We start from the raw sequence: 72,089 nt of genomic DNA, 5'->3' as shown, positions 1-72,089 counted from the left end.
CCGGATATATGCTGTGCTTGCAATACAAACTACTGCTAATATTCATGGTAGTATTCGGACAAAATTAAAACTTCTTTTCCTTGCCTTTCCTACACTGGAACGGACGTGCGGGTGCCGTGTTACATGCTCTTCAAAGTAACACTTAGTTCATCCAGTGACCGTCTACTCTCTCTAGATACACATATGCTATCTAAGAGTCAGATAGTACCATGATCCAGGCATCCATCCATTCAAACTATATGTCAATCATTCTTCTTCATGTCTCTCATCTGGACAAACCTTACGTTTTCTCACTGGAAAACAACCTTTTCATTTTATTTGGGAAACCGGAAGCCATACATCCGTGCTTGACTTGCATTTGAATTTCAACCAAAGGATATATTGTGCACACATACAGTTTCTGTTTCACCCACCCAGGCTGTTCTCCTTCCACCCATCCTTGCTTCATCCTTCACCCAGCCATGCATCATATTCCTTCCCAGCCACCTCAGGCACCAATCAAACACGTATCATTCTTTTTTGTCAGTCATCATTACTTTTAACTTGCTCGTCCTTCCACACTTACTTACACCCTTCTTTCGCTTTTCGTTCATCCCATCCATCAAGTTCATCTCAGATCTGATTTGGATTCTCGAAAAAAAAATCATCGCTGAGTTGAAGTAAATTTAGAGGAGGCTACTACCTGGTTGATAAAAACTTTGTTCTAAATTTGAAAGTCTTCTTAACAGTATAGTAACTTAACCGTAGAACATATATACTACACCTGTGCAGAGAGCACACTCTGCAGTCTCCAATCTTAATAAGTAAGGAATATAAGAGCTTACCACTGCCCGCCACTACTGTGGCAACACTCACAGCAGTTTCCTCTGGCACTTGCACCGCCTCCTCCCCAGAAGTGTCCTCCTCCACCTCCGCGCTGGCCCCGGCACCAGATGTTCCACCTACAAAGTACAATTAAGAATGTTAGATGTCATAGACATACACCACTCACTAGTATTTTGTCTAGGAATGAAGAAATGTGAATACAGAAACCAATCTAATAATTTGTGACTGTCTACTCTAAAGTACAAATGTCCCTTTTTCCAGGGAAAGGTGTTGTCTTGCTGCACTTTTTGGCACGACTGATGAATGCTTGCTTTTTAACACGCACCATTTTTCTCATAACAGACAGAAGCTTCACTTCTAAGAACAAGAGCAAGATCAGATCATCATCACTAGGACGGAGTGACCAATGATTCAGCACCAAAAAGAAAAATTAAAGTTCAAACCAGGTGAGGGCTCGGCTCGCCCACAATAAATGTGTGAAATAAATCACTAAGCACTTTTCCATTTTTAATCAACCCTTTATGTTTTATGACAAGCTTGATTTTAATAAATGTTTTTACTTTTAATAAAGCTTTAAAACTTAAATAGACTCTGGGGTTTTTGGTCAAGAGTGACTGAACAAAAGATTCTGCAATTGCAAGCATGAGTCCGTGCCTCTGACACTTCTGGACTCTGACTCCGTACTCTTGTCCTGCGTTGGATAATCATCATTGGGGATCAATCATCGATGAATTCGGGAGCTAAATGACTCTGACACACTATCTAGTCAGTAAGGAGATTGGGGGTTCTTCAAAGTCTGATATCACTGAGGTATGTGGAAAGTCTACCTGCGCCTATTATAATTGATAAACAATGCACTATTTAGTGTCCATAGTTCTGTTTGTGCAGATTTGTCCCTGCAACAGTAGTAGTATGGATTTTCCTCCTATCCAAACCAAAAGTAAAGTAGTATCTTATTCTTTCTTGGTGGTCATTCACATTTTATTGTTGGGAATTGTCAAAGCATAAACATGTAGAAGACTTGAAAAGACATTATGGACAATCCCAGAGGACTGCACTCAGTGCATAGAGCTATTGCTGACTAGAATGGGAGTTTCGTTTAACACCTTTTGCCAAATGTGCAATCTTAGTTAGTAACGCAGACAGACTAATAAGAATAATCTAGTAATACCACAGGGAGTCATAGTAGAGGCAGGATAAGAATTTAGATACAGTCTACAAGAAGATCAAAGACGATTTAGAAAAAAACGAATGAGGAACGCTAGGAAAAAATAGGTACTCTATATTAAAATTAAAACTTACCGGGGCCAGCAAAGGAGCCCTCGCCTGACCGATCCTGGCCTTCTACAGCAGCAGCAGCCGATACCACCTCCTCCTCTGTCCTCTTGCCCCTGGGGGGAGCTGATGTGCAACGTGAAAGAAAGAAAGACCCGAAAACATGGATGATTGTTGTCAACCAAATCAAACATTTCAAAATAACAAAATATTTTGGCGAAATAGCAAATAGACAACTATTCCACGGATATATTGACCTATCTCATGTGGTCTACTATGATATTAGTATTGCTTGATTTGCGGAACGTCCAATAGGAAAGGTATGTAACTCACTAAACAAACTACTAAAAAGGTTCGCCTAGGACTGGCAGGCAGCAGTCCGCAGCACGCGAAGTGACAGACAAACTCCATCGTGATTGCAGATCAGTGACAACACTAAAAAGTTTCCTACTACATGAACCAGTCATTAAAATACTCAAACTATCAATCCACCACCACTATTTCTTCTTATTGCCAGGTGTACAAAGGAAGGACTGGACTTGAGTCTGTAGGGGCAGATTTACAAGCCCCTTGCAGCTCTTTTGCTCCGTTGTTGCATGACTTTTGTGACGCAGCGGCAGAACAAAAGAGGCGCCATGGTGCGGCGTATATTAACAACGTGACGCATATGGGAGATGCATCACGTTGTAAAGCCCTGCGCCATCAGGAGTGTTCCGGCGCAAGGGAGGGCGTTCCTGCGCAGGAACGCATCCTAAAAGTGGCTGAGGGAAATCTACAAGATTTCAATCAGTCACTTTTAGGACAATGATGCGTCACTCAAACCCTGCGCCTGCTTGAAGCAGACGTACGGCTTGACGCAGCATTGGGGAGATAGGGCACCCCAGAGCATTGCTGGAGCTGCGCCATCGTTGCGACGCAACTCCAGCAATGCGCCACCTTTACGGCACAGATGCGTATGGCTTCGGTGACGTTTTGGGCCCATGGTGCGCCGCATTGTAAATACTGGCAAAAAGAAGGAGTCAGGTCCTAATCGGGACTGAGGGGGGCTGGACCATGCTATAATGAAGGAAAAATAGAGAGTGCCCACACCTCAAGAGATGAACAACTTATTCAAAAAAGCACGTGTAACTGAATGACACATGTGAAGGTACATTTATTTATACCAGCAACTCATGTTGTTTTGTAAATTTTTCAACAAAATATTTTGAAAAGCAGAAAAAGAGGGGTAAACCCACACAATCAACACAGTGATTAAACAAATACATACAGTTATGGACAGTGGTGAACAACAACAATCAATGAAAAACACTGCGCAAGAGCATAGTAATGCATTAAATGTATCCATGCCAATGAACATTGTACAAGCTCTTGCCCCCCCCCTTTGTTTCACTTCGCTTTGGTGGTTACAAAATAGGCATTTATATGGAATTATGAATTATCAAATGTGCTAATACATTTTTGCTCTGTGTTCTTATGTTTTTCATTGATTGTTGTTGTTCACCACTGTCCATAACTGTATGTATTTGTTTAATCACTGTGTTGATTGTGTGGGTTTACCCCTCTTTTTCTGCTTTTCAAAATATTTTGTTGAAAAATTTACAAAACAACATGAGTTGCTGGTATAAATAAATGTACCTTCACATGTGTCATTCAGTTACACGTGCTTTTTTGAATAAGTTGTTCATCTCTTGAGGTGTGGGCACTCTCTATTTTTCCTGCATTGTAAATACGGCGCACCATGGGTGGTGGTGGTGCGGCGTACAATTACTGGCGCATCCCTGCTACTTTTCAGGGATGTGCCGGTAATTGCAAATCTGCCCTTTAGTGTCTAGCATTACGCAGTTCTGTAAACTACACTCATACATAATTTCTCAGGCCAATGAAATTAACACAAAATCGAAAACAAATAAGCATAGTAGCAAGGCTAGTGAGAAGGAGAGCAGTGCACCTGAGATGCACAGAAGATTTTGAAATATAATTTACCTTCAATGTAATCGGCAGCATTATTGCTCTTGGTAAAAAACAAAAAATTGCAATATATTAACACACAGAGCATGAGAAAACAGAGTAGTGGTGAAATAGCTACTACTACTCACCAAGCCTTGGGATATCGACGCCGAGCAGGTCGAGCAGGTCGCGTTCCCGGTCCAGGAGATCCGTCCAACGGTGGGTGGCCTGGTTGTAGGTGTGCCGGACCTGAGAGTGAGAATACATGGCCCGGCACACCTTCTCCCACCGCTTCCGGCGCTCCCGGAGCCCGTAGCCGCTTGCGATCTTGCCGCCTGCCATGATGGTCCTGGGGAGGCGGCGCTGTACATAGAACACTAGTGCGGCCACCTCCTCCGTGCTAAAGATCTCCCGTGGCATCACTAGCTCCCCCCTCAAACGCCCGCACAGGAGCCGGGCACGGGGTGCGGGACCCTTCCCCTTCTCGGGCTGCTTCCTGGCTCCCTTTACCATGGTCTGGGCAGAAAGGAAGGTAAATAAGAAATAGAATAGGGAAGAAGAAAAGAAAAGAGTTTAAAAAAGTAGTTTAAAATTAACCAAAAGTAGCAGAAAAACACAAACATATAGAGCTAGAATAATAGAGGGATAGATAATAAGTAAAATAGATCAAAAAAAACTTCAAACAAGCAGAGGATGGCAGAGATTCAGAGAGGATGCAGAAAGCATGCCCAGAACCATAGCAATGAATGAAAAACAAGATGGCCGCGCTCATTCACGACCGCGTGGGTAAGTTCGCGCGAGATTTCCCCCGCGATCACACGCAAACTTGTACTAGCGAGCCGCACACTTTGCGAGATTACACATAGCGCTCAGAAACGGAAATACATCACGCAAACAAGATGGCCGCGCCCATGTACGGCGGCTAGGGTAACTTTGTGTCGTTGCACTACCAGCGGCTTGCGAAAACGCAAAAAACCACGCAAACTAACACGCCACAAACAAACAAATCGCATATTCGCACGAATTTGAGGCTTCCGAATTCGATCTCACGCAAATTCGCACCCCGCGAATCCCACAAAATTGAAGAAAAACGATTTTTGCAAAACTGAAAGCACTCAGCAGGTGCAAAAGTTCAAGCTCATCATTAGTAACCATTCCCTGTAGTGCTTCCTGAGGGGCCCTTCAGTGTTCAGTTGCCTACTTGCAACTATTCTATGACCCTGCTCTGGCAGGCTCAGAGAATAGCTACAAGTATGCCACAAAGGTCCTGTTAAAAAAAATTACACTGCAACAGAAAGCAATTACAGATAAGGAAGCAGGTGCCAGACTGGAAGTTCAAATTCAGTGACACATTAATCAACCCCTAATTCATTCATGTCAGTTGAGGCAGGGCAGGTGTGCTAACGAATGTTGCAAAACTGAAAGCACTCAGCAGGTGCAAATGTTCAAGCTCATCATTAATCAGGAAGCACTTACAGCTAAGGAAGCAGGTGCCAGCTGAAATTCAGTGACACATTAATCAGCCCCAAATTAATTCATGTCAGTTGAGGCAGGGCAGGTGTGCTTTTCCCCCCATAATCTACAGTGATGAACCAGAGGGTGGCAGTGATGTACCAGAGGGTGGCATGGGTGAACCAGAGGGTGGCAGTGGTGAAACAGAGGGTGCTGTGATGAACCAGACGTAGAAACAACATGGTCGCGACCGTTGCGACCGGACAAGTAAGTTCGCGTTTGCGAACTGGTAAAAAACCCTTGTGAGCAGGCAGAAACCCTTGCGAACACAAAAAAAAGAAAAAATCCGCAAATTCGCGAAAGTTTGCAGATTTTGCGGATTGCAAATTCGTGAATACGCAAATTCGCGAATCGCGAATTCGCAAAATTCGCCCATGCTTACAAATTTTTAAGGTGGGCTTGGACCATCCGTGCACGTACTTTATTGCTAGTTGCTGCTAGCTAGTTATAAGGTCTTATTCCTATTTTAGATCAGTTTTTTCCCTTTGTAGTAATCAGATCGGAGGTTTCTCTTGGGTACATGGAAGGAGCTTCTTTAATTGAGATATTAGGGTCCAGTGTTGTGGAGGCATTTGTAGGTGTGGGTGAGTATCTTGAGGATTACTTTCTTCATGATGGGGACCTAGTGGAGGTTTTGCAGGTGTTGGGTGATGTGTTCATGTCGGGGGATGCCAAGGACAAATCTGTCTGCGGTGTTCTGTATGGTCTGGAGCTTGCAGAGCAAAGATTTATTGATCCCAACATAGAGGGTGTTTCCGTAGTCCAGTCTGCTGGTTATGAGTGTGTGGGTGATGGTCTTTCTTGATTCGGGTAGATCCATTCGAAGGTCTTGCAAAAGATGCAGAGGGTGTTGAAGCATGTGCAGATGACTGTGTTGATCTGTCAGGTCATGGTGAGGGAGAAGTCAAGTATGATACCAAAGTTCCGGGCTTGGTCCGTGGTGGTTGGGGGCCTCCCTAGGGCAGTGGACCACCAGGTGTTGTCCCATGCAGAGGGGAAGGGTCCGAAGATAAGGACTTTTGTCTTCTCCGAGTTAAGTTCCAGCCAGCTGCTGCTCATCCAGAATACGATGTCCTTCATTCCTTCCTGGAAGCTTTGTCTGGTGGTGAGGTTGTCCTTGGTGAGGGAGAGGTTGAGCTGGGTGTCGTCAGCGTAGGATACTATGCTGAGTCTGTGCTGTCTGACGATGGTGGCGAGGGGAGCCATGTAGATGTTGAAGAGCGTGGGGCTGAGCGATGATCCTTGGGGTACTCCGTAGTTGATCTCTGGGGGTTTGGAGAGGAAGGGCAGGAGTCTGATTCTTTGGGTTCCGCTGGTGAGGAAGGAGCAGAGCCCGTCGAGGGTGGTTCCCTGTATGCCGGCATTGTGGAGTCTGGCGGTGAGAGTGCGGTAGGGTGACAGTGTTGAAGGCTGCAGAGAGGTCGAGTAGGATTAGGGCCGCAGTGTGGCCAAGGTTGAGGAGGGTGCAGATGCCACCTGTGGCGGCTAGCAGGTCCGTCGCTGTGCTGTTGTTGCTGCACAATCCAGATTGGGAGTGGTAGAGAATGGAGTTCTCTTCGATGAAATTCGTTAGTTGGAATTTGTCAGTGAATTTGGCCTCGAAACGGAGGAGCGAGATGGGTCGGTAGTTCTTGAGGTCCGTCAGATCTGCGGAGCACTTCTTGAGTAGGGGCTTGATTTCTTTGTATTTGCCGTCATCAGGGAATGTGCCAGCTTCAAAGGTGGCATTGATGGTGCATCGTAGCTCAGGTGCAATGGTGGCGGCGGCTCTGTGAAAGACGTGCAGGGGGCAGGAAGTCATTAACGGCCACATGCATCAATGTTCCCGTTTGCGAATTCTTAATTACGAAAATTAAGGAATCGCAATTAAGAATTCGCAAACGGCTATGCATGAACAATTCGCATTTATTTTTGCGATTCAGTATTTTTCCTTAATTGCGATTCACAATTTGCGAATCGCAATTAAGGAAAACCCATCCCATTGATTCCAATGGGCCAAAAGGCCCATAGGAATCAATGGGAAGGCATTCACATTTTGCGAATTTCAAATTGCGATTCGCTAAATTTGAATGCAATTTCAAGGGTACAGGGGGGGTCCAAAGAACTCCTCCATGCACCCCTGAAATGTACCTTTAAATGCAATTTACACACACACATGCCCCAAGGGCATGTGTGTGTGTAAATTAAAACTTTCAAAAATGCAATTTGTGCATATTTGAAAATTTTCAGTAAATTAGCATGAAGTTCAACTTCATGCTAATTTACCACTTCCAAATTGCGAATTCGCAATTGAAAAATGATCATGCATTGCATTTAGGAAATCTGAAATTGCAATTTCTTAAATGCAATCGCAATTTTAGAAATTGCAACATGGTTGCGATTCCTAAAATTGCGAAATGCATGATGTATTCCAAATTAGTCAATTGCATTCGCAAACGGCCGAAAATTGCGATTCGCACGTTTGAGAAAGCAATTGACTTTGATGCATGTGGGCATAAGTGTATGGACAGGGGACAAGTGAAACAGGTGTTGTATGTGCTGTATTCAAGGTAAGGATTGAGGATATGCTAACCTAAATGGTGTGAAGCGGTCAACTGTGACCAAACAGGCTCACAATCCAAGCTCTCACACTGTCTAACTAGCATCCTGCCTTCCCTTCCTGATGGAGTGCAGCTGCCAGAGCATGAAGCACACACCTTTAGAGAATGTGACTGGTGAGAATCCCACATCCATATGTGCTCCAAGACTGACTGATGATGAACCAACCACATCCCCAATACATGTTGCAAAAGCAAGAATTCGCTGATATAACCACCAGTTATGTCATTTTTTCCTGAACAATGCATTTTTCTAGCAGCCTGTCTTAAGCAAAGACACCAAGCTGCTTTTGCACAACTAATAGTGGTCCAGTTAAATGCGCTAAAGTTAGTGAATTAGTGAAAAAAAAATGTCCCCGGTTGAATCAGGGTAAAAAGGTTGCTTCTTTAGAGCCAGTGTTCACAGCACGATGGGTGTACAACTCTACTTTCTTGATGCCTTGGAAAGGTTAATGGAAACAGATAGAGAAAAAATCTCCGTTCCCCTCATGTCAAAGGTGGACTGTGAAAAAAATATGCAATACAAGACGTTTGCAAGTGTCCGCAAGTGTTGACAAAGTGCATGTCAGCTCTGGAAATCGAGCAGCGTAGATTGTGATATGAAAATACGACAAAGCACAACTAAAATTTAGAAATTACAACACACTAGGCTAAACAAGTGAAATAAAACAAGGGGGAGGGAGTTGTAAAACACATGCAGAGACTCTCTGCAGTGCTTTAGTATTTGTGCTGAATCTATGTGACAGAGTTGATAATGGCAATCATCTGGAACCCTGAGACCCAGGATCAGAGCTGAAGATGCAGAGATACATGTAATAATAAGAAAAATGCACACAGATGGAGGAAATGCCAAACACAAACACGGGTGGGGTAGAGGTTCAGAGTAGAGAAGAAACAGATGGGGGCAGAGGGGTGAAAGGAAAAATAAGCAACACGAATAGGTGAGATGGCCTGAAAACACAAATCCTCCAATGGAATGTTTGATGGCAATTAAAAAAATACCTGGAAAAAACAGGAGCAGTGGAAGAAGACAAGTGCATGGTCCCTCCTCTAGGGGAGGGCCAAACACAAGAAGAGGACAAAACGCTAGCATGCCAGGACAAATGGAAACAAAGGAAATGAGAGTGATGCTGAGGCCTACCAATGGCTGTAGGCCCACTGATTAAAAACAACATTTCACTCAGAGCTATATGAGATCTAAAAACCTGTGTCCAAAAGTTTCTCCTAAGTACTTATGGCGTGATCGCAAGCTGTGTACCTTTGTTTCTTTTCATCACACTGGTGTTTCGGTGTTAGGCTCCAGATGACACCCAGCCAGGATGATACTTTATCAAAAAAAGGGCTGATGTCCCTTTAAATCATGGCTCTGTTTAGAGACAATCTTGATGTTAAACTAAGAAAGCACCCTTGCTGCCTGCAGGTTACTGTTCCAAACTGAATTCAGACAACATACTCGTGCTGGTAAATTATGTCCTGGTGTCGGAAAATGACACCAAGACAAATTCTTTAAACTATAGGGGTTACGTCCGTTTCGGGGGCCCAGTAGGACGTGCAATATTTTTTCAAAAAGAATTACCTGGCCACCAGTAAATTAAATCAATCCTGAACAAGCACACCGTTTGAAGATTCCAAAAACTGGGTATTGTTTCATCACAACTTCATCAAACTACGTGTCCCAGAAATCCTGCTACAAGGAACAGGAAGAAGAACATATAAGCAGAGTCAGCACAAGTGCCATGTGATTAATGTTTGTGGAGAAATGCCATTTGCCAAGTGAATCTTGAAGAATATCGCCTAAATGTAAGTGTGGAGAACTGCTCCAAATGTTTGGCTTTAAGGTTTATTGGCAAACATGTGCGCAGCATTTAAGCATGTTTTAATCTATTGCAAAAAAGCAGCCACATGATGAACTGTTTGAGGTTAATGACCCGCAAAGAAGATGTAACTACAAACTAAAAGCGCAAGTCCAAAACATTTGATCAGGAGGGGTATTGCTAAATATATGCGCACCATTGAAGCACTTCTCAATTTAATGTAAATGCCCAACAATAAAAGTCCTAATCTGAAAATATTTGCACATGCGAAGGAAGGAATAGAAACACCAAAAGCTTGAAAATGTGACATACCGCGAAGTAATTCAGACTTTCTTACCATTCTTCCAGTTCCATCAGGAAGTCATAACCTGTTAAGAAGAGCCAGAAATCCCCTGAAAAAGGATTACAATATTCACAAGTAAGGGAGAGGCCACATTAAGCTTGTCCTGTGCTTTTAACATTGGTTTATAATGGTTGTCCAAATAACCACGATTTAATTGTATTTTAGGGTGGAATGTAAAGCCCTCAATGAAGTATTTTGGCTCAATTTAAATCGCAAATAAGGGTACAAGGTGGGAGTCATCGCAAGTAAACACGAAGACTCAAGTAAGTCTCATATATTTAGACAAAAAGGAATCATACCTGCTGAAAAATGATCAGACTCAAAACCTCATACTTACACAATTTATTTACCCATGTTTAGGTGTCTAAGAGGATACTATTAGGAGATTGAATTTCAGCAAAGAAGATAAGGTACCAGATAAACTTAGTGCCCATTTTACCTATTAATTGCAGAGAAAGAAAGGGTGATGCAGTGTGTTATTTATACATCTCATTATTTGTTCGTTTAGATTACACCGTGGTCTAAGCCCTGATGATAATCCCCTGAGGCAGAGGGGGATTGGAAACGTGTCGGCACGCTAATATTTTGCCTGCGAGGGATCTACATTAATTGAAGCTCTAGAGAGGGTGCCACTACATGAAATATACCCCGAGAGCAAATAACTTCCAGAGAAAGTTGTACCTGCAGTATACCTGTTTGAAGCACTTAACTAACTGAACAAAACTCAATGTCATAGCGCCTACAGGCATTGTTTGAATCACCGACTGGTGTAATTGTTTGAATTAATCGTTAGATTTGAATTAATTGTAGTCATGTTTAAGTTTTTGAATTGTCCAGTTTTTTATGTGTTTAGTAACATTTACTCAGTAACAACGAAAGAGTGACTAATTGAAGCGTTAAAAAAGGAACACACAGATGTTAGTAGAAGGACCCTCACTCACCAACCTGGTTGGTGACATGCTTCATCATAGGGTCCCCACCGAATCGGGCGAGTGCCGTTCCGGTGTGCTACGACTCCTGCAATTGCAGCAGAGCAGGATTTTGCTTTGTGCTGGTGAAGGTGATGCAGTGTAGTTTAAAAAGTTACCAGATACTACCTTAGGAATAGTTTATTCTGGGTGATTTGGTTACTGGCTAAAAACAAGTGGCGGATCTATGCCAGCTGAGTAATGAGGCTGGAAGATCCAATAGGCACAAAAAGTGAAAAAAATGGTCGACATGTTTCTGCTTGTATATTAATGCATGTTCTGCTTCATCAGGACCTTGTAACTGGTGAGACCATGGCGGTATACGCTCGCTAAGGCGTACCCTAACCTCTGGTCTTGTGCAATTAATAAAACTCACGGTTTTACCACGTGAAACGGTCTTCAAGAAGTTCTCAGACCGGTAGTAACCTGCAAGAAAAGAAAACACAGGGAGTGATGGTGCATCCTAGTCTTGCCTTGTTAGAGTCTCGTTCATAGAGTGACTACAGAAAACATCTGCGCTGTGTGTTTAAAAACAGAATGTCCCATAGGGACTGCCGCGTTACTCAGAATAAGTGGCGGTCTGGTCGGCTCTCTCGTGCTAGTTGTACAAAACGCAGATGCCTACAACCTGTTAGACATTTACATTACATCACCTCTCTTATAAGGCGAACTGCACCCCCAATCACTAGTTCTCCGACATGGTGGGAAGTGGCTAAAGAATTTCGTTAATCTTGACAGACTTCAAAGGTGCCCCAGGTATCCAGCATGCATAAACCAGTGGCCCCCGGTGCCCACGAGGCAAGGCTTATTTCAGGCAGAGCTATGAGTTAAAAAATTCGGAGGCATGAGGAAGATTGCTTACTTGTAACAAAATGTCAGGTTACTTCATGAAACAGAGACGGGGGACCCCCAGGAGTTCTGTGGGGCAAAACATGAAGGAATTAAAAAACGTTAGTTCCCAGCGGGTCTGGAAAGGGGCCCCTTTCCCACCCGAGTCGAACTACACCTACTTCCAAATTTGCAGGCTCCCACCGAGTGCCTAACCATGCACGTCTGGATCCGTATATTGCCGGTGTGAAGGAAAAACCGGAAGAAAAAGGAAATCTCCTACGTGTCACATGGTAGAACGTCACTAGAACGTCCGTACGTAACGTCACCATGTCGTGATATTCTCTGACTAAAAGTAGAATGCTGCCATCAGGAGCGTGCTTTGGACCGCAGATTCACTCAGTACAAAACTTTATTCAGACACATCCAGTTTCAGACAAAGCAACCATGCGGTGTTTTCGAAATACAGTGGAACTTTGGACAAAAAAGAGACTTAACCAGATGACAGCTTAATTGAAAAGCGCCCAGATGCAATACAGTAGCACGTGATGTTATGTGTTTCGATGGTGGTCCTGCCTGGATGCAGTGTCAAATTTATTACCATTTATTCATGAGGAATGTATAAATGAATGAAATGTGTATTATTTTCATGCTTCAAAAAAATTAAAGGATGTTTGAAATTAAGTTGAATTAATACAACTGTGAATGTAAAATGCAATGACGTGATGCGTTGTATTTCCAAATCTGCATGAGTAACTAGCATTTTCAAAACTGGTGGCCAGGTAATTCTTTTTGGAAAAAAACCAAGACAAATTCAGCATGTGTACTTGGGTTGGCCGGATTCTTGATCTGGACCAGAAATAGCTGCTGGAATTCGGATCCAACAGGATCCAGCTAAATTACAGAACCTGGGTTTATATACATATAAATATGTTGTAATAGTTTAGGCCACAGGATTACTGTGATTTTGACAAATTAACTTCACTGTTTGCCTTGTTAGTGTTTAAGTGCAGAATTGTACTCACTCCAAGGTGGGAGAGCATAGCTGCAGTGCTTGCTAGTCTCTAAGAGTGGTATATTTTTATAGCTGAATTCAATAATATTTTTAGACATAGTCTGATTTGGCTGTAGTAAATTTATGTTTTGTGAGGTGCCTTGTGTGACACGAAGTTGGGTGGCGTATGGGAGTTCCCTACATTGTTTTCTACTTGTATGTATATTTGCTGGCATTGATGTTGTTGGAAAATGGGTTATTAGTATTAGTGAATATATGTCTACCACTGGAAAGTAGGCCACCAACACAATATAGGGGTCAGTACAAGGCTTAGAAAAGTATTCCCATGCTCAATCCTTGTTAGCTTGGCTGTGAGCAGGCAGGCCTACCTTCAAAGACAGGTATGTAAAGCATTTAGAAACAGCAATTCAGTAAATAATTAAGACACAGCATACAATAAAAATCCAACACCAATTTATAAAAATAGAAGATATTTTTATCTTTAAAATTACATCAAATTGAAAAATATCCAATGTAGGTAAACGGAGACATGAATATTGAAATATTTAGCACTATATAGCATATAGAAACCTATAGCGCCTATTGGGGCATCTAGTCACCCTACACTGGGTCAAAGTTTCAGGCCCACCGCAATGAAGCCCTGCACGGCTAGCCCTCATGTTAGGTCTTGGTCAAAGTTTTTACTTCGGACTTCAAAACTTTTCTGGAGCTTTTCTTCCCGGAGTCACTCGAAGCTCTCAGCCCGTCTAGATTTGGGGAGGGTTCTCTGGCTTGCCTTGCGATGAGCTACCAGTCAAACATGTGGAAGTCGGACCTCCGGAGCTTTCGAGAGGGTTTCAAAGTGTCCAAAACGTTCTCCAAGGATCTGGAAGCTCTAAGGGGGTCTTTGAAAGTTTGGGACTTCAGTTCCCACAATCCACTTGGACAAAACCCTTACACATTCACTGGTAGAATTCCAGGCGGAGGATTCTTGGTGGTGATGTTCCAGATGTTCTCTGTTAACCTGTAGCTTGCAAGGAGTCCCGTATTTAGCCCTTTTGAAGCAAGGTATTCCACACTGCTGTAGTTCTGGATTGTGCAGCAGGCGAAGTATTCAGAGCACAGGGCCTGGTTGGTGCAAATCAAACATCTGAGCATGGACCCTTCTTCTCTCTTAAGTTTCAAGCAGCAGATCTGAGAAGCTCGGCCCCTCTTAGACACTTATTCTAAATGCTCTGGATCAAGGAGGAGGGCACTACTGTCCAATGGGGTGCAGGGCAACACCCCAGGGTATGAACACATCCTCCAAAGTGTGGCACTATTTTCTCCCGGAGAGTACCATTTCTCCAAAATTCATCATTGCTGATTTTCCAGCAGGGAGAGAAGAGCTGGCTAACACACGCCAGGATGGTTAATCTCCAGAGCCTTTCAACCTTGCATCTGCTTATTCCTTCGTTAATTCGACCATTTGTATGGGTTCCAAGAGTAGAGGTGTAAATGAAACTGACTTCTGCCTGTCCCCTCCTTCCATTGAAGAATATTGTTTATGATCCCTCCCCCTGTTCTGGCATTCATATGTAGCAGAGCCCCACCCTCCCATAAAAGCTGGCTAACCCTGGGGCCTGGTACAGCTAGTGGGGTTTTTAGGATACTCAGAGAGGAAAGGCGCTCTACCTAGTGTGAACGTTTGGTGTGTCTTTATGGCTAAGTATTGGCGTGGTGCGGAAGAGCAAGCGGAAAAGACCCCTTAACCGTTCAACAGAAGATCTGAAGACAGACCTCCAAGACAATGAAGACAGCAAAGCTCTCGCACACAACAAGCAAGGTATTACAATGGTAGTTATGCAAAAGTAAACATTTGTAAACATGTAGCCAAATGAATGACAGATGCAGTTTCTCGTATATATTCCTGAAAGATGAGTAGTTTAATGATTCCACAACCAGCTGACACGTGTTTCGTCGTGTGGGAACAACTTACAACGACTCTTCAGGGCTTGTGACACAACCTACACTCATGTAGGTCTGGTGGGAAATATTCAAATGGATTTGATTTAATTAATCACAGTAACACAGATTTGGTTCTCTGTCTTTGCAGTAGAATATTTAGAAAAACTTTGGCATTCACGAGCACACAGGGTCAAAGAGTGCTGTATGAGTCACGCTTAATACGGAAAACGGCGACTGGGAACCAAAGGAGGAGGGATGCCACGCAGTTGATATTTCCATGATTCCAGCTACACTCGCAGAATCTGGAACCAGATTGTGGATCCCCTCCCGGTTATAGGCTTAATATGTACACGTATTAAGCGTGACTCATACAGCACTCTTTGACCCTGTGTGCTCGTGAATGCCAACGTTTTTCTAAATATTCTACTGCAAAGACAGAGAACCAAACCTGTGCTACTGTGATTAATGAAATAAAATCCATTTGAATATTTCCCACCAGACCTACATGAGTGTAGGTTGTGTCACAAGCCCTGAAGAGTCGTTGTGAGTTGTTCCAACACGACGAAACACGTGTCAGCTGGTTGTGGAATCATTAAACTACTCATCTTTCAAGAATATATACGAGAAACTTTATCTGTCATTCATTTGGCTACATGTTTACAAATGTTTACTTTTGAATAACTACCATTGTAATACCTTGCTTGTTGTGTGCAAGAGCTTTGCTGTCTTCATAACCCTGGGGCCTATTCATCACCTCATGAAAGGAGCCTGGCTCATCTACTTAACTCTGACCAATCAGGACAGACCACTGGAAGGCTGAATGTTGGGTTTCAGAGAAGAAAGTCTTATAACTTCTTGTCAGTATACGAAAGTTTGAAAATATCATATTGTTAGATTTATCAATACCATTCTAAGAAGTCCTTGAAGGCAATTGTTATGATTCTCCTAGCCGGAATTATTAGTTAATAACTTCTCGCTATGTTAACCTATGTGGCAGGGGATTTTCAATGGGAAAAAAGACTTGGGAAATGTTTCCAACTCCAGGGCTTATAAAACAACTTTTATAAGGGTGCTGCCTATATCTACGGAGCGCCCGTACTCCTGAAACACCTAGGGGGGCCTTTAGGGGCTCTGAATATGTAAAAATATTGCAGATCCACACTCTACAGTGCTCCTAGCACAAATGTCAATTTTGTGAAGCACTTTATCACAATGGGGGAGTACAATATGCAATTTTACTTAACCCAGAGCATCTAAAACTCATTTTTACAAGGCTCTTCAATATAAATACCTAGGGGAATCCTTGGGGGTACCTAATATGGCCAAACATTGTAGGTTATCAATTTCTAAGTGCCCCAAACATCACAGTCGAGTTTGGGCACAATTTGCATTTTAAAAGTAGTCCTGCACCACAGGGCTGCTTTTAAACTGACCTCAGGCTTCAGCAGTGCACACATGCAAGTGCAGAAATTTTGCTGACCTTTAAACTGCCATGCTCTATTACATGCTAGGGTCTTAAATGTAGCTTTAATCCCCCTGCCCTATTATGTACAAGGACCTTAAAGGGGAGGTCATGCCAATCACAAGGGTACCATAACCCTTAGTGTACCCTAGTGTATGTAGGTGTATTTACTGTATTCTAAGTGTCTCTTTCAGCATAGCACTGACCCTTGTGTGGGTTAGGCAGAGCCCATGGTCAGTCAGAGTCAGTTACCACCAGTACAAGTCAGCAAAAAAGGTGGGGTGCAAAGGTTACAGGATGACATTGCAACAGATGTCTATTTTATTTAATGAAGCTACGTTTACACTTAATCTGTGTTTTAAATTAATTTGAATCTGTAAGTGCTTGCCTGAATTTGATTAGAAGAGACTGGAATCGGAAGGTGGGAGGGTAGGAGGTGAAGACCAGGAAGCAGCGTTACCGCAAGTTACCGGATGTAGCACTGTAATCTGAAGGAGGGTCAGCCTTCTAGATGTTGAGGATATGGGGGTTTCATAAACGGGGACAGTGGCTGTGCCGCAGGCACGCCTAAGGCATTCCCGTATGCATCCATCCGTGCCCAAATGGGATTAGGGGCCAGGAACCCTGCCCTTTTTTGCCAGGATATAGCAGTAATCACAGGTACACAAGGGAAGCACTACTGGATTTACGCAAGGTCATGAGACACAATGAGGCACTTTGTGTTAAGGGGTCCCCAGGATGTATTATTAGTCCTTTTTCCTACCTCAACTGCAAGTGGGGAAGCCGGGCAGTGGCAGATTGGTAATGTTGGGAAGAGAGTAACTTGATGGGGCTTTCACTGAAGTGTATCTATTTTATTGTGACATTCCTTCCCAAATATTGTTTGAAGATTTGGGCATCTCAGCAGAAAAAAAGCCTTATTTAGCATTAATAACAGAGACTTGGCTAGATGATAATAACTTTACTGACATCTCTACCACCCTTCCTGAGGGCTATAAAATATTAAAATGTGACAGGTTGGGGTGGTAGGGAGGAGGAACAGTCATTCTCTTTAATGATTGCTACACTTGTCTCACTGAATTTGTAAAGCCACTAGGAGACCACGAGGTTCCAGTATTTCAGGTTTCTAGTGGAGAATGTGAAATGTTTGGGGCAGTAATTTACAAGTCCCCAGGCTACAAACCTGAATTTAGTGCCAAACTATTTTCTCAGCTGCTTCCTGTATGTTTTAAATTCAGCCATTTTTAGCAATGACAAATGTTCATTTTGAAAATATGGAAGATCTTGTGTGTAAAAGATTGGAAAGTGATATGCAGATTTTACATCTTAAACACTGGGTCAGGGGACCCACCCATGTTGCAGGGCATACACACAATCTCTTATTTTCAAATATTGAGTCCATTAACATCTCAGGGATTGAACCTTTAACCTTGACCAATCATTTGTTAATTTCCTTCTCCTTTACACTACCTGTAGGGAAAAAAACCCACGTACCTCCTCAATAAATGTAAAAAGGTTGTGGAATCGTATAACCCCAGATCTGTTTTCCCCCCATTTTTCATTAATGGAACAAACTGCATTGAGAGCACTCCCTGAGCAGGTAGAGATTTTAAATCTAGAAATCTAACTAGGGAATCTCTATCAGAAAAATTGTACTTTCCAGAATTTAGATTGATGAAAAGAAAATGCAAATCTGTGGAACACAGATGGAGAGAAACTAAAGAGAGCGGAGACAGGCTAATATACAAGGAGGAGCTAAAGAAGTATCACAAAGCCCCAAAACAAACTAAAAACTGTACTTTGTAAAGAGAATTGAAAAAAATAGTAATTCTACTAAAGAAATATTTAAAATAGTGAAGGAACTTTCCAAGCCGACTGGTACTCAATCATTGACTCCTTTGGAAGCTTACTGCAAGAAAGTTAGCAACTTTTTATATGATAAAATTTCCCAAATCTACTCTACATTTAAAACCCAACCCACATTGGAGGATTTTAATTGGGAAGCTCTGGAACTCTACCCTGAAGTACCCTCTCACTTAGGAAACTGAGCTCCTTTTACAGAAGAGCAAGTAGCGAAGGCAATGACTGAGGTGAAATCAGGATCCTTGTTAGATCCGTGTCCACACTTCATCTACTATTGGTTAACACGTCTTCTGTGTCCTTACCTAATGCGAATTTTCAACCATACATTAGAAGCAGCCACATTTCCGGAGGCTTGGAAACAAGCTATCATATTTCTAGTGGCAAAAAAGCAGGTATGGATGTCTCTAACCTTTCAAACTATAAACCAATCTCCCAACTTCCCTACATGTCCAAGGTTTTAGAGAAGTTGATTAACAAGCAACTTGTTGACTATTTAGAGACAAATGATCTCTTAGATCCTTCACAGACAGGATTCAAGGCTATACAGGATACATTATTAGCAGTGTTGGATATTATTAGGCTACTGGTGGACCAGGGTAAAGCTGCCAGCCTGATCCTTTTAGACATATTGGTGACTTTAAACCCTGTATCTCATAGCCTCCTGATGAAAACATGATATGGAAAAGGACTCCATTCTAAAACCCTTCAATATTTTAGCTCCCTTCTAAAAAAAAAACTCAGAGAGTACAGCTAGGTTCCTTTTCTTCTAACCCATAAACAATCAAGTGTGGAGAAATGCAGGGAGCATCATTGAGCCCAGCCCTCTTTAATGCATATGTCTCTCCATTGGCTATAATTAAGGGGAAATGGGGCTTTAACATGTATTTTTATGCAGATGACACACAGCTGTTGATAGCTATAGAAGAATAACACAAGGACACCAGAAATAATCTGATCAACTGTCTCTCAGAAACAGCAAATTGGATGACAAATCACTGTTTGAAGTTGTACGCAGAGAAGTCTGAGTTACTTCTCTTTGGAGGAGCACACCTAGTCTGGGACGCATCCTGGTGGTCCCCATCACTAGACATTGTACCAAAACGTAAACGGGTTGTAAAAAATGTGGAATTCTGGTGGACAATGCACTAGCAATGCAAGACAAAGTAAAAATACTGTGTGGTAAATGCTTTGCCATGCTGTTATAATGGGGTTTCTGGTTGGCTAGGGTATAGACCTAAGCCAGGCAGAACCAACCACACTAGTCAGGGTAAGGGAGTTACACACCCAAGATAACCCCCTGCTCACCCCCTTTGTAGCTTGGCAAAGAAGTCAAGCTTATCCTAGAGGTAATGTGTAAAGTGTTTGCCCAACACACTCACACCAGTGATGCACTTGGCACACCACAAAGAGACTCCACACAAGGTTATATCAAAAATATCCTTTGTATTGTACATAAAAACATATTAGACCACAATCATATAAATCAATGCACCACCAAGCGCTTGTCACAAGGACGCATGTAAAACATTTAGACCACAGGTCACATTAATCACTGCCCCTAGGGCAATTGTCATCACATACGTCACTTGTCATGACGTTACATAAACCACACGCCACTTGGCATCAGATGAGACCATAGGTACATAAGTCACTATGCCACTAGACCATGGTCAGAACAAAACACAGATCTTAGATCGCTTTTAGTGCAATGCAGCAAACACTTTTAAGCTGCACTTGGCATACACATTCAATTTTACTTCATCTGTGTACCTTGTGCTGATACTCATTACCTTGCCACTGCAGGGTAGAAAATGCATTACTCCACAACATCAAGGCAAGAATGTGGTTATTAATTAAGGGGAAGAACCACAAAGGTTTCCCCCAAAAGATCACTACAGAACACAGGCATGGCAATTGTGACCAGTAGGCCACAAGAGCACCTGTGAGCTTACTACGAGTTTATGATAATGCTGCAGGGCAGGATTGGGGCCTCCATCGAAGATTTAACCCATCCTGAAATAAAAACTGGCAAGACACTTAGCTGCTCCCCCCAGGTGCTTCCAGCGGCCAAAGGGGCGGACATAAAATACGGGCCAAATGCAGGGAGACCACAATCTGTCTTCCCCTGAGATCAAAGATCAAGGCAGCTGCCCACTCTGATTGCAGACCTCGCTCTGAAGTCTGAGAGTACCTTTAGTTGTGGAGCGGCAGCCATTCCTCATGGCCGCCACATAGACTCCAGGCTGCCTTCTTTCTTTTGTGCGACATGACCTTCCACAGGTTCCATGCTGGGATTGGCTCCTTGCCTCCCATGCTTTCCTCGGGTCTCCTCTGGACATGCTGCCTGTTTACAGGCTCTTCTGCATCACCCAGCAACGCAGGGCACTCCAGGCCTGAATCTCTCCCTCCTTCTAGTGGTTCCCTCAGCAGCTCCATACTAGGTTTGGCTAGGCTCTTTCTTCTGGGTGCGGCTAAATTGTGCTGTTCCCTGCTCATCGCTAGGCAATGCCTGGTGCTTCCCTCAGCAGGCGATCAGATGCACTCTTACTGCGGGAGCCTTCTTAGACTCAGGGATTTTACGCAGGGGCTCTAAGCAGCAGAGCCTCTTGGATGTTTTAAAACAAAGTGCACAACACTCACTGTAAGGGACATACCAGGACTTCCCATACACTGGCTGGGGGTCTGAATGGCTTTCTATCCCCCAGGGCTTCAAGATATGATACTGCAGAGTCGCTTGTACGTTTTGCCAACCAAGTGCTCAGGGAAGTTCCCTCCCAGGTGTAACACAGGAGAGTTCCAGGCAATACGGCGCTCTGGTAGGTTTTAAGTTCAACCAAAACATAAGTGAAGAGCAGACCAGTCCTTCTCCTGCCCCAGACAGGAACAGCCACTGCAGGCCATCCCACCCCATGCACATTAGGAACAGCCCTCTCCACACAGCTTCTCCAGCTCTCCTCCCAGGCAGGTTCCTTTGCATAAAGTCTTTTGTATCCCTGAGAATTTTAACAGGAGGCCAGCACACACCAGCCCTTGGAGATTCTCCCCAAGCAGGATGCCACAGCAGGGCAAAAACAGTCAGTCCTTTTCCTCCACCACAGACAGAAGCAGCAACTGCATGTGAACCCCACACAGCACACAGCAAAGGGGAAGTGCTCCTCCTTATAGCTCTTCAGCTCTTCTTCTTGGTAGGGTTCCTTGAAGTAATCTAAAGTCTTGGGGTTTTAGGTGTAATGTGTATACCCCAAAATGTTTTTGTTCTCTTTGTGGAAAGGTTCTCTAAACCCAGTCCAAACCAGTCCTGTCCTCCCTGGTGCAGCATGACCCCAGGGGGCAGAGACAGCATTGTGCAGTAGACACAGCCTATTCAGGTGTAGGCAAAACTCCTCCCACCACTCTAAATGCAGACCAGGTCTATTCAGCCCTGCAATGAGTCACCCAGCCAAGACAGGGCACACCTCAACCCCCCTAGTGACTGCCTAGAGTTAATGCACATTTCAGGTCCTGTCACTCACACACCAGTTGCTGAATTCACAAACAGCCAGAGGCACACAGAATGGTAAATAAGAAAATGCTCACTCTCTAAAAGTGGCATTTTCAAAAACAGGATTTAAAAGCCACCTTTACCAAAAGGTGTGTTAATAAATTCTGAGTTCAGACAGTCTAAACCTAAATTTCCGATCTTATCCCTATTGTAAGTTACACATATAAAAATGTTACAGTGCAATTCCAATGATAATCCTCTGGGACAGATATGCTTTCAACAGTGAAAAACGAATTACACAGTACTTCAGTATCAGTACATGTCAGACACACTAGTACATGTCCTACCTTTCAAATACACTGCACCCTGCCCATGGGGGTACCTTGGGCCTACCTTAGGAGTGCCTTGCATGTAAGGAAAGGGAAGGTTTGGGCCTGGCAAGTGGGTGCCCTTGCCAGGACAACATGGAAGTTCACAACTGCTTGTGGTCAGTACAAGGATGTTTTTTTAGTTTTTACAGATAAGAAGCTTATTGGCTGGAAAGAGAGGAGGACCTTTAGGATTTGGAGACAATATAATACTACAAGTAATAGAAGGGGGGCACGGCTGCACGATAAAAAGGTTCTATGCCGAACTTATAGCACACAGGGGAGATGACCTGGGTAAATTCGAAGCAAAATGGATGGATGCGTTAGGGATTACGGAGGGGATCTTTGAGAAGTCATTACAGACGGGACAGGAGGTTCTCTGCTCTTCTTCACTGCAAGCCCAGCACTATAAGACCCTGTACAAGCTATACTACACGCCAGCCTGAATGGCACAGTGGGGGGGCACACAAGGGATAACATGCCCAAGATGCGATAGCCAGGAGGGAGACATAGTGCACATGTTTGGCGAATGCCCCAACCTGGTTCCTCTGATAAAAGAAATCGAAGGGTTTTTAGATAGATCGCTGAATTGTAAGTTAACGATGACACCCGAAGTAATATTAATGGGATTGGATGGGACTGGAGAGCAACCACAGCTGGAGAACTTTCTGTTTGTAGCCATGGCTGTATTTTGTCTATGCGTAGCTTCGGCATGGCAAGATAAGCTCCCCCCCCACTATGCAGCAATGGTTGGCCAGGCTTTTGTACATATACAACATGGAAAAAGCGCTATATGCTAGAAAAGGGAAGAAGGGCAGATCCCTTGGTCTTCAGGTCTAGAAACCAATAACAGACTGGAAGAATAGGGTGGCAGGAAACACAGAACTTCCATAGGGTTTCCAGGCGGGTGTGCAATGTAAATCAGGAATATTAACTACGCTGTATCCATGGGGTTATGTTTATTTGATCCTCTTTCACGGTTTTTCTTTTCCAGCTGTTTTGATTGATGCTCTTGGTTACCCATTATAATTTGCTAGGACGAAATATTGTAACCTGAGATACAGAAATGTCCTAGAAAATCGAAACTTGATTGTATTTTTTGCTTTTTTCATGTCCTGTGCAGGGGGGGGGGGATTTAGGGGAATAAATGTTGTAAAAAAATTTAAATAGAAATTAAAAAAGAAAAACGAATTACACAGTACTTCAGTATCAGTACATGTCAGACACACTAGTACATGTCCTACCTTTCAAATACACTGCACCCTGCCCATGGGGGTACCTTGGGCCTGCCTTAGGAGTGCCTGGCATGTAAGGAAAGGGAAGGTTTGGGCCTGGCAAGTGGGTGCACTTGCCAGGACAACATAGAAGTTCACAACTGCTTGTGCAGACACTACAGTGGTAGGTTTGAGATACAGGGCTACCAGTGCTGCAAGCCCACTAGTACAATTTGATTTACAGACCCTGGCACACATTGTGCACTTTAGTAGGGACTTACCAGTTAATTAAATATCACAATCATAGATAACCAATCATTGTTACAATGTATACAGAGAGCATATGCACTTAAGCACTGGTCAGCAGTGGTAAAGTGCCCAGAATCCAATAGCCAACAAAAACAGGGTCGGAAAAATAGGAGGCAAAAGGCAAAACGTTTGGGAATAAACCAGTCAAAAGGGCCAGGTCTAACACATGCTAAAACTATTAAGGAGATTTTTCATATAGATCCTGGCCAACTGGGGAAAAACCATTGTCCAGGCCTTGATAACTGGCAAACTTGACTATGGGAGTGAGCTGTATGTCGGAATGGCTAACTAGTTATTCTCTAGAATACAGGTGACCCAAAATGCAGCAGCCAAGCTGGTTTGCAACAAGAATAAATACAGCTTGGCTTCAGAGTGTTTGGAGGCCATGTTCAAAATATTGTGCTACGTGCACAGAGCATTGTACAAGCTTGACCCTAAAGTCCTGCAGGACTAAGTTAAATCTTTTTGTCCATACACGAGAACTGAGGTCTTGCAAAATCGCTCTTGCTAAAACCAGACGCATAAAGAAAGACAGAGCTAGAGGTCGCTCTTTCTCATACTTGGCGGCCGTTTATTGGACGAAACTTCCTCTAGGCCTACGCATCACTGACGACCACATGGGGTTTAGGAAGAAACTGAAAATATGGCTGTTCAGCATTTAATTGCTGGTGCCTTTGACAAATGTCTTCACAATTAGGGTGAACTATCCTAGCGCCATGATATCCCTTGGGGTGAATGCTGCGCTTTACAAGTGCAATAAAATAAAATAAAAATAGATTCCGCCAGCCAAGTACCCTCATCCCCAGAACACCCTGGCCATTTTGCCATTTCAGTGTTAATGTAAGAGGGTCACAGTCTATACTTAGAAGAGCATCCTGCATATATGAGGATACTATGGGATTGGCTGTACACAAACAGAGATATTTTACGTGCTATGTCTGTATTGCCTGGTTTAACATGTATATTCATCTGAATGTATGTCACATCAAGAACCCAGATGTAAGTAGTCTAAGCATGCAGGTACCTTAGTGTGAAGAAAAACATCGTTCAAAGTTTACGGCACCCGAAGTGATGCAAATGACAATATCAACCACAAGAATACCAACAAATTTACAAAGTAAACATAACTTAACGCCAAAATGCAGCTGCCGCTACTTTCTGGAAAACCTCTATACTTTAAACCTGATGTGGGAAATAAAAGAAAGAAACCTTGGAAATTACTTCTTTCACGAAGGTCGTGTTTTCAGAGGCAGCTAGATCATTACAAATGGATGGAAGATCGCACTGAAAATTCTGAGGGGGATTGTTATTTACCATGGCAACAAATCGCAGAAGCTAATCTCTCCCATAAAGGCATAACTAGCGCCAGAGAAACACATCATCTATTTTTTAAGGAAAATCAAACAATGGTGATAGAAGGGACGGTGAGCGCGGCACAGAACACAGAAAAGAAGAGTCCACTAATGGAGGTCAAACAAACTGACGCGCCATTTTGGTGTTAAACTGCTCACTGGGCCGCTATCTGTGTGATTAATCTTCACATGTCTTCGCAAGTGAAGCATTTGATTCCGTTCTCGCAGCTTCATGAACACAAGCAGGCCACATTCCCTGCATGTATTAACTCCCCCTTATCACATTGTGAGTGAAAAATTCATTTGGTGTTTGTCATCTTTCTCGGTACATCTTCAGAAGAAAGATGTTCGGCTCTTTCTCATTAGCATATCTCATACCGTTTCATAAACAAAACACCCATGCCGGCGTCTTCAGCTGCCCTCGCATCCCCCATATGGCCCCATAAAGGAAACTTTTGTGCGACATTTGTCAGCTTCGTATGTTTTCATAAGCCAAATTGTTCCACGGGCATTCGTCAGTTTTATGCGCGTCTTCTGCCTTCTCTTCATAAAAAGGTGTCTGCTGCTCTGTTCTGTATTCATTGACATACAGAACAGCATCTCATTACAGATCTCGGGAGGTACCTTTTATTATGCATGGATTCTGACATAAAATTAACCATTTGAGCGCTGGCGTTCAGCCATCACTATCGCCATAAAATGTATACTGTCACGAAAACCTGATTTTCCCTGCTGTGTTTTTATCTGAATGTATTAAAACTCTTCTCCACTCCCACACACACATTCCAGAATAAAAATAGGGACGCTCTAAGGCATACTTGCATAATACTCTCACCAGGCTATGACAATGCACGTAACCCATTTTCCAATGTCCTTTCAGTTGAAGGGTTAACTCGTTACCGATAGTTGTAACCATGTTTGACATTTTCATACTGGCGCCCATAGGAATGTCCATTGGTTCGTCATCCTTGCTGCTAAATTTTAAACTAAACGTGTGACATTTACACTGCTTAATTCCATTCAGTTCAGCTGTGTTCAGATTTTGGCACGTTTTGAGACACAAACAAAACTGATGGACAAGCAAAGCTGGTGCAGCCTTCGCTACCCATCTGTTTTGCCTGTGAATCAATTCTGCAACAAACAAATTATTTTCTCTCTGATAATTATTGAACCAGCAAAATAATATGGAATTGTTCCATTTAGATAAGAGTATCTAATTCGTCCATGAAAGGGGATAATCAGTGAATTTCAATTATACCACATCAATTTACACAAAACAGATTTTGCCCCAGCACTAAACATTTTTAATAAATCGAATACAGCAGGAATTTAGCATATTGGATCACGTTATACACAGAGAGTTCCAAAGCAGAACAAGGGGGCAGAGAAATAATGTAAACATTAACTTGAAATACTATTCCATATCAAGCCATCATTCACACAAGAGGAATTGTTAGACTTGTCAGCCTTAAGGTGGTCTTCCCCCAGGCGTTAGGACTCGGACTCTTTACCAGTGCTGACCAGTGCTAAAGTGCATGTGCTTCCCCCCTAAACATGGTAAGATTGGTTTAATCACAATTGGTATGTTTAATTTACTTTTAAGTCCCTTGTAGAGTGGTATATCATATACCCAGGGCCTGTAAATTCAATTTTACTAGTGGGCCAGCAGCACTGATTATGCTACCACACAAGTAGTACTTCAAACATGTCTCATAGATGGCAGACAAAGTGCATTCTCCCCCCGCCACACTGCATGCTTTACAATGACCCAACCCCACATCAAACTCTGGAGTCGTACTTGATTTTCTGCAGTGTGCTGCTTGTTTATTAAAATTTAAGTTCTCTGGTCAATTACCTCATTGACCCACCAATCTCTTTATTTATTCGTACATATTCCAATACAGTATTTAAAAATAAACTTGCACTTATAATACAATATATACATTCACAGCCCATTCCACTGGGCCTTTTATTTGACTTCAGGGTTGCGCCAGCAGGCCACAATCCAGATCACCTGCCCCATAACGTTAACCCCCTTCTGGTCAACAGAGCCGCAGGTGAGGAAAGCGCCCCCTTGGGCAACCAGCGGCCTCTGGGGTAGGGCTGAAAAGTCAAGGCCACCAGCAGGTCGGCCCCAACTCTCCCGCCAGCCCAGAGTCCATACTGATTTAGCAAACCTGTTCAGAGTTAACTGTCTCTGGACAAGAAGTTCCCGTGGTATTCTTGTCCGGAACCCCGCTATTGCCCTAATTGAATCCTTATTAATAGGGATGGGTGGGTGGGTGTCTTCTCTTGGAGACGTCCGACTCCTGGATGATCAGCGGACAAAGAGGGGGCCTCTAGGCTGGTCGCGGGCTTTTAAGCCTCGCGCCCTACTAACACTTCTGGGGCGTACCTCGACCTTTGTTCCCATTGGTCCTGGCGCGACGCTCACTTCCGGGTCACGCAAACCGGAAGTGACCCGGCTCCGGGTCGGCCCTTTGGCTGCCACTAACGACGCCATTCCCCAATGGGGTTGGCGTCTTCCATAGATGGCAGACAAAGTGCATTCTCCCCCCGCCACACTGCATGCTTTACAATGACCCAACCCCACATCAAACTCTGGAGTCGTACTTGATTTTCTGCAGTGTGCTGCTTGTTTATTAAAATTTAAGTTCTCTGGTCAATTACCTCATTGACCCACCAATCCCTTTATTTATTCGTACATATTCCAATACAGTATTTAAAAATAAACTTGCACTTATAATACAATATATACATTCACCGCCCATTCCACTGGGCCTTTTATTTGACTTCAGGGTTGCGCCAGCAGGCCACAATCCAGATCACCTGCCCCATAACGTTAACCCCCTTCTGGTCAACAGAGCCGCAGGTGAGGAAAGCGCCCCCTTGGGCAACCAGCGGCCTCTGGGGTAGGGCTGAAAAGTCAAGGCCACCAGCAGGTCGGCCCCAACTCTCCCGCCAGCCCAGAGTCCATACTGATTTAGCAAACCTGTTCAGAGTTAACTGTCTCTGGACAAGAAGTTCCCGTGGTATTCTTGTCCGAAACCCCGCCACAGGACGAGGAGCTTACTGGCAGACTCGACCTCCCCCCCCCTGCGCTCAAGAGCTTCGGAGACGGCTCCTAGAACTGTTTCTATAAATATCTCCATCCCCGCCTCCGACAGATGGACTCCGTCCTCTGCATATAGCTCCGGCCTTTCTGCCTGAATTAATTTATGGCGAATCGCTTTAATACTCGATTTTTTCAGGATTTCCGCCACCGATTGGTTCAGTCTTTTGACAGATCTGTTTATTGCTTTCATGGGTGCGCCCGAGCCCACACGAGTCTCGGGATGACTTCCGACCACAGTACTATAGCTTCCGGGAGAATGTTTTTGATTGCTGCTAGGGTAGAAAACAGGGACTCCTTCACTTCTCTCCTCCCGCCTGGAATCATGTTGTTGCCTCCGCAGTGCAACACGAATACATCTGGCGAAGGCATGCCTTTTGCCAAAGCCGCTTTTACATCCCTCGGGACGTCCGCCAGGCGCTGCCCGCCTATCCCCACCCAATGATGGTCACAACCTCGCATCATGGTCACCCTGTCCCTGAGTGTCTTTTCGAAGTGCGCCCCGGCCCTGCGAATGAAGGAGTGGCCACACCAACAGATTTGGGTTCTCTTAGGGGAGGTACCTAAAGTAAATATGAAGAGTAAATGTGAAGAGATACAGGCAGCCGATTCTCACAAAAGGAACGCAAGCTAAAGATACGTCAGATTAATTGCGGGCGGATATAACGTTCATAACAAGCTGATTTCCAGCGACCCAACCTTTTGATTACCTGTTCGGGTAGGCCTAGGCCAGCAGCCGTTGTCGCTGCTCCGATTCTAAACGAATGTGATGTAAAATCGGCCGGATCAACTCCGATCCGTGCCAAGGTCATTTTAACTACTCGAGTGAACTGGAACCTGGTAAGGGGTAACCCATTCTCATGAATCAAGAGTCTATCATCGGTTCCCTGGGGCCTGACTTGGAGAACTACCCTCAGCAAGTTGACCGGACAGAAGGGCTCACCCTCTACTCTACCCAGCTGTAACCAGGTACCTCTACCCAGCGGATCCGTTTTCGATCTCCGCACCCTCAGCCGCAGGACACCTTTGGACTCAATTATATCAGAGCACCTCAGACCCCCTTCCTTATCCGATTTAGACGCCGGAAGTAATTCTGAAATTCGCAGCGCCCCACAAAAGGCTAAGGTATAGGCCACCCGGAACAATTGCGTCTCATACTGGGAGAAACAAACGAAAGGGAGAGCTCCTAAGATTTTAATCAATTTTTCTACGTCTATCGGCCTCCTACAATCTTTCTCCCCGGGCGCTAGGCGCTCCCAACCTCTCATTGCTCTTCTAACTCTCTGATCTTTTGTGGGATCGGACACCCCCCGTAGACCCGCATAAAATGCTAACGCCGACAACTGCCTTTTCATGAATGCTACCGACTTCTCTTGCTCTTTCTGCTGCACGATGAAGCCTAATACACTCTGGGGGGCAAAGATGTCCGCTACGCCCACACCCCTCAGGTATGCCATATACGACTCCCATGACCTCTGATACATACTCTTAGTCCCTGGAGTCAAGGATGCAGATATCAACTCGGCGGCTGTGGGGCACCAAACTTCCATAGCTCCGCTGGGAAGGCTGACATTGACGTCTCCGCCTGGGGCCAATGCTCCCGGAACTCTGTTAACTTAAAACGAGACAATGCATCAGCCGCTTTGTTTTCTACACCTGGAACATGTTTCGCAGTGAATTGGACATTATGGCTCAGGAATTGCAAAACCAATTCCTTCAACAACCTGAGTACCCAAGTACAGGTGGCCCTCTGGCTATTAATCACCATGACTACGGACATGTTGTCCGACCAGAATACTATACTCTTGTTCGCCAGCAGATCCCCCCACAAGTGCAAAGCTACCACTATGGGGAAAAGTTCAAGGAAGGAAATGTTAGTAGTCAGGCCTCGCTCGATCCAGTCATCCGGCCAGCACTGCATACACCATTTTTGACCGAATATAGCTCCGAAACCAATACTACCTGCAGCGTCGGTGAACAGCTCAAGATCCGTATTAGGAGAACAGGCTCTCGCCACAATACCGTGCCATTGAAGTCCCTCAAAAAGCTTCTCCAAATCATAAGATCCTCTCTAACTTCGGCTGAGAGCCTCACTCTGTGGTGTTTGGCCCGCAGCCCAGACATCGCCCTCGCTATACTCCTGGAGAAGGCCCTGCCCATAGGAATGACCCGCAGAGCAAAGTTCAGTTGACCCAGAAGAACTTGTAGCTGATGTAAGGTTACCTTCCTTGCCCCCAGGCAGCCATCAATAGCGGCTCTAAAGGCATCGACCTTGACTTTTGGCAGCCTGCACACTCCTGCTGTCGTATCAATCTCTATGCCCAGGAAGGTCAAACACGTGGTCGGGCCTTCGGTTTTTTCCGCCGCCAAAGGTACTCCGAGCGCCTCAGCCAAGCGCTGGAAGCCCAGCAGGGCCTTCCTGCATGACTGGGAACCCTCGGGACCCATGAACAGGAAATCGTCCAGGTAGTGGACTACAGCATGTGAGTTGTCCGAGGCCAGAGACTGCTCGACCGCCCATTCCAGGAACCTTGCGAAAGTCTCGAAAACTGCACAGGCAATAGAACACCCCATAGGCATGCACAAATCCAGAAAATAGTTACCGTCAAATGTGAAGCCCAAGAACCTGGTGTCGTCCGGGTGCATGGGCAGTAACCGAAAGGCTGATTCAATATCGGCTTTGGCCATTAGGGCTCCCTCCCCCAATGCCTGCAATTTCTCAATAGCCGTGTCAAATTTGGTATACTTCACTGAGCACAGATCCGGGTCTAACTTATCGTTTACTGAGAGCCCTGGGGGACTCGATAGATTATGGATCAGACGGAATTTACCCTCCTCCTTTTTCGGAACTAGACCCAATGGGGAGCAAACCAGATTATGTGTAGGTGGTTCTGTGAAAGGGCCCCCAACCCGCCCCAATGCTACCTCCTTCATGATCTTTTCTTGAGCTGCCTCCATATTTCGCAACACTGAGCTCTGATTGCGGGGTGGGACATTAGAAGGTGGGGCTGAAGACGGGATACGAAAGCCAATTGTAAAACCATGTAGTAGGAATTGAGCCTCCCCGAGATTATCGTACTTACTGAGGAGGTGTGACAGGGCATGCCGTTTAATTGGAGTTGGTAGCTTTGTCAGGGGTCTTAGTTGGCTTTCCTTTTGGGGCACTGTGGCTGGCTTGTTCTTTGGGGTTACCAGTTTTCTTAAAACACCTAATCTCGGGATGAGAGGTACCCCCGCAGTATGAACAGCAGTGTTTGAATTTACAAGAGGCCCCCCTGGTACACTCATTTCTATTAAACTGCCAGCAGGCCTGTTTTTTCTCCCCGACCCCTTTGTCAGTCCGAAAGGACTGGCTCTGAGTTGAGGGTACTGGGGTAGGCGTTGAAGGGGTGGAATAAAAGACTGTATGCCACAAATTAATCTCCCGCTGGTCCCATGCTATACCCGGGTGAACTGCCTTCATCTGCCTGAACATTTTATCGTATTTCAGCCACCCCTGGCCTGGAAACTCAGTTGCCGCTCCATGTATCAATGATATATAGCTCATCATTTGTGGGCCTAAAACAGGATATTTCTCAAGCATAACAGCGGCATATATTGCAAATCCCGTGATCCAATTCTTCATGGACCATTCTACCCATGATTTCTTCTGATTGTAATCTCCCTCCTTTCCGGCTTTGGGCTTTCCGGCCGCCACCCCCGCATTGATAAGGTCGAACACTTCTATGTATTCGCCTCTGAGTATCCTGTCCTTCATATCTGCTGGCACATGCCAAGTTATCCCCGCGGATGGCGATAAGGTCATCGAGGAAGAACCGAACATTAGAGGGCTGAAAGCTAATAATGGGGAACCAGCTGATTGCCCCCCAAACCCTCCATGCATCTGGCCATTAGAGGGACCCACAACATCAACCACGGGATTCGCCCTTGAGCCCTGACTTGGACACCCTAGATTAGAGAAAGCAGTCATAGCTAAGGGGGACCCGTGAGCTGTGTAGGCAGGAAACATTGAGCTTACCGGGCTGCTACCTATCGCTTGACCATGCGACCCATATAATTGCATCCCTGGTAACTGAGCGACCCCCCCGGGCTGAACCCAAACTTGCGACACTCCGCTACCCGGCTGTGCCACTACTGGCGGTAACATACCGTGCGGACCGGACCCCCCCACAGAAGTGACGGGGAACCCTCCTATCTGCATAGGCCTAGTTGCCTCATAATGCCCATCGGCGTCGTCTGGGTCGTTTCCTGCGCCTGAGTTCGAATCAATTGCCTCTGGCGCCTCCTCCTCACCTGGTGATACTAGTCGTGAATCCGTCGGCCTAGACCGCTTGCCTCTTGCCGAGCTTCTAAGCTTTTCTGGGGTCTGCTTCGCTCTTTTGCCTCTCCCCCTCTCCTCCTGAGAGTTCGCATCTGCTTTAGCCCCGTCTCTCATATTCTTTAGTACCCAATCCATGCCCTTTTCTCTTGTGAACTCCAGCAGTTCCGTAAAGGCAAGGAATTCCTCATTCTTGGCTGCGGGTTGTTTACCCTTCGGTACCTTCTTCGACGGCATCCTGCACTTAAAGAAAACAACGTTGAAAACTTATCGAGAGACGCAAACAACTTTTTTTTGGGCCCACCGCGCCGCGTATGGGCCCGGACCCAGGAAATCAGATGATCGAGCGCCAGTGCTCGCCCTCCCCCTGGACACGAGGATTTACCGCGGCAAACCCCCCCCTGCAAACACTATTTAATTCCAGAAACTAAGCACGAAAACTGTAAAATTAAGGAAAATCTAGCACACACTGCAAGGCCCGCTAACCTAAACCACGAGTCGGATTAACTCTCGCTGTATACTCCAACGCGATGCTCCCACGATGTCTTCTCTTGGAGACGTCCGACTCCTGGATGATCAGCGGACAAAGAGGGGGCCTCTAGGCTGGTCGCGGGCTTTTAAGCCTCGCGCCCTACTAACACTTCCGGGGCGTACCTCGACCTTTGTTCCCATTGGTCCTGGCGCGACGCTCACTTCCGGGTCACGCAAACCGGAAGTGACCCGGTTCCGGGTCGGCCCTTTGGCTGCCACTAACGACGCCATTCCCCGATGGGGTTGGCGTCTTCCAGGCCTGTCATTGTAGGGACTGTGTGTGGAGTTTACTGCTATTTTGACTTGCTATTTTAACCTCCTTTCTAAGCCTTAAACTCCCCTTTTATTACACATAAGTAACTCATAAGGTAAGCCCTTGGTAGCACAGTGTAAGTAAAAGGTAGAGCATGTACTTTTAAGTTTTGCATGTCCTGCAGGTGAAAAACACCTGAATAAGTTTTCACTTCTGTGAGACCTACACCACTCATAGGTTGACCTTGAGAATTCCTTGCTAAACTTTTAAGCTGCAACTCCTGATTGAGTAGCTATATCAGGTTTTATATCTTTGGAATGGAAATGATAAATCCTCTTAATGGTAAAGTTGGATTTAACATTACTATTTTAGAAATGCCACTTTTAGAAAGTTGGTATTTCTCTGCTCATAAAGCTATGTGTGCCTGCAGCCTGTCTCCAATACACGTCTTGGGTGGGTGACAGCTTGACTTTGCACATTTGTTCTAGACAGCATTATATAAAGGAAGGTTACATGTGTCTGAGTGCCCTTCGGCATCCGGATGGCTAATCCTAGGCAGGATGGGAGGGAGGCGCTGACACACCTGAATACGGTACAAAAGGGGGTGGTGATGGACGGAGCATCTGAATCAATCAAACACTCACACCCAGTCAAAAGATCTGGGTTTAATCCATCACCGTTCTTTAGCCCACTCTGCCACCCCAGTTCAGACATGGCTATATGCAAATCAGTCTGACTATGTGCCTCATGGGAACAGTCCAGCCCGAACTGCAAAGCCATGTCTTCCCCGGACCGGAAACAAGCTTCCGAGGACCGGTTTCTGGCGTTCCAGCCGTCTTCAGCCCGGCTTGCTTGAACCCAGTGACAAAGTGAGCAAGGGACTCACGTCTGAGCATACCCTGCCACACTTATGGCAGCCAAAAGCGGTACAAAAGGGGGTGGTGATGGACGGAGCATCTGAATCAATCAAACTCTCAGACCCAGTCAAAAGATCTGGGTTTAATCGAGCACTGTTCTTTAGCCCACTCTGCCACCCCAGTTCAGACATGGCTATATGCAAATCAGTCTGACCCTGTGCCTCATGGGAACAGTCCAGCCCGAACTGCCAAGCCATGTCTTCCCCGGTCCAGAAACAAGCTTCCGAGGACCAGTTTTTGGCATTCCAGCCGTCTTCAGCCCGGCTTGCTTGAATCCACTGGCAAAGTGAGCAAGGGACTCACGTCTGAGCATACCCTGCCACACTTATGGCGGCCAAAAGTGGTACAAAAGGGGGTGGTGATGGACGGCGCATCTGAATCAATCAAACACTCGCACCCAGTCAAAAGATCTGGGTTTAATCCATCACCGTTTTTTAGCCCACTCTGCCACCCCAGTTCAGACATGGCTATATGCAAATCAGTCTGACCCTGTGCCTCATGGGAACAGTCCAGCCCAAACTGCCAAGCCATGTCTTCCCTGGACCAGAAACAAGCTTCTGAGCCTGGGTAAGAGAAAATATGATAGACTTCGGCCAGTTGACAAGTAGTCCTGACACTGCACCAAAGTGCACCACTTCACATAGGACCGGGGAGAGGTTCCTTTCAGGTTCTCTCACATATAGGAGCGTATCGTCCGCATAGGTGGATACAATTAATTTGTAGCCCGGGAACCTAACGCCTTTGTGTCTATGATATCCTCTGAGTACACAGGCTAAAGGTTCGGCCACCAGCGCATACAATATCAGAGACAGTGGGCAACCCTGTTGCATACCTCTGGTAATAAGTATAGAGTCTGTCACTAGATTACCTATTTTAATTCTGGATGGGGGCGCACTATACAATACCCCTATCATTTGAAGAAAGACTGGGCCCAAGCCCATCCTAGTTAAAACCTGCCACATAAAGGGCCATTCGCTGATTCATGGCTGGTTAAAACAGTTACCTGCTTGTTATTCACACGACGCTGTTGCCACTCTACGCTCTCCTCTTTTAAAGAAAACTGCCATCTAACCCAGATTTCTCCCAAACGGGCGTTTTAAACATTTCCTCAGTGCTGATTTGACCAATAATGGTGGTTCAGTCTATTAAAAATGGCTTCCGGCTACACGTTTCGTGATTTGATTGGCCCTTGGAAGTTGAAACACAATTCTAATACTGTTTTAACCAGCCATGAATCAGCGAGTGGCCATGATTTTTATTTGCAATTAGCTTCTGGATGTGGTACAATCTCATCAATTGTTTTTTTTTTTTTAGAGAGAGAGCACGAGGCAAGTCGAGTGTTTATCTGGCAATGTGGGTAGAATTGCAGGTGTAGGATCGAGGATGGGGAGGGTGAGGTCTCCGCTTGCAGTAAACTCTTGCAATGGATTGCACATGATGTAAACTTTGAGTAATGATTTATAGAAAATAATTTAGTTGTCAAATGGCACTGATGTTGGTTGGGTAATCATTGGTAGTGTCACGTTATATACAGTATTAACGTTATGGTTGAATTTATTTATGTATAATTACCACAGTGTTTAAACATAGATAATTAACATAGGTTTTATGTCATTTTTGCTTTTAAACAGCTTCCCCTGACGAAGGGCACTAAAAATAGCCCAAAATGCATTGGGATCACGATTTTAGCTGCAAACATGGATTAAAGTTCCATTGTGATGTGGTAAGAGGCCTGGATGGGCACAACCACCTCATGTGAAGTAATATGGGCCTTTGAACAGTGTTATCGTGTCAAAAACAATAATGCTGAAAAAACTGGATAAAGTTGGAAAAACATTGAATAAACTTGTTGAAAATGAAAAAGTTGTACAGTGATTCTTTAAAGCTGTGCAATTGGGTCTGTAGCACAGTGCAGCTGCAATTCATCACTTATATTAATTAACATGCAAAGAGGCGAGGCACGTTTAACCCATTCTGCACGCAAATGGAAATAAATGGAGAAACAAGCATAAAAACGGACCGATAATGGTGTGCAACTGCGACCCCTTAACGCATTTAAAAGTCCAGATGACACTTGCACTCTCAAGCCAGACCTAAAAAGTATGTAGGTTAAGGACTGCCTTCCTTCAATATGTACCGATGCCAGAGAAATACTTCATAAATTATTTACTCATCAAAGACACTTTAATCAATCAGGACTTCTAAAGCGCAGCTAATCAACCAATAGGGTATCCAGGCCCTTGCAGTTGCCCTGAGTTTTTTTTAACAGAACTTGAAACTAAAGGTGTACAAAGTTCCCCAAAAAGGTAGAATTAAAGTGACTAAATGATCTCTCTCTTTCTCTGGGTGAATATGTACCCAAGAATCAGGGAAAAGATTATCCCTTGTCGGAACTAAGGATGCCTCACACAACTTGCTAGCTTCATGACTGCTGTCATTTTGCCAGGAGGTTGTCTCGTCTCATCATCGGCTTCCTGCTCCTACGTCAGACCGGCGCTGCAATGCCTGACGGGTAGCACTGGGTGCTACACTTTTGTGGAGTTCTTTTGTTCCTGGCCGTAGATCGAGTGTGTGTGAGGGACCTCAGTAAGTGAGGTAGTGAGCGTGAGGGGGTGTGTGTGTTAAAAAAGGTTAGAGTAGTCCACTGGGATAGCTTTATTAATGTGGCTAACTACCTTGTTAAAATTGGTGAAGGGTGGGGTACCGGGACTCAAAAACGAAGGAGATTGGTCTCGTTCAACCCTCGCCTATGATCAGGTCGACATGTTTCATGCCCTATCGGTAATTCTTCAGGACCTTGGTTGTGCTCATAAACTCATAATCTGCCTGGGACAGGCTAGGGAGTGCATATTATACAACCTGAGGTGTCAAAAAGAACGAAACAGGCAGGTGTCCTGCGTGGGAATCCACCCCTCAGTCTCTTGTAGCTTGTCCACACAGTCTGTTCTCGTGGGACCTGCGCTGGGAGATAAGTATCTTAGCAACGCGGGGAATTTGCCTGTCGGCACCTAAACCCACATACCGGCGTGTCGCTCGGCACGTCGAACAGCTGGTGTTTTTTTTTGAACAGCCCGGTCTTGAGGGCTATTCGGGATTCCGGAAGGGAAGTGATAGTCCAGAAGTGCGTGGGGAGGCTGTTACAAGTCTTTGCTGCGATGTGGGAGAAGGAGCGTCCTCCACTTCTGCTTCTGTAGATGCAGGGAGTATGGGCAAATGAAAGGGAGGTGGAGCATAGTCTTCTCAACGGTTGGTGGAAGTTCAGGCAGTGGTTAATATAGGCAGGTCATTGGTTGTGTAGAGCCTTGTGTGCATGGGTCAGCAACTTAATTGGCATCTCTTCTGTACTGAGAGCCAGTGGAGTTTCCTGAGATGGGATGTGATATAGGTTTGTCTGGGAAGGCCGAGGATGAGTCTGGCTGCGGTGTAATGTATGGTCTGAAGTTTCTGTAGGAGGTGTGCGGCTATTCTTATGCAGAGGGCATTGCCATAGTCCAGTCGACTGGTGATAAGGGCTTGTGTCTTGGTACGTCTCATGTGTAGGGGTAGCCACTTGCAGATCTCACGTAATATGCACATAGTGAGGAAGAAGGCGGAGGAGACGGCGTTGATCTGTGATTTCATGGTGAGCTTGTTTTCAAGGATGATTCAATGGTTTATGGCATGGTTGAAGGGAGTGGGTTTGAGTAATAGGGCTGATGGCCACCAGGAGTTATTCCATGTCTTGCTGCTGCCAAAATCAGTACTTCCGTCTTGTCTGTGTTCAGCTGCAGGCAGGTATTCTTCTTCCAGTCGGCAATGTTTGTCATGCGTCTGTGGAAGTTGATTCTGAACGGGGTGGGGTAATCGATGAGGGAGAGAATGTTAGATGTCATCTGCATAAGATATTATGTTGAGACTGTGGGATCTGACGATGTTGGCCAGCTGGATCATATATGCGTTGAGGAGTGTAGGGCTGAGAGATGAGCCCTGGGGTACACCACAGGTGTTCTCCTTGTGTTCAGAGGTGAATGCTGGGAGGTGGAACCTCTAGGTTCTTCTAATAAGAAAGGAGATGATCCATCTGAGCCCATCCCCTTGGATGCCAATGTGGTGGAGTCTTTCGATCAGTGTGTGGTAGGATATGGTGTTATAGGCTACCAAGAGGTCAAGGAGGATCAAAGCTGCTGTTTCTTCTCAGTCGAGGAGGCTTCAGATGGATTGGGAGGTGTTGAGTAGCTGGTTCTCCTCCAGGTGTGTCATGAGTTGATTGTTGATGACCTTTTCTAGTACCATCGCTGGGAATGGATGCAGAAAGATTGGCCTGTATTTTTGAGGTCACAGGGGTTGGTGGAGGCCTTTTTGAGCAGTGTTCTCACTTCACCGTGTTTCCAGGCATCATGAAATGTTGCAGTGGTGATAGAGGTGATCTATAAGGTGGTGAGTTACTGGCCAATTGTTTGGTTTCTGAGGTTGAAGATGTTCCGGGCATGGGTCTGTGGGAGCTCCTGTGTGAATGAATTTCATGGTGGAGTTGGTGTCCTGGATGGAGAGAATATTCCAGGAGGTCAGTGTATGATTCGTGTGTGTTACGGTGTTGGCAAGTTTGTCGAGGAAGTCTATATACGTGGTTCGGATTTCGAAGTTTCTGTATATGGTCACGATCTTCATGCGGAAGAAGTGGCAAGGTTAACACACAGCTCCTGTGAAGGAGTGATGTTGTTTTTGCTGGCAACTGGGTTGGAGAATTCCTTAACAATGTTGAAAAGTTCCTTGGTGTTGTTGGCACTTGTTTTGATGCATGCACCAAGGGCTGTCTTCTTTGTTTCCCTCAGCAGATGGTGGTAGAGGGAGGTCTGCTGTCTCATTTTGCTGGTCTGAGTTCTTGGGTGTACCAGCTGGCCTTTTTAGAGGAATTTCTCTGGATGCTGCTCTTGAAGGGGACAATGCTGTCTGTGCAATTAGTGATCCAGGTGGCGGTAGCAGAGTGTTTGCCCAGCTGGTCTAAGAGATTTTGTTCCACCTCTGGTGGGGAGCATTGTTCATCTTGAGGGCGGTGGTGTGGGGGCTGGAGATGCTCAATGAATGATGGAGTGATAGGTCCATGCGAGTTCTGTGACATGGCTGTACTTGATGAGGTTGCTAGAGGTGAAAATTGGGTCAAGTGTGTGTCCTGCACTGTGTGTAGGGTTGTGGATGATCTGGGTCAATCCAAAACTGCTCATACTGTCGAGCAGGAGTGCAGTATTTTTGTCATTGGGGTTGTCGATGTGGAAATTTTGCTTGCAGAGGAAGATGCAGTCCCTGGGGTCTAAGGCTAGAAGCTTAATGAAGCCTGTAATAGTGTTGCAGAAGCTGTAGTGTGGGCCTGGGGGTCGGTATGGGAGGGTGCGTCTGATGGTTGTTTTTTCATCTGTGTGGAGTTTGAAGTTGAGATGCTCCATGGAGGCAGTGGGGTTGGCAGTGGTGGTGGTACACTGTTTGGTCTCTTTGTGGATGATAGTTGTTCCTCCTCCCGGCTTTTTGGTGCAGTCCTGGTGAGTGATTTTACATCTGTGGGGGATCGCTGTGGCAATATCTGGAGTGGATGTGACGTTGAGCCAGGTCTCAATGAGGAAGACGATGTCGGGTGTGAGGGTGGTGATGATGTCCCCCTGCACAGTCAGTCTGTGTTGAGAAGGGTGCTTGCAAGATGGTGATTTTGTTCAGGTGGTGTCGCCTGAGTCGGCACAGTGGCAGTGTTAATTGCGGCATTCGGGGTTGAAGGTGTAGAGCTCGGCGATGGTGTATTTTCAGGGGCGGGAGGGCTAGTGGTCATGGCACTAGGTGAGGTTCAGGTGCAGACGAGCACAGACAGGCTTGCCTTTGGTGCACCTTTGGCATGCCAGCGGCACACTGCTACGCATGGTCACGCTGCAATGGCATTAAAATGTCCTGGGGTTGGCAGGTCTCCTATTGGTGGGAAGAAGGGTGAGTGGGAAAACCTGGTCAGGAAAATGCCAGTGAGAAAACCCAGGCAGCTACGGTGACACTGGATCAGTCTGGAACAAGCAGGAACTGGAGGACACTGGCAAGTGGCAAGCTAAGTACCCAGGTGACTACTATTACAATGTTACGTGTGTACTCCAAAGGTTCAGCTCAGGCAGTTTGATAAACAAAATGGTCTCAGCTGTGTGGAGGGCAAGCAATTTTACGCAGAAGCACACAACCTCTGCCAAATCAAAACATATAACACTGGCTCCCCACATGTGGGTGGAGCCAAAGTACCTCTCCGAGTGAGTCCCACATGATTTTTCTGGCAACTGCTATGCAGTTAAGCCAGACCATATAAAGGTGGCGGTGTTCTCTGTGGTGGAAGCATATGAAGGAAAAAAGAAAGAAACAAACAAACAGACAAACAAAACAAGGAAGAAAGAAAGAAAGAAAGAAAGAAAGAAAGAAAGAAAGAAAGAAAGAAAGAAAGAAAGAAAGAAAGAAAGAAAGAAAGAAAGAAATATGCCAACTATATGTGGAACAGTGTGGGCGTACCTTTGCCTGCCAATACAATACAATGCAATGATTGCATTGCAAGACAGAGGAGTGCTCACACTGCTGCTTAAATTGTGGTCATTACACTGATCAATTGAAGGTTTAGGCTATTTAGGAAAATACATATTTTCACCATTTGATGTATATCAAAATCCTGAAAGTTGGTGGATTTTTGGACACATTACCAGGGTTGCTTCCACTGTTGCTTGTCCTGATGAGAACCTCAATGAAGTTTTTATAGGGGGTCTAAATGTTGGTGTATTGGACTGTTGTCTTCCATTAATGGTAGGTTTGTATACAATATACTTTATTTAGAAGTTATGTGCTTCCAAAATTGTATTACCAACCTACAGTGTTTTCTTATTTGTAAATGCCACCTGGGCACCAGCAATCCCTTTTCACTGCACTTGTTTCTGGAGTACCTGCTGTTGATTTGATGTCCACCTGTGTAATTAAGTAAAGAACTTGACTAATATATATCCAACCAAATGTGTATGTAATCACTCAAATATGTTTTGCCAAGGGAGCTCTGGCTGAAAGCTCTCTCTGAGGGGACCGTTATTTCCTATTATTAATTTTCTTCACATGTTCCCAGTAATAAAGAGAAGCATATAACTATGTATAAACTACATAGGGAATACAAATAAATTGAAAAGTAAACCTTACATTGGTTTTCCATCGTGGCACAGTAAAAAATAGTTTAACATGGTTGCATGATTGTGAATCTTGTAGCAAAGATGTCTGGTGCTCTGCATAGCACACTTGAGGTCCAGTATTGAATGGTGAAAGAACAACAGCAAAGCTCCCAACGCACATTGGCCTAAAGCAGGGATGCGTACTGGTCCCCACTCTTTTTAACATTTTTACTGCAGACCTGGATAAGAGGCTATCGGAAATTCAAAGTGATCCACCAAAGTTAGTACACTACGAAAAAAGAAGCATGCAGTACGCAGATGACATTGTCCTATGCAGCCAGACCCCAATGGGCCTACAGCGCTCCATTATAAGGCTGCTCAAATATACTAGGGAGCATGGTTTGTTTATGTTATGTTATGTTATGTTATGTTATGTTATGTTATTTTAATTTATACAGCGCGCAGCTATTCGGAAGTGTCCCGGCGCTTACAGAAAAAAAGGCAGAAGAAGCACAATTACCAATTAAAACAGTAGGGTTTTTAGAGCTTTCCTAAACAGAAGAGGATCCTGAGTGGCTCTCAGAGCCAAGGGCAGCACATTCCAGGCCAGACAGGCTTTGCGCACAAATGAATTCCCCCCCAGTCACTGGCGCTTAAACTTTGGAGTCTGCATCAGCAGCTGAGAAGACGAGCGCAGCTGTCTCACTGGTGAATAAAAAGCAAGTCTCTTCTGCAAAAATAGCTCGGGCCGAGACCGTAAAGGGCCCGTTGGACAATTGAGAGCATTTTAAATTTCAGGCGGATTTCAACAGGAAGCCAGTGTAATGACCGTAGGGGAGCCTGGGCACTGTGCCTGGATGACAGCCCTCCTAGGAGTCTAGCAGCCGAGTTTAGGACCACTTGTAGTTTCTTCACAAGGAAGTCAGGGCTGCCGACTAGGAGTGCGTTGGCATAATCCAGACGAGAAAGAATCAGTGCCCAAACCACCTTATCTCTGGCCGAACTAGGCAAGAAGGGCAGAAACATTCTCAAACTTTTCAACACACCAAAGCAGTTGTCAGCCAGTTTTTTTACATACGTCACAAAATTTAGATTCTCATCGAACCAAACGCCAAGGTTTTTGGCGGCACCCTTGTTCTCAGGCAGGCAAGGAAAACCAGGAGGCCAGAATCTCCCTCTGAAATCCGAAGCAAAAGAGCCGAACAGCAGTATTTCAGACTTTCCCTCATTACATTTAGGCTGCGCATTGGCCAGCCAATGAAAGACCGATGACAAGCACTGGTGGGGTCTCTTAACCGAGTCCTCCTCCTTGCTCCAGGTAAACAACAGCTGGGTATCGTCAGCGTAGGCCATCACCTTAGCCGCCAATGACTCCACCAAAGAAATCAGCGGAGTCACGTAGATGTTAAATAACAGCGGGCTAAGCGATGACCCCTGCGGAACCCCAGTTGATACCTCATGGGCACGGAGGCACACAGTGGGAGCCAAACCTGCTGCAATCTTCCCTGCAAAAAAAATTGATCCATTCCAAAGCCGACCCAGAGATTCCTATTTCAGATAGGTGATCAAGGAGCATGGCATGAGGCACTGTGTCGAACGCCGCCGAGAGATTAAGCATAACCAATGCTGCTCTCCCGCTGGCATCAAGACACTCCTGAATCGATTCTGTGACATCCTGTAGAGCGGATTCCGTGCTGTAAGAGGCATGGAAGCCAGACTGCGCCGGATGAAGCAAGCCAGCCCCCTCAACAAAGTTGGTAAGTTAGAATGTGACCGTTTTCTCACAAACTTTAGCCAAAGAAGGCAAAAGTGAGATGGGACAGTAGTTTTCTGGGACCAGTGGATCTAGTGATGGTTTTTTGAATAAAAGGAGGATCAGGGCATGTTTCCAGGCTGTCGGCACACAAGCTTCCTGCAGCGATTTATTGACCAAAAAATTCACCTCCGAATTAATGGTGTCAGCCACATCCGATAGTAGACGGGCCACACAGGGGTCGTTGGGAGAGCCGGACTTAAGGGCTTTAAGGATTCGGAGAGAACCAGCAAGGTCAATAGGACAACATTCTAGGAAAGGGGGGACTGGGTCTTCCCTGGGCAGATGCTGCGGCAAGGACGGAAAGATGAGAGAGGACAGAAAAGTCTCCTGAATGCTAATTATTTTATCCCTGAAGAATGACGCCAGGGTGTTCCACCAGGACTCTGTAATGTAAATGTAAATTGATAATTGTATCAATTTACATTTACATTATGCAGGAGCTGCAGCCACCTGGGTGCTAGGGGACAGTAAGCTCTGGACAACTGCAAAAATTTATTTCGAATTGTTATTAGCCCGCTGAATACGAGCGGCATAATACTGATTACAGTTTATTGATTACAAAAAACGAAGGTCATCTGTTTTTCATCACACATAGGACAAGACAAAAAATTCATATGGCACACAGCAGGAAACACCATAGAGGAAAGTGTCACATACATGTACCTAGGAGTAGTGGTAGACTCGAGGTTAACTCTAAATGATCACTTATTCTACAGAAAAGCCCAGGCTAACAAACTACGTTTTGCTCTAAATCTACTAAAAACAAAACTGAAGTGCCCATCCAACTTATACTTGCTAAAAGTTATCGCTGCTAAATTTCTTCCAACCCTTACGTATGGCTCCGAATTATTCAGAGGACAAGATGCAGACTTCCTGAATCTCCAGCAATCAGGGTTACTCAAATACATCTTTCAGATCCCGCAGTTTGTATCTCAAGCACAAGTACGTCTGGAATTTGGGCTATCAAACCAGCACCCAGTAAGACAAGCAGCAATATTAAAAATCTGTTGGAAACTAAAAGCAGCAACAGAGGATTCCTTGATGGGGCACTGTTGGATAGAAATAAAGAATCAGACAAAGGGAAAAAAGGCATGGAACACAGTTCTAGAAGAAGCATTGGTAACCCTCAAAATGCAAGAAGCCTGGAATACTACCTACAGCTTTACAGCTTTTAAAAAAATAGCCAACAATGCGGCAAAACAAAAAGCCTGGGTCATAAACAAAGCTGCCCTAGCAAAGAAAGAACACGGCTGGACGGTATTATTTTCCTATGAGAGTTGCTCCCCACAACCATACTTAGTAAACTATGTAACAACAGCTATCCAACAATTGCTACTTCGAACTTGGTTAAGGGCTTTTATCTCAAAAGATCAGGTTCCAGCACGGAAACAAACATGGCCAACAACATTCTGCAGACTTTGCGGCCAAGCAGAAGAAACTCTGATTTATTTACTGTGCATTTGTCCAACTGTGAATAACTTGAGACGTTATTATCTATTACAAGCATTTCGTACACATCAAATTTGATCATGTCGGCCAGCAGTAATATTAGCACTGAATAGCAAGTTGTTACAGGTAGCATGCAGGGCCACTAGATTCCTGCAGAAAGTCAGTTTCTTACTACAGAAATCTGAAAAATAGCACTTTAAAAAACATCTTTGGCAATGGGAAAATAAGGATGCAGAATTCACAGTTTTCTGCCCTCCTGGCATTGTTTTTTAATATTTAGTTATAATTTGTAACCATTATATTGTTATCTCAGGACCTGCACACCGTGGTACATTACAGTGTATGAAATCACTGTACATCACCTAATTCTTTTTCAATTTTGTAAATATGATAGTGTATATTAACTGTGCATCCTTTTTACCTTTTAAACCATATTTGGATGATTTTAGCACAATAATGGAAAAGGTTTTAATGAACTATATACAATAAAACTTACTTACTTGCTTCTGGTGGTCTCATTACTCAACTATTACTGGTCTGCACGTGCAGATGAGCTGCTCAGGGATGAACTAAAGGAAATAGCCCTAGAGGGCGGACACCTCTTGGTGCAGAGTAAGCAGGCAAAATACTGCCTACTACCAGACATCTTAAAGACCAGTGGTTATCTACTAGGCAGATCCAAACATTGGCAACAAAGCCAATGGCTGAAGACGGATGATGTACTTCCCAGTTGTGTATATGCTGTTCTGAAGAGCTGAACCAATATGTGAATTACACAATATCTGATGAATAACTTGAGTGAGTTTACCCAAAGTCAATTTTCTCTAAGCAAGATCATGCACTATATTTGAGAAAGCATGAGGCTTGTGAGACAGCTAAAACAATAGTTTGGTCAGACCTAAAATACACAGAAATAGAGTACAGAGATCAGGAGCGCACCTGGTTGGTCCTTGTTTCACACTTATAAAGAATACAGCACTGGTCCAGAGCATCACAATTGTCCTGTAAAGACATGGAACAAGCCTGATACTGGAGGACCAGTGCAAGCGTCCTCCAAAGACATGGAACAGAGTAGTTGTGAAATGCTAGTAATTGCAAGCTTCCTTCAAAGACATGGTACAAGTGGACTGCTGCAGGATAAGTCAATGAAAGCTTTCTTCAAAGACATGGAACAAATGTGGCACTGCAGGGCCAGTGCAAGCTTCATTCAAAGACATGGAAGAATTGTGGCACAGCAATGGAGCAAAAGAGCCGCAAGGGGCTTCTAAATCAGCCCCTACAGACTCAAGTCCAGTCCTTCCTTTGTACACATGGCAATAAGAAGAGACCCACCTGAAAGTGGTTGTTTGCTGCTGTTTTGGACCCGTTTGGACCCACTCTACTCCTACTGCTGCTGGGTTTGAAATCACCGCTGCACCTCGCCGCACCCGCTCCGCGGGTGCCGCTTCGCGGGTGCCGCTTCGCGGTCAAGGAAGGGAGAGGTGATCTGCGTGCTGCACCTGGGAGGCGCCTGGAAGCTCAATCTCGCCGGCGCTAAGCAGGGACTCAGTAGACCAGGAGTCCCTGCTTCCCCAGACCGGAGAGCGGACGCGCCCACCTTCTGACACGCCCCCACCTGCAACGCCCTCTACATAACAAACTGCCTGACGCTTAGCGGGACGCTAGCGGGACGCCGAGCGAAGCCCGGGCAAAGGGCGGGCCGTCTGTGGCCGTCCGGGGCCGGAAGAGGCCGGGCTGGGCCATATCCCTTGGCTCCGTAAAGTGTGCACCCAGCGTACTGGACAATGGCTTCAGGTACTCGATCCTGTAAGACAAAGAAATCTGCAGGAGACGTTGTTCTAGGCACTATGGACCAGTTTATAACTCGAGCAGTTTCCATAGTCGAAAAGGAGATAATCCTGGCAGAACGAAGGTTATCCCGGGATTCTACGAGTATGTCTAACAAGCGCTCATCTCTGGGTGCCATTGCCCTAGCTGCTAGCCCTGGACATATTCCCCTAACTCCATTGCTGATTACTGATTCCCCAACAATTGACGAAAGAGTAAGTCGGATTAGGGCTAGTTTAGAAAGGGTAACTACCACTGCACCAAGCATTGTACTTGACCCGACACACTCCAATTCCTCTGTCTAAAGTATCTCACCACCTGGGGGACAAATTCTGGATTGCAATCCTGAAACCCATGAAGTTTCTAGCCCCCCTGTGCCTTCTAGGGAAGCTGTGAATTCCCCACTCACTGTAGGACACACCGAAGTCAGTACTCCTAGAGCTGTAGTTCCCCAAACCACACTTGTAGAGAATCTAGTTTTGGGCCCAGTCTTACAAAAGAAGAGAAAGCGTCCTGCTAGCCCCCGCAGGGGAGGCTCTCTAAAGCCCCAGAGTAAAGTAAGTAGGAACATTGTACCTAAAGGGGGCACTAGTTCAAATCAGGTCTCACACCCAAAATCACACGTGACCCACACCGGAGATCTCTCATTGGAGGGCACCCCTGGCCAAATGGCTCCTATAGATATTAGTATTTTCCCTCAAGTTGAGAGCATAATTAAGTCTGTGGTGATGCCTCTTGTAGATAAGATTGATGGCCTCACTCGCAAACTAGCCTCGCTTGAACAGTCAATGCTGGACAATTTTTACGCGGTGAAATCATTAGTCAAATTTCACGCGAAGGCCCAGGTTGAAGAAAATGGAGGGCTAAGGAGCGGTGCTGTCCCCTTAGTCCCCTCTTTTTCTATAGCCCACCCTGAGCCTACATCTTGCCAAAAGACGCCTGCCGCGGGAAAGGCGCCCCAATTGCTGCAATCCAACTCCGGAACCACACCCCCACCACCAACTCCTACCCCTGAGTCTAGTCTGGCCCGACCAAGGAACAAAGATAGTACCCAGGCTCCCAAGGCACTTAAGGTTAACTTTGCTGTAAATTCCAAGCCTATAGTGCCTAACACCAAGGTTCCTGGAAGCACAGTGATCGCAACGAAGGGTGATACAATTCCATCCCCTCCAACTCCTGCTAAGCAGGCCGTGCCCAAACCTCCAACTAAAACCACTGTAAAATCTCCGGCTAAAGACAGGGCAAGAAGGCACACGCCAAATGCTAGCCTTCCCCCTGGCTGTAAGCCTTATGTGGTAATTTTAACGGGGGTCCCTGAGCTTGAAGAGGGTTCTTGTGAGTCATACTCTGACCTTAAACACAAGACGCTCTCCTGGCTCAAAGCTAATAGACCCCTCCCAGGGCATATCGATGGTAGAATAGCCTTCGTCCGACGCGTGGGTTGGATTGGTAACAGACGTAAGGATATTACTGGGGATTGTGTGTTGATCAATTTCAACGACCCCAGAGCAGCAGGCATGATTTGTAGTCAGCAGTCGTATTACAACTTCTGCGACATACAAACTAGGGATTTGGGGTACTTCTATCACCCCCCTCCTCTAATGGGGCCTAAAAAATCCCTGCAAGGTGGGGGCAGAGGAGCATGGTTCCCGCATTATCCAACTTTGGACCCCAGAGCAAGGGCATGGACACCTACTCAAGCAGCCCCTCCACAGGGTTGGGGTTGGTGACTTGATAATTTAGCGGTAACCAATGCCTCCCCTCCCAGGGTCAACACAATACGCATAGTTGGGGAGGTACCCTTGTCCAGCATTGTTGTGCCCCAATCCCCGCCTATCTTAACTATGTCCTCTCTCCCAGGCGACGGGTCAGTGAATATTGAGGTAGTGGATGGAGCTCAAACTCCAGGTCCACAGGGTGGGAATGCCGGATGCGATGAGTCCCTGCATCATGCATCCCTGAAAGCCATTAGTTGGAATGTGGCAGGTTTAAACAGCAAGCTAGATGTCCCGGACTGGGTGGCACTTATCGAACCCCACTCAGTCTGTGCATTCCAAGAGACGTGGTGCGTAGAACCAAGGCACCGAGTGGGCCATACCTCCTTTTTTGTCCCGGCAGATATTCCAACATCGGGAAGAGGTCGCCCTTATGGTGGTCTCTTAGTTTGGATAGACATTTCCTTGGGTTGGAGGGTACACCACCATCCCCAAAAATCTCCAGACTTGATGCGCCTCACCGTAACATGCCCGAGGAGAGCTGAAAAACTGGAGATTATTAACATCTACACTCGAGGGGCCTCTGGGAGAGCCTTGTCACCAACGCTCACGGACCTGGAGGTAGTTTTGGGTGAGTGTAGCAGCGATTCATTAATTATGGTCATGGGGGACTTTAATTGTACATTCGAGCCCTTGTTGCCCGATGAATCCCTGGATTTATATGACGAAGATTCAAGGAGAGGTGTCCCGTCACTTGATCTTCCAATTATAAACAGTTGGACCCCCAGAATCATCCAGCTAAATTCCCTCACACTGGAGCATGGCCTGAGAGCAGCCAACGGGAGGACACCTTCAGACTTAGCGGGGGCACACACATATAACAGAGTTGGTCACTCATCCCGGATTGATTATATCCTTCTAAACTTTTCCTTGTGGGCTCACATGAAGGATATGATAGTCCTACCTTCCCTGGATAGCGACCACAATGCTCTCTCCCTGACCCTATCATATTGGTGGAGGAAGATTCAGCCAGCTTGTGGAAACCATGATACAATAGCGACAGGGCCATTGGGAGGGGTGGTTCCCTCAAACTGCTTAAGACGCCTGAAATGGGACAAAGTGGCAATAGATGAAGAGAAACTGTTATGTATCAGAGCGGTTACTTCTACAGCCTGCGCCATTTTAGAAAATGAGCCTGTCAGCCCAAATCGGACCACAGCGTTGTTCTGCGAGGTCTCGCTGTCAATTGGGGACCTATTCAAGGCTAAAGTAAAAAAGGGAAACACTAACCGCGACAAGCGGCAGGGCAAACCCGGATGGTACTCGAAGGAGTGTCGTGCTAGAAAGAGAGCACTGATATCGGCTGTAAAAAGTGGAGATGCATCCTTAATAGCCACCAAACGAAATAGCTATAAAGCGGAGCTTAAAAAAGCAAGGAGAGACTGGGAAGACGAATTCTGGCAGGAACTTCGAATCGCCTGTGTTGGAAAAAACGCTAAAGGTTTCTGGGACTTATTACGCAAGAAAAACAGACCCCTTGACACAGTCATCACCTGCAACATAACTGATGATCTATGGTACTCACATTTTTCGAAATTGTACACGGCAACTGCAGCTGAAGCAATGGATTTCGTATTACCTCAGTTCCCTCGAGATAAGGAGAGACTTGAGGAAAGTCTGTTCACCAAGGTAGAAGCGGAAGGTGCAATAAAATCTCTTGTCCCGCGTAAAGCGGCTGGCCCCGATGGTCTACCGGGCGACCTGCTCCGTGCAGACCTAGGCGATTGGAGTATGTTAATTTCATCTGTTTTGAATGCTGCCATGGCGGGTGCTCCTCTGCCCGCCTCCTGGATGGCCGCCGAAGTGGTCCCTCTGCACAAAAAAGGCTCAAGGGAAGACCCAGCGAACTACAGGCCGATTAGCCTGATAGACTGTTCGCAAAAAGTAGCAGGCAAGGTCCTCCTAACCAGAATACAGCAGTGGGCAGATGAAAACAGGATACTCTCGGATCTCCAGGCAGGGTTCCGAACTGGTACAGGAACAATTGAACAATCGTTAAGGCTACTTATGATCCACTGGAAGGTCGTCACGATTGGGAAGGGCACTTTATATCTTGCCTTTATCGACCTCCGGACGGCCTTCGATTTGGTCCCCAGAAACAACTTATGGAAAGTCCTCAGTGATCTTGGCCTGCCACCTTATCTGCTTCACTTGATCATGAAGTTCCACGAAAACAATTATGCCCAAATTCGCTGGGGTCCGAATGGCCAAAAGACCCGAAGAATAGATGTGAATAGAGGAGTGCGGCAAGGGTGCGTTCTTGCCCCAACACTCTTTTCGCTCTATGTAAATGGGGTGGTGGAACACTTGTCAAGGATACCAGCAGATGCCCCTCGCCTGGCAGGTCGTCTAATTCCCACTCTGCTTTTTGCGGACGACACTTTGCTCCTGTCAAAATCGCCAATGGGCCTACAACAGCTTCTCTCTGGATTTGACGATTTTTGCAAACAAAGAGGACTCTGTATAAATACAGACAAAACAAAGTATCTTATCTTGAACCCTCCGCAAAAACATGGCCCTCCACCAACATTGGGTTCTGTCGCACTGGACAGGACCAAGACCTTTGACTATCTGGGTATCCGGCTGGTGGATTCCATGAAATGGGACCAGCATCTGACCAAAATGTTGCTAAATTTGAAAAAAGTAACCGGGACCCTGCTGAAAGAGCAGAGAGCAGCCTCAACCAAACCAATAGCTGCAGTTTTGGATATTTACTCAGCCAGAGGAGTAAGCGCCGCTTTGTACGGGGCGGAATTGTGGGGAATGTCGAACTTGAAAGATCTTACTCGAGCTGAGAACACCTTCTTGAGAAGCTTGATGTCCCTTGGCCCTTCTGTCCCCATCTTGCCTTTGCAACTGGATATGGGTTGTCGGGCGATTGAAGATCTAGCAAAGCTATGCCCTTTGCTTCTGTGGGCCCGCATCTGGAGAGTCCCTGAACTCACAAGTTATGCGGATGGTCTGCGGGAGATATTAAGATCGACAGGTTGGGCGAAAATAAAGTGGCTAACGGATATCAAAGCGTTACTCACCAATCTGGGGCTGGAAGAAGCATGGTACCAACAGACAGCCCCGCCCAAATCAACGATAAAACAGCTTTATTGGAACTGGGTGGCGAATAGAAGGAATTCTTCTACCTCGATTTGCAAGTCGACCAGAATCTTCATGGAGTCCAAAGATGTCCCCATTAGAGAACTGTATTTGGACATTATTTCAGCCCCTTGGGAAAGATCTCTGTATTTTAAATTTAGAATTGGCCTTCTCCCCGTCATGGAATTTACTAGTCATTGGAAAATTCCCTACCAGACTGCTCCTTGGTGCCCTTTTTGCCCACAGCGCCACGAATCGGTCCCTCACTTTTTATTCGAGTGTCCTGCCTATAAAGTCCCACGGTCAAAATGGCTAAAACCCATGTGTCGCACACTGGGAACAAGACACTGTAATGTGGCACTAAGGATTCTTCTTTCAGACACTCGTACTTTTTATGTATGCGCCACCTCGAAGTATCTTGGGTGGGCATGGCGGATTCGGTCAAAAAGACTCAGACAAATTGTTTAATTAAGTTTTTATTTTTATGGTCTGCCTTAAAACCATGCCTATTTTAGGTAATTTAATTATTTCTCCCCCAAATAATAACAGTATAAATTGCAATCTTAAATCATGCATGGGGTTTTTTTAACAAAAATTTGAAATTTAGTTTTTAATGCTTTGAAATGAATTTTACTTGTATGTACGCTTTTTAAGATATTTTTATATGTCGAAATAAAGCCTTTTTGACTGACTGACTGAATAAGAAGAAATAGTGGTGGTGGATTGAGAGTTTGAGTATTTTAATGACTGGTTAATGTAGTAGGAAACTTTCGTGTTGTCGCTGATCTGCAATCACGATAGACTTTGTCTGTCACTTCGCGTGCTGCGCACTGCTGGCAAAACTTTTTAGTACTTTGTTTAGTGAGTTACATAAGAACTTTCCAAGTCGACGGTCCGCAAATCAAGCAATACTAATAAAGTAGTAGACCACATGAGATCGGTCAATATATCCCGTGGAATAGTTGTCTATTTGCTATTTCGCCAAAATATTTTGTTATTGTTCTTTTGAAACGTTTGATTTGGTTGACAAATATCATCCATGTTTTCTGGTCTTTCTTTCTTTCATGTTGTACATCAGCTCCACCCAGGGGCAAGAGGACACAGGAGGAGGAGGGTGCTGTTCAACAGGATGCAGGCCAGGATCGGGCAGGCGAGGGCTCCTTTGCTGGCCCCAGTAAGTTTTAATTTTAATATAGAGTACCTATTTTTTCCTAGCGTTCCTCATTCGATTTTTTCTAAATCGTCTTTGATCTTCTTGTAGACTGGATCTAAATTCTTATCCTGCCTCGACTATGACTCCCTGTGGTATTACTAGATTATTCTTATTAGTCGGTCTGTGTAGCTAACTAAGATTGCACATTTTGCAATTCCATTGGACTCCCATTCTAGTCAGCAATAGCTCTATGCACTGAGTGCAGTCCTCTGGGATTGTCCATAAAGTCTTTTCAAGTCTTCTAAATGTTTATGCTTTGACAATTGCCAACAATAAAAAGGTGAATGACCACCAAGAAAGAATAAGATACTACTTTACTTTTGGTTTGGAGGACAATCAATTCTACTACTGTTGCAGGGACAAATCTGCACAAACAGAACTATGGACACTAAATAATGCATTGCTTAGCTTATCAATTATAATAGGCGCTGTTAGACTTTCCACATACCTCAGTGATAACAGACTTTGTAGTTGAACCCCCAATCTCCTTACTGACTAGATAGTGTGGCAGAGTCATTTAGCTCCCAAAGTCACCGATGATTGATCCCCCATGATGATTAGATTATCCAACGCAGGGCAAGAGTTCGGAGTCAGAGTCAAGAAGTGTCAGAGGCACGGACTCATGCTTGCAAAAATTCCAAAACCTTTAGCTCAGCCACTCTAGTTTGGAGGACCAAAAACCACAGAGTCTATTTAAGTTTAAAAGCTTTATTAAAATTAAACACATTTATTCAAATCATGTTTGTCATAAAACTAAACGTTTAACTGAAAATGGAAAAGTGCTTAGTGCTGACGATTAATTGGACACATTTCTTGTGGTCGAGCCGAGCTCTCACCTGGTTTGAACATGATCTTGCTCGTGTTCTTAGAAGTCAAGCTTCTGTCTGTTAGGAGAAAAAGTGGTGCGTGTTAAAAATAAAAAGCAAGCATTCATCAGTTGTGCCAAAAAGTGCAGCAAGACAACAGCCTTCCCTGGAAAAAGGGACATTTTTACTTTAGAGTAGACAGTCACAAATTCTTACATTATTCGTTTTCTGTTTTTTTCACATTTCTTTATTCCTCCTAGACCAAATATTATATAATAGTGAGTGGTGTATTCTAACATTCTTAAATGTACTTTGTAGGTGGAACATCTGGTGGCGGGGCCAGCGTGGAGGTGGTGGTGGTGGATGAGGGGAACACTTCTGGGGAGGATGCGGTGCAAGTGCCGGACGACACCAATGTGCCTCTGAGGGTTCACACGGTGGTGGCGGGAAGAGGTAAGCTATATATTCCTTACTTATTGAGATTGAAGACTGCAGAGTGTGCTTTCTGCACGGGTGTATTATAAATCAACCAGGTAGTAGCCTCCTCTAAATGTACTTCGACTGAGCTGTGAAGTTTTTGGCGAGAAGAATCCCAATCAGATCTGAGATGAACTTGATGGATGGGATGAACGAAAAGCAAAAGAAGGGTGTAAGTAAGTGTGGAAGGACGAGAAATTTAATGATGACTGGCAAAGAAGAATGATATGTGTTTGCTTGGTCCCGAGGTGGCTGGGAAGGAAAGAATATGGTATGGTGCATGGCTGGGTGAATGATGAAGCAAGGATGGGTGGAAGGAGAACAGCCTGGGTGGGTGAAACAGAAACTGTAGTGTGCATATACTTTGAATGGATTGATGCCTGGATCATGGTACTATCTGACTCTTAGATAGCATATGTGTATCTAGAGAGAGTAGACGGTCACTGGATGAACTAAGTGTTACTTTGAAGAGCATGTAACAACGCACCCGCACGTCCGTTCCAGTGTAGGTAAGGCAAGGAAAAGAAGTTGTAATTTTGTCCAAATACTACCATGAATAGTAGCAGTAGTTTGTATTGCAACTGCAAGCACAGCATATATCCGGTTATTACGGTGGACACTCCCTACCTCTCTTAATACCTTTAGTTTAGTAGTAGTACGTCATTCATGTGTGGGTGTATCACTGTTCACTCAATAATAAGCAAAGCACCTAAAGTCATCCCATATGTAATCAAATACATCCCATGTGAAGTGATAGATAATCAGATTATTTAGCTTCTTCATTTTCCTTTTCTAGTACTCATTTGCACTGTAGGGTGAAAGCTAAATTAATTAAGCAGTAGCCCTTTTAACAGAGTATTCTCAGTACCACCCGTAATAGAAAAGTAAGAGCTTAACCACCTGCATGTACTGGACCGGTACAGTAACGCAAGTCTGTCTCACTCATCATGGTGTGTGTCTGTTTTTCTCGGGTGCAAGTTCACTGCGCTGGCATTATGCCGGCTTGCATAAGATAACATACCAATTTTCCTAAACAAGAGAGAAGAAGAAGAATAAGACTGGTGTACTGTCATAGTCGACTGTAATGGAAGTCCATAGTGCTCGTTGAATTTGTTCCTTAAACTCCCACTAATGTTAGAGCAAGGATGAAGAAGTGGGAGGTTAGATAGACACTGTCCTCAATAGTTATGTACTGTGCTTTCAATTTGCTACTTGTACTGTGACACAACTTTCTGCTCAATCATTTTGTGTTAATTTTAAGGAGCATTGGTAACAGACTATGTCTTTCTTTCTTCGTATAGTTGCTCCTTCCAAATCAAACAGACCATCAAGGAAGGAGCTGGCTCGAATGGCCCGGCAACGGAGGCTGTATGCCACTGTCAACGAATATCGGCGGCTGGTGGCCCTGGAGGAGGAGGACACACAGTCTACTGGTACAACATCCACTGGGACAGCTGCATCCTCCTCCGTGCCCCCACGGGCTGCCAGCCAGTGCAGTGCTCCAGCGGTACGGAGCAGGGCTACCAAAGCCAGCCGCCACCGCCGAGCAGCAAAGACAGCAGCTGCCCCCCACAGGAGTCGCAAGGCACGCCAGCACCGCTTATGCCTCAGAGTGTCCTACCTGGAGCACGAGGTCCTAACGTATAAGACCTTGGCGGAGGGCCTCCGCTCCGACCATGCCACCCTCCGCAAGGAGTATGATGCCCTGGCCGCAAAAGTGAACAGCATCCTGCCGTAGTGTCCCTTGCCCCTTTTTTAGAGACCTTTGGGGGTGGGAATTGGGAGTTGGGTTGTTTTTGGGACTTTTGAAGGACAATCGTTGGGGTTAGGGAGGGTCTTGCGGGAGATTATTTTGTTAGGGCTACAAAAATATACTTTTTGAAACTTTATCTGAGCATACCTGTTTTTTACTGCTTTTGAGTCTGGTGGGTGGGGGTTTAACAGAAAGTTTGTGTTCCTGAAACTTAAGTCTGTGTCATTTTCTTCCTTTAAGTGTAAATGGCTAAATGTTTTCAACACTAAGTGCCTCTCACAGAGTAAGTGAATTCAAGAGTCCTAGGACTTTAGTAGTACTACCGTCAATCTCTCGTCTCTCCTAATACTCCATTATATTACCTCCCACCAAACGCTTATCTTACCTGTAATTTGTGTTTGAAAATAGGGCTAGGCCCAGGGCTGGCTCCACGGGAAATGGCGATTAAGGTTGGCAATCCTGGGCGGATGAAATGTCCTCATTGCGGTGGTACTAGTGGTGTGACACAGTGGCAGTTTCATGCCTATGGAAAAAAAGAAAATGAAACCTGGTTTGTCCTTACTGTAGCATTACAACTGTACGATAGAGAATATAGCAGGAGACAGTACACTAGAACAGTGCCACAATGTAGCCTAACAAATGGTAAAGTATTGAAAGTATAACTAGTACTTGCGTTGAATTTCTTTGACATTGGCTACTACTACAAGAAATAGCACTGAAGCTGAGTAAGTCTAGAATATATCCTCGGATTCCTTCACCAGCCTGTTGCTATGACCTTATCCTCCCCAGCAAGTGTGTGGAATTATTGATGTCATTTAGTCACACATCAATCAAAACCACACAGCCCAGGGGAAGAGGGTTAGGGTTTGGAAAATGGATGGGAATGGGGGTTTCTTTTTGGGTAGGTTTTGTTGAGAGAAGAAAAAAAAAGCACAGCATGGACAAACAATAATCGAAGATAAAGACATTTTTGGGTACAAAGCTAACCATAAATCTTTTAAGTGACATAAAGGAAGTGCATGCACTACTGCATGCATTGTTACTGAAAAGTAAGTAGTACTTTCGACAACCGTGAATGACAGAATGCGACAGTACAGGGCTGCAGCGTTTTCACTTGCCTATCTCTGCACTCAGAGAAATACTTCTTACATTAAATTAGGTTTAAAAAATAGCCGAAGTAAAACCTATAGAATGGCTGTAGGGATCAATTTAGAAGCAGAGAGAGATCCAAGAAATGCAGTCACACTCATAGAAGAAAACAATGGCTACTGTATCTGTATGTTGTTGTAGTTGTCCTGTTGAATTTGGTAAGTAAGTTGCATGCATCAAACAATTCCTCTTATTAGCAGCACTCCTCCATTCCAGCTGACGCTTAGTCCATCAATGTTGGTGACCAGAAGACACCCTGTCCACTGCCTGCCTGGTGGATGCTGAATTGCGGCTCGCTAATGTGATGCCTGACTCCATCCTTTTTTTCCCTTTGCACAGACTGAAACCCGGCCTGTAATTATTGACGGAAAAACAGGAAGTGATATTAGAACACCACTGATAAATAAATATAAGGTATGTAGGCTGTGTAGTGCAAAAAGTCACACTTTGAGTTTCCTAATAGACAGTACAATATTTTTGAAAGTGTGTACTCTGTCTGAGTCTCCTTTTGACGGATAAATAAGTATGGGCAAATTAATTTAGCGGATCTTTCCCCTCAAGCTAGGTGTACTGTAAACTGTGTTTTAGAACAAAATTAGACCTTCCCAGCAGTGCTGCCACCCAGACCCTTACTAAAGCCAGTCACAAAAATGTAGAAGACCCCCAATCAGATCTCAAAAAACGAGGCCTAATTGAAAACTGGTGACAAAACGTATTTTGAAAGTAAAAGTAGGCCCAAATACCCCCTTAGCCACCGTGGATTGTATTCAAACCACTTGCAAGCAAGCAAAAGTATCCATACCCAGCATCGCTCCAAGACTCGCAAACCCCCCCACCCAAACACATGTAATACAAATACTGCTAACCCTAATGAGCTCTAAGTTAAGAATAGTGGCAAAGGCTTTCTTTAACTATGCCAAATCCCCCCTTTCCCACCATGGATTTTCTTCAAATCACTTGCAACCAAATTTACACATTCCCACGAGTGCTCTAAGACCCCAGAACTCAGTTGCAAAAATGTAGAACAGCCCGAAACACATGCAATCCAGCTGCTAGGGCTAAGCCTAACAAACCCTAAGTTACAAAAAGTGCTTTTGTCCAAAAAAAGTGGATTTTGTCCAAACCACTTCCACGCGCGCTCTGCAGCTAGGCCTTAACTCCCCTCTGCCACCATGGATTTGCTTCAAACCTCTTGCAATCTAAAGTATCCATAGCCAGCAGTGCTCCCAGACCCCAAAACCCACCCACAAACACCAGGAAGCCCCCCAAACTGGCCCCCGAAAACGCTACATTGAGCAAAATGTTAGAAATAGCACAAAAAAATTCTGCATGGATTTTGTCCAAACCACTTCTATCCGGTATTAGACCTTCCCAGCAATGCCCCAAGACCCGCCAGCCCACCCACAAAAAAGCACAACACCCCCAAACAGCCGAAAAGGAAAATCTCATACTTACAATATTTATCGGCCTTCGTTCCAAACGCGCTGCGCAGCTAGGTCATAACTCCCGTTTTCCACCACGGATTTCCTGAAAAGCAAATGCAATCAAAATTAGACTGTCCCAGCAGTGCTCCCAGACCCCAAAACTCACCCACAAACACCCGGAACCCCCCCAAAGAGCACCTCAAAGGCAAGCAAGTCAGCAAAAACGCAAAAAATGTTTCACCTCCGATTTGGTCCAAATCACTTTTACCCGGTATTAGAGCTTCCCAGCAATGGCCCCAGAGCCGTCAACCCAGGCGAAAACTAGTAGAAGACCCCCACACAGCCAAAAAGCAAAAGTACAAAAATGGGGACAGTCATTTTCTTGGCAATTTCCAAAATCACTCCACGCGCGCTCTGCAGCTAGGCCTTAACTCCCCTCTGCCACCATGGATTTGCTTCAAACCTCTTGCAATCTAAAGTATCCAAAGCCAGCAGTGCTCCCAGACCCCGAAACCCACCCACAAACACCAGGAAGGTCCCCAAACAGGCCCCCGAAAATGCTACGTTGAGCAAAATGTCAGAAATAGCAAAAAGAAAATTCTGCATGGATTTTGTCCAAACCACTTCTATCCGGTATTAGACCTTCCCAGCAATGCCCCAAGACCCGCCAACCCACCCGCAAAAAAGCACAACACCCCCAAACAGCCAAAAAGGAAAATCTCATACTTACAATATTTATCGGCCTTCGGTCCAAACGCGCTGTGCAGCTAGGTCATAACTCCCGTTTTCCACCACGGATTTCTTGAAAAGCAAATGCAATCAAAATTAGACTGTCCCAGCAGTGCTCCCAGACCCCAAAACTCACTCACAAACACCGGAACCCCCCCAAAGAGCACCTCAAAGGCAAGCAAGTCAGCAAAAATGCAAAAAAATATTTGCCTCCGATTTGGGCCAAACCACTTTTATCCGGTATTAGAGCTTCCCAGCAATGGCCCCAGAGCCGTCAACTCACCCGCAAAAAAGCAGACACCCCCACAAGTGCAGAGCCTTTCTTCAGTGGGCGTAATCCAGACCTCTGCTTAGAGGGAAATAGGGGTCTGGAGGAGGAGGATAGAGGAGCATGTTCTTGTGAACTTGTGAACCTGAGGAATGCAGACTGCGGCACCTTCAAATCAATAAGCAAACAAGTGAAGACAGTTCTGCTGATGGGCTTGTTTTTGTGATTAGGTGATTAAAGTTTGAATTATATTAACTGTGCACAACAAAGAAAGACAGACATACAGGAATAAAAGTGAATAAGGACGAAAAAGAAAGTTATTGATTCATTGTCTCATTTTCAGGGCTCGTTGTCAGGGAATAAGAATAAGGGTTTGTCATCATACTCTGCGAATTCAGGCAGGATGAGGTCAGTGTCACCTAACAGAGAAGAAATTCCCTCATCTACGTTGCTGTCCACCTCGTCTTCATCCGGCGTGCTTTCTCGTACTTTGTAATCTGATGGTATGAGGTGCTGATTCATCTTGATCATTGTTAACCTCTCCACATTTTTGGGCGAGAGGCGGCTCCGTTTGGAAGTTACAATGCCACCAGCAGCACTGAAAACACGTTCAGAAGACACACTTGCGAGTGGGCAAGACAAGTAGTTTATAGCCCGGTTGGAGATCTGTGCCCACAATTCTTTTTTCCCATGCCAATACGCCAATGGGTCAGCATTAACATAGACCTCTGTTGAGTCATTCAGATAGTCCTGCACCATCGACTCAAGGTCCTCCAAGGTTCCTCCACTTTGCTTACTTTTTGCTGTGACCTTTTGAGAACCAAACCCAAGCCGAGTTAGCCAATCCTCTTCTGCATCCAAGGTTACTGTTGTGTCTGGTGCAGACGATCCGGTTGCCGGTGTCTTTAACGGCTGAGAGGTCACTTGTGCCACAGCCACAGGTGCAAAAGTGGATTCTTTTGATTTGGGATGGCCTGCTGATGCTGATGTACTGCCTTTTCCTTCAATTTGCTGCCGTTCTCTTTCAAACCTCTTGGCTGAGAAGGCTAGCCAACGTTTGTACTTTGTAACATCTTGATCACCAAAAGGAAAGAATGCTTGGCCTGCCAGCGCCTTTTTGTAGCGTGGATCCAGAATAGTAGCACAAATGTAATGCTGTTCTGAGTGAATCATTTTAAGACGTTCATCACCAAGTAGGCGCTCTAATAATTTCTCCGCCAAAATAAAAGCGTCTTTCTTTCATCTTTTTGAAACATAGAAGACACCGGATTCAGTTGGTGCTCCAGCATGCGCAACAATGGGATAGCTTTTCCCAAATTACAGTCCTCCTTGCTGACTGCACGCGTGAAGACCTCAAAAGGACGAAGCATGTCTGTCAGGCTTTTAACTAGGTTCCATTGCGCCGCATCTAGCCTCAGGTCCTTCTGAGCTGTACCCAGTGTTAAGAAATAGTGATCGAGTACCGTATACTGCTCATACAGACGCTCAAGCATGTAGAAGGTTGAGTTCCAACGTGTTGCAACCTGCTGGATGAGTGCTTTCACTGGCATTCGACGTTCATGTAGCAGGCTCCTCAGATGCTTCCGGGCCTTAAAAGAATGGCTGAAATGGTTGCACATTCTTCGGCAGGTGGCCACTAACACGCACGCTGGACTGTCTTCATCACTCAAGAATTTTTTAACAACCAGGTTTATACAGTGCGCCAAACACGGCACTCTGAAATACTGACCCAGCTCCATGGCCTTAACTACATTGGCGCCATTATCCGTGGAAACATAACCAATCTGGCGTTTTAGGGGGGACAGCCAGTGAAAGACCTTTGTGTTAAACTCATTCAAAATGTTTTCTGCTGTGTGATGTTTCTCCAAGCCTAACATGGCTAGTGTTGCATGTTTTCGAGCAGTTTTAGAAACTTGGTCCGGGTCAACAACTGCGTTTAGCTTTGCTTTAACCCCGGAAAAAGAGACCCAGTGTGCAGTGATGCACATGCAATCAGCGCCTGCACCACTGGTCCACATGTCTGTTGTCAGATGTATAGTGTGAACAGCACTCTTCTGCAAAGCTGCCCCAATCACCTCCAGCACATCTTCATGTAGTGCTGGAACCGCAACTCTGGCAAAATAGAACCGGCTAGGAACCTTCCATTTAGGGCAGAGCGCTGCCACTAATTCTACAAAACCAACCCCTTCTACAAAAGAAAAAGGGAGAAGGTCCAGAGCTAGCATTTTAGCCAGCTTAGTGTTATACAGACGCGTCAGTGGGTGGTTGCGTTCATATGGCGCGTCTGAAAAAAACATGTTTCTAATGTTGCCCTGGACCAAGCATTTACGGGATGATGATGATGACGACTTCTTTGACCCAGTTACGCTCGCTGATTAACTTTTTCGCATTGGTGTCTCACTCTCTCCCACACTCTTAGTGTGGCTCACATGGGGTGTGCTGCTGACAGGGGTACTGGGTGTAAGTGAAGTGTTTGACACGTCTTCTTCCTCCTCATCATCATCAGATGAAACATCAACGTTTTCTTGACTTGCAATTCGGGCTTCCTTGATCTCCTTTAGGTGCACAAACCATTGGACAGCGTGCTGTCTCCTAAGATGACCTCTCTGGCCTCCGGTACCATAGCTGGTACCAAACTTACCACGACTAACTGCATGCTTACAAATGCTACAAATGGCGAAGTTTTCCTTTTTTGGGCAAACACTAAAGAAGTCCCAAACTGGGGACTTGAATTGTCTGTGGGGGCAGGAGTAGGCGGCGATACTGGTGGTGGTGGCCATGCTGCTAATGCTAGATGAAGTGGAGGATGTGGATTGCCGAACTTTAGTACGTTGTGCACTTTCACCACCACTAATTGAGGTCGAGGTGAATGGAGGTCCCTTCTGGCGAGGAAGAAATATGGAAGCGGTACGTGTTGGTGTACTAGTTAACTCCAATGATTGTAGTGTTTCCACTGCCTCCTCGTCGACAACATCATCATCACGCTCAGCAGCTTCTCGGGCTAGGATCAAAATTTTTGTTTGTTGCATGCCTACTGGGGCTGCAGGGACCTTTATGATGACTGGGTCGTCGTCATTAAAGTATTCATCAGCAACCGTATCCGCCACTTCTTGTTGAGCCTCATCACACTCCTTAACTATGAGACTTTGGACGAGCTTCCTTTTACGCTTAACTACCTTTGTCAGATCATGGTGTGCCTCACTCTCAGACGGCAGTGGTGCTGGTTCCCAATTTTGATCCATATCATCAGAAGGAGGTGTGCTTGAAGAAGATGTAGACACCACCCTTGATCTCTTCCTTGGTAGGGGTGTGGAAGACAATGAATGATCATCAGGAGGAGTGGCTTCCTCAAATGATACCTCGCCTTGATTGTCGATTTCCTAATGTGCCCCTACTTCGGGAGGAACAACTATTGTGGGCACTTATGACCCTCCATGCCCCTCTGCGTGCACATCTACTTGCGCTGCCTCTCCTTCCACTTGTACTTGGGCTTGTACTTGCACATGTGGTTGTTGTTGCGGCTGTGGTTGTTCAACACTTGTCAGATGAGTTACAACAACCTGTGTTGATTGAGGGACATTGCTGCTACTTTCTTGCGATGAGCCAACATCACTGGTCGATGCTGATAGAACAACTAGACTAAGTGCCTCTGCAGCACTCAAGGGCTTGGACTTAAGTTTGCGTGGCACTGAGCCCAATGGAGCGGGGGTGCTGCTCCCAGCTTGGTCCCCAGCAGATCCCGCTGCTGCTGCAGGCGTACTTTTTTTTTTACTCCCAAAAAATGTGGTGGGCGGCACACCAGTCTCCTTGGTAACTTGCTTCTTCTGCTCCTTGCTGGCAACTTTCATGCTAGAGGAGCTACGGGGAACTTTTTTTGGGGCCATCTTCTTCAGAGCAGGTCAGAACAGCAGGCCGCAGTTGCACGAGTTGCAGAGTTGTCTGTGGCCAGATGTGACGTCGCGTGACGTTAAGCTGCAGACACACGCACTGCTGCAGGACTTCTTCCTGGCACTGGTGGTTCTCTTGAGACTTGTGCACCTAAAAGCAATGGAAGACAGAGGAACATCAGTTCAGTTATACACCCCAAAAAATCAAAAATCACTCAAAAATCTGCACAATCCCAAGCCCTCCATGATGTTTAAATTCAAGACACCGCACAGAAAGACTAGGCCCATGCACCGCTCACTACCCCTGGGCATAAAGGTTGAAAGCTAGGCAAAATGGTTGCAGACCTAAGAACACTGCCTGCATTCAAAATGGCCCCCTGCCTCCCAGCACATGGCCAGGGCCTGCCTGTAGCAGCACTCAAAATGACCCCCACCCACATGGCCTGTCCCCATGAACACCCCAAAAAATCGAAAAACACAGAAAAATCAGCACAATCCCATGCCATCCATGCCCTCCATGATGTTTAAATTCAAGACACCCCACAGAAAGACTAGGCCCATGCACCACTCACTACCCCTGGTGAAAAGGCCAGAACAACAGCCCAAAAAAACGAAAATCACAGAAAAATCTGCACAATCCCAAGCCCTCCATGATGTTTAAATTCAAGACACCCCACAGAAAGACTAGGCCCATGCACCACTCACTACCCCTGGGCATAAAGGTTGAAAGCTAGGCAAATGGTTGCAGACCTAATAACAATGCCTGCATTCAAAATGCCCCCCTATCTCCCAGCACATGACCAGGGCCTGCCTGTAGCAGCACTCAAAATGGCCCCCACCCACATGGCCTGTCCCCATGAACACCCCAAATAATTAAAAAACACAGAAAAATCAGCATAATCCCATGCCATCCATGCCCTCCATGATGTTTAAATTCAAGACACACCACAGAAAGACTAGGCCCATGCACCACTCACTACCCCTGGTGAAAAGGCCACAACAACAGCCCAATAAAACGAAAATCCCAGAAAAGTCAGCACAATCCCGAGCCCTCCATGATATTTAAATTCAAGACATCCCACAGAAAGACTAGGTCCATGCACCACTCACTACCCCTGGGCATAAAGGTTGAAAGCTTGGCAAAATGGTTGCAGACCTAAGAACACTGCCTGCATTCAAAATGCCCCCCTGCCTCCCAGCACATGGCCAGGGCCTGCCTGTAGCAGCACTCAAAATGGCCCCCACCCACATGGCCTGTCCCCATGAACACCCCAAAAAATCAAAAAACACAGAAAAATCAGCATAATCCCATGCCATTTATGCCCTCCATGATGTTTAAATTCAAGACATACCACAGAAAGACTAGGCCCATGCACCACTCACTGCCCCTGGTGAAAAGGCCACAACAACTGCCCAAAAAAACGAAAATCACAGAAAAATCAGCACAATCCCAAGCCCTCCATGATGATTAAATTCAAGACACCCCACAGAAAGACTAGGCCCATGCACCACTCACTACCCCTGGGCATAAAGGTTGAAAGCTAGGCAAAATGGTTGCAGACCTAAGAACACTGCCTGCATTCAAAATGGCCCCCTGCCTCCCAGCACATGGCCAGGGCCTGCCTGTAGCAGCACTCAAAATGGCCCCCACCCACATGGCCTGTCCCCATGAACAACCCAAAAAATCGAAAAACGCAGAAAAATCAGCACAATCCCACGCCATCCATGCCCTCCATGATGTTTAAATTCAAGACACCCCACAGAAAGACTAGTCCCATGCACCACTCACTACCCCTGGTGAAAAGGCCACAACAACAGCCCAAAAAAACGAAAATCACAGAAAAATCAGCACAATCCCAAGCCATCCAGGCCCTCCATGATGTTTTTATTAAATAGACCCCACAGAAAGACTCAGTCCACCATCCACTGAGTACCCCTGGGCAAAAGGCCCCAACAACAGCCCAAAAATCGAAAATTCCAAAATTGTACTTGCAGCAACTGTAATGCCCCAAACAAACTTACTTGTGAAATTTCTAATCCAAAAGTAATCCAAAGAAAGTCAAAAAGGCCTCAAATCCAAATATCCAGCAGCATCCGCAAAAGAATCCTTCCAGGTGAAGAATCCGAATGAAAGTGACCAGTACATGAAGAAAGCACTGGGAGGAGCCTGCTAGACAGGAACAGGAAGTTGGAGATTGTGGGGCACTTCCTTCCTCCCACCCCCCCCTAAAAATGGACTCCTTGCAAAAAAAAGTGCAGGCAAATGTCAACCTGAGGAGTTATTCTGATAAAAATCATCATTTTCAGAAGGTTTATGCTGCTTGCTGGTGGATTTCTTGTGCAGAATTTCAAATTTTTTACTTTCGCGAGTGCGATATTGTTGCTGCTCGCCGCATCTACGTGTTCGCAATTGCGAACTCTCGCGATGCGTGCTGTGCAAGGTGGCAATCCACGATTATGTAATCGCGGTCGCCAAACTACCACGGGATCCCGCAGCAAGATCCAAAATGGCGCAGCACTCCCAAAATATCGAGAAAAACAACTCGGCAAATGCTGAATGACGGTAAGTGAACGCCGCACGCCGCAAAATTGTATCACCAAGAAAAAAATCTGCTGCGTGCGGATTTGCGGATTTTGCGGGAAATTCGCGAATGTCGCGGATTGCAAATTTACCGAAAATCCGCAAAATCCGCGAGCGGAACGGATTTTCCGCCCATGCTTACACAGGGCGACCTAGCCCCAGAGAGGCCAGTTGGCCTGGGGACAGCTACTGGTGTAGTCTAATGTGATATCTGCGCAATTTTTCTTTGCTGCACCTCTGAATGTGTTTTTATGCATCATGTGCTTTTCCCTACACCGCTGAATATATGTTTATGCATCATATGTTTTCTTCCCTACATTTCTGAATGTTGTGATGCATCATGTGTAATGTTCTCATGCCTACACCCCTAAATGTATAGTGATACTTAGGTGGTTGTTCTCTCTAGTACAGTTGTTGCTAGTGAGGTCCTGGTTCCCTGCGTAATATTCTCCCAAGGTGGTTAGGGTTGCGTAGGTGGTACTTCCCTGTTATCAGTGATTACTGGTTGTGTGCTCTATGTTCTATTTTGTGCTACAGTGATTTTATATTCTATGTTCTAAGTGCTAATTCTAACAAGTATTCTAGTGCTAAAAGTGCCTATTCCTGACAGTGGTCCATGTGGCCCTGTCCTGTATATATATCCCTGTAAATTCTACTTGTGCCTGTTGGCACATTGTAAAGTCTGTGTTTTTATCTAAAGTGCTTGGTACAATACAAAGGCTATTTTTATATATAACCTTGTGTGGAGTTTCCTTTGTGGTGGGCCTTGGGTGTTGTTGCTGGGTACGCGCGCAAACGCTTAATCTACATAGCCTCCGAGTTTAGCCTTACTGCTCGTGTCACGTTACCAAGGGGGTGAGCAGGGGTTATCTTGGCTTGTAACTCCTTTGCTCTGACTTAGAGTGGTGGTCTCTGGCTGGTTTTGGCGCAAGCCCTAACCAGCCAGAGATCCCATTTCTAACAGGAACAACCTGAGAAAAATGATTAAAGAGTTCAAAAAGTAGTTAAAAGGGACATAATTACAATATTAGAATACATGCATTTTCTCAACCAAATTGAGAGGATGAAGCACCAGATGTGTCCATAGTTTCAATTCTACATGCATTGAGAAAACTCTTCTGTTTAACCAGTTCTTTGTTTGTAGGAGGTTGTCTTATTCTTATATGTGACCCTAAAAAGGCATGGGTGGAAAAGACCATATCCAGCACCAAGAGCGCGGAGATCCGGTCTCATGTTTAAAAATTCTCTGCGCCTGTCTGCAGTAATCTTACCGCAATCCTGCGAAAAAAACAATGTGTGACCCAACCAGGAAATGCTTGGTGATTTTTTTAGATGCTGAACGAACCTTAAGAAGATCTGTGTATTCCAATAAATATAGAATAACACTTCTTGAACAGGTAGGACCAGAGGTATTTGCATGCAAATGGCCCAGTCTGTGTGTGTGTTGAATGTTTAAAACAGTAGCCTCAGTCAAAGCCAACGCCTTATGTAGAACGTTTTTGAAGAAAGCGAGAGGATCCCCCCTCTGTGTTCTCTGGCAAGCCATATCTGCGCAGATGGTTTCTCCTGTTTCTGTTCTCCAAGCCTCGACATGTTTCTCTAGAGAGGAGACCTGTGATTGTAGGGGGTTAACTTTGCTTTCAGTTGCGCTGTGTGAAGAGACGCTCTGTTCAATCGCAAGGAGACATTTGTCCAATTAGGACCATCTGTCTGTTATAGTTTGGTTTGGAGGCTAAAGTTGATTCCATTGCAGCAAACCTCTTAAATATTGTAGAGTTTTTAATAAAATTATGTGTTGGAGAGGAAGTAGAAGAGGTAAGCCTCCTTAGCCTCCCCATAAGCTGTGAAAACACAGAGATTGCAAAAATTCGGAGCACTTGGCATACATTTGTTTTACTGCGACTGCAAACACAAAGCACTGACTCGCGACAAAAATTATGCCAATTGTAAAGAACACAGACACTAGTTATAGACTAAAATGAAGGAGATTGAAAAACAAGACTCTTGTCAATGAAACAAACCCTCTCTTGACCAAATAAATTCTCCATAAGTACCAAAAATAGGAAAAACTTGCAGGCTTCTTAATAAGATAGAGGCTGTAATAATACAATGATATTCAATGAGTGTCAAAACTCACTGAGGAGAAGTGCTGCCATTTCGTAGAGAATTGAGCAATGGAAAGACAGAGGAATATGATGTAAAAGCAAAAAGCGTAGCAACTGCACACAGAAAAATAAGGAAATAATGGTTGTTTTGAAAAGCTTGAAAGTCTTATGTTGTGAGCAGGATTATGTCGAGCAAAAAGAGGAGCCTTGGGGTGATGCACTGAATTAGGTCACAATATGATGGTGAAAGTGCACAATGAAGATGGAGCAAAACATGTGGCGCGCCACTTTAATAATAAAGATTGAGGGGGTGAGGCAGTCGCATTGCAGGAAGAAAGATTGACAAATGTCATTGAAGAATTAAAAATGTGGTGCTTGGAGCAAGAATATGGCAAGTAGTGAGAGAAGCCGTGAAATGAAGCATAAAGTTAAGTTATAGTTCGTTGGTGAGCGTGCATATGTGAACTGAAGTAAAACATGTAACGCATGGCTTGAGTAATGAGAGAGATGAGGAGTTGAGAGATTGAAGTGACCGCACACAAAATGGCAGCCGCAACTGAGGAGGCAGCTGAGAAGATGGAATACCTGGTGCTCTTTGGTGCTGGTGTGCAGTCGACACTACCAGATGAACACAGTGCAGTTCATGATCCTGGAACCGCACCCTAGGTGAAGAAAGGGTTGTGGGACCGGCAAAGAAAAGTTGCTAGCTTGAGCCGACGCTCCAGAGCTCACGGAGCAGTCACCATGTTCCCTGGGCATCAAGCCACACCCCCCTATTGTGGGTACACCTATAGTAGAGGGGGAGCGCACTCCGCCCTGCTGCTCATGGGAGCGTGAGCCCGCCCCGCATTAGTGTTTAAGCTAAAGGCGGGAGTCTACCCCACACTTTGGCGAGGAGAGCTGCCGCCGCAAAGTGACCCGGAAGCCAGGCAATTGCCACCTGGCTGTGGGCGGAACCTCACACAGCCGAGGAGGAAGTCAGGTGTCTCGTCCCTGAGCATGGGCAGGGCTCATGTGCACCATGAAGAGCCCTGCATGCAGGCCAGAGGAGGACGGAGCTTCCCAGATTGCTTCGACGCCCGAGAGAGGGACGGGAGCCTCGCGGGCTCCACTTTGATGATTCCTGCAGCCCCTCCCTCCGTTAGCGGAGCCAACGCAAGGAGAGGAGATGGCTTCCGTGCTTGTGCCCAAAGTGGAAGACCAGAGAAGTCAAGCAGAGCCCCGGTGAGTGTGGCGACCAGTGAGCATTTTTTGATGCTGTGGGAGGCACCAGGAGAGCCCTGGTGAAGAGGGCCTATTAGGCTTTGTTGGTGCCAGTGCTTTGGTTTGCCCAGCTACACCACACAAGCACAGGAGTTGCAACGTGGGGCAATTTTGCTTTACTCCAGGAGTGGGGGTTCAAAGGCACTGTTAGTGCCAGTGCTCATTTTGCATCAGCTGCACCGCGAGGGAGCGGGCAGATGCAGCGACGGGGGCAGGTGTGTTTGAGTACCAAGGAAGGGGTGAGATACACCCCACGCCCCAGTACATTGCACACAGTTTTTTCACTGCCAAGGCAGCTAAAGGGCCAATGGAAGGCCCTACAGTTAAGAGCCCTGACTTTGGGACAGAGGGCATTTGGGCCCCAGTGAAAGGCCAGTTGGCCTGGGATCCTTCCTAATGTGATGCTTATTGCATAATGTGTTTATGCCTACAGAGATGACATAATGTGTTTATGTTTATGATGTTGATGCATAATGTGTTTATGCCTATAATGATGGCAAATACTCTGTCTATGCCTAAAATGATAATGCTGAGAACAGTATTTTGCCAGTAGTTACTGATTGCCTTATATTTGCTACTTGTGCTTTGTGATGGTTCTGACCGTGTCCCAATTGCCCCGGTCATGTATATAATGCCCTGTGAATTTCTACCTTGTACCAGTTGGCACAATGCATATTGTGTTTTTATGATTCTATTGTGTTTTGGATAATACAAAGGCTATTTTGTCATATAACCTTGTGTGGAGTTTCTTTTGTGGTGTGCCTAGTGTGTTGCTGCTGTGTGTATGTGTTGCACAAACGCTTTACACATTACCTCTGGGATAAGAATGACTGCTCGTGCCAAGCTACCAAGGGGTGAGTAGGGGTTATCGTCAGTTTGTAACTCACTTGCCCTGATGAGAGTGGTGGTTTCTGCCTGGTTTAGGCGCCTGCCCTAGCCAACCAGAAATCCCATTTCTACCACCAATCTTAGAAAAGGCCAAGAGACATTGTCAAAAGCTTTTTCTCAATCCAGGGCAATAGCCATTGCCAGGGAGTGAGGGAGACACTACATCTCCTAGCACAAGCGCAAATAGTCTGATATTATCAGAGGCAAGTCTTCCCTTAATGAAACCGGTTTGGGAGGGATGCATTAGTGAAAGTAGCAATTTTTCCAATCTTGTAGCAATGATTTTTGCATACATTTTACAATCTACATTAAGTAGCATTATTAGCCTATATTTTTTAGGGTCTAGTGGGTCTTCGTTGTCTTTTGTGGATAACTGTTTTTATGGCGTCTGACAACTTTGGAACTGTTTTGCCATTAGAGGAATAAAAATCAAAGAGGGATTTTAGGTGCGGCATGATTTGTGATTGGAAGGATTTGTAGAAGCTGCCTAGGAAGCTGTCATGCCCATTGATTTCGTTATTTTTAGTGATTTGATCACTTTATCTATTTCTTGCATTTCAAATGGTTTGTTTATGGCTATCTGATCTACTTCTTTGAGTGATGGGAGATAGTTGTTTTGAGGTATTTTTCGAAATCTGGATTTTATAAATCTTAATAATATTGTGCTAAGGAAAAGGCTATGCTTTTAGTCTCTGTTTCTGTTTTCCCTGTTTTGCTCTTGATTGCAGTAATCTGGGTGTTCTGGCTTTTGACCGTTAGGTAGTTTGCTAGGACTTTACTGTTTTTTTAAATTCACTTTGTTTTTAGGTCTCGTGTTTAGCAGCGCATGCGCTGCATGCGCTGTCGCATCGAGACTTAAAGTAATCTGTATGTTGGCTTCAAGTGTGTGTAATTTCTCCTGCCCCTTGCTATTGGTTTAAATCTGGTATTGCTGTTGTTTTCTTGCTTTCTGTTGGCTGTTGCTCTTATGGTAACTTCCTTGTAGTCCCGAGGCAGCAGCGCCTAACTACAGTTTTCCTCCGCTTCCTGGCACGTAATTGCCTGCAGTGTACCATCTGTTGTTTACCCCTCCCTGACTGACATGTGAGACCCTGCCGGCAATTATAAGCTCTGGTTGTGGTTGGGGGTGTGGCCACCCTCTTCTCCCTCCTCACCTTGTTTTCACTGCTGCTGGACTGTGCTCGGCAGAGCGAAAATCTTTTCCACTGGCATTTTCCATCTGCTGTCCGCACCCCGAACCAAAGGGTTCCAGAGATGTAGGCGACTGACAGGCACAAGGTACAGTATGAACGGGCATTTTCATTAGCTTTGCACATTACTACTAGCATCATGAACTTTGTGGTGGGCGGCTGCCGCTTGCCCTTTCTTCCCCATAGCCTCCCAGCCAGGCGCGCAATGCCCATTGACCCACCTCTCTTCCTGCCTCCCTCCCTCTTGTGTGTCAGCCCGGGATGAGGCAGATTCCCGGGGCACACACACGGCTGCACCAAAGTACTTCACGGGTCTTTAAAAGACCATCTGCGTGTTAACAAGGCTTTGTTGTTTTTTCACGCCTCCGTAGAGCCCCTGCATCTCCACTGACTATCGCTAGAAGAAGAATTAGCCACCCAGAAATTTTTAGTAGCCCCGTCCCGAAATGTGGCTCTAGGTGTGCTGTTTATTATATTTATGTTTATTTATTCATCATACTAATCACAGCTCCTGCTTCACGGTGCACACATATGGGTGCCTTTGTAGTACCTTGTGCCTTTTATTTTCATTTGTGCATTTATTAATTGAGCACGGGCCCACTTCATGGAGTGCCGCACACACAGCTTTTATGTACTAATTCACGGCGCCCCCTTTTATGCATTTTTAGCTGCCGGTGATGTGTCCTTGAGGCTGAGTGCTTTCCATGCTGCACTGATAGCAGCGTCGCGGACATATTGAGCATTTGGCAGGGGCTCGGCTATGGAAAGTGGCTGAAAATAGCATAAAAGGGGGTGCCACTCCTTAATACATCAAAGCTGTGCATGCGGGGAAGCCAGCAAATTGTGCCCTCGGGCGGTGGCTGCTTCAGGGATTGAAGGAGGCAGCAGCAGGGAGCAGTAGCAGTGATACCTGGCCAACCTTAATACTGTAATGTCTAAGTACAGTTCACTGGTTAGCTCTGCCTGAGAATATCTGATCGGCTCCAGTGTGCCACCATCAAACACTGTTTGTCAGCTTGACATCCCCTTG

The 72,089-nt window shown here is 45.4% G+C and overlaps 1 pseudogene; it reads right to left on the bottom strand.

Moving 5' to 3' along the window:
• Window positions 1-39,284: 39,284 nt before the first annotated feature.
• Window positions 39,285-63,029, bottom strand: LOC147696995 (uncharacterized; annotated as a pseudogene).
• Window positions 63,030-72,089: the final 9,060 nt, after the last annotated feature.

This window comes from Lissotriton vulgaris, chromosome 8, assembly GCF_964263255.1.
Source record: "Lissotriton vulgaris chromosome 8, aLisVul1.2, whole genome shotgun sequence".
Lineage (NCBI taxonomy): Eukaryota > Metazoa > Chordata > Amphibia > Caudata > Salamandridae > Lissotriton > Lissotriton vulgaris.
This window is presented reverse-complemented; position numbering and strand designations above follow the sequence as displayed.